The sequence below is a fragment of the Lygodium microphyllum genome, chromosome 15, assembly GCF_053477565.2.
Source record: "Lygodium microphyllum isolate KBCC chromosome 15, Lygodium_microphyllum_v1.1.10, whole genome shotgun sequence".
NCBI classification, from domain to species: domain Eukaryota; kingdom Viridiplantae; phylum Streptophyta; class Polypodiopsida; order Schizaeales; family Lygodiaceae; genus Lygodium; species Lygodium microphyllum.
Window position 1 is genome coordinate 43168923 of NC_141149.1, and position 72089 is coordinate 43241011.

General features: G+C 41.7%; 1 protein-coding gene across 3 annotated transcripts; it reads right to left on the reverse strand.

Moving 5' to 3' along the window:
* Positions 1-5285: 5285 nt before the first annotated feature.
* LOC148024463 (heme-binding-like protein At3g10130, chloroplastic) lies at positions 5286-47714 on the reverse strand. 3 transcript variants are annotated; one of them, XM_087694089.1, is made up of 8 exons: positions 47090-47713; positions 9893-10030; positions 9370-9438; positions 9039-9110; positions 8879-8961; positions 6531-6662; positions 5631-5844; positions 5286-5536 (listed from the first exon to the last, which is right to left on the reverse strand). In XM_087694089.1, exons 1-8 carry the CDS (start codon positions 47600-47602, stop codon positions 5492-5494), a joined length of 1266 nt encoding a protein of 421 aa, XP_087550215.1. In that variant the 5' UTR covers positions 47603-47713; the 3' UTR covers positions 5286-5491. The 3 variants fall into 3 exon arrangements, with proteins under 3 accessions (XP_087550215.1, XP_087550217.1, XP_087550216.1); XM_087694091.1 differs by having other exon boundaries at positions 9893-10026; positions 47090-47229; XM_087694090.1 differs by lacking the exon at positions 9039-9110 and having other exon boundaries at positions 47090-47714.
* Positions 47715-72089: the final 24375 nt, after the last annotated feature.

Sequence of the window (72089 nt, forward strand, 5' to 3'; positions counted from 1 at the left end):
TTCGCTCTCTAGAAATATGTACACAAATTACGTGCTACGCAGTCTCCTCACAATAGTACAAAAACACCACATGATCCTAGATTGAATGCTAGTTGTCCTATAAATGGCCAAATGCCCTACCTATTCTACATTATGAATCATGATAGCGTTTCTTTCAAAGGAAAACACGATGACAAATTTGGATTTTATGTTGATTGATATGAAAGAATATATAACAATTCGCTAGTGTCATGATTTTTGTTGATGAGGAAAATGAGTGATGGGAGGTTTTGTACTCGAGAGGCCCCAAAAACATTTGCAGAACACTTAGGGCTAAACAAAGGCACCTAAACCATTTCATGGTTGTGATGCAAACTACTAGAAGCCTCTACGAACAAGAAAAGAGAGTATAGAACCACATGATATACACCATTATGATGTGAAACCTTATAATTCTAACAAATGAGATGTCAAATCTCTACACCTTGAAATTCCAAATCACAAACATACCTGTGGTTAGAGCCATAAATCATTGTGTTCATGGCTCCTTTCGCAATCTTTATGTTAGATGCTTACATTACCTACGTCTCTCTAGAAGAGATTAAGATCACAAAGAAAGATCCAGCTGAGCTTTTTAAATCCATGGTAATTTATACCACATAAGTTCAACAACTTTTATTTCACACCATCAAAACCATAAAAGACGAGACTCCCTTGATATGAAAAAGTTTGGAAATTATATGTTGTTTCATACTTAGCCTATTGCTTCAAATGAGCAAAAAGAACAAGCGACTTGCCCATGAATGGTATCTTTTATTACACATTTAAGGCATGATGGAAGAAAAGAAATTCAAGGCAAGATGGAAGAAAGGAAAGGCCCACCAGGGTTGTGTTCTTTTGCATTTTCATCCATGTTGCACACTAAACAATCTATACTATCTCTTATTTTCAAATTTCTCAAGGCATAGACCAAACCTGGCATATCTCTTATTTTCAAATTTCTCAAGGCATAGACCAAACCTGGCATATTAGCTAGCAAGCCTACATAGCAAGCAAAGAACAATTTCCAAAGCACACTTTTCAAGAAAATAATAGATAAAAGCTCTTTTAAGTGACACCTCAAAGGTGGGAAAAGCATCGTAACCTAAGATGACTAGAAGTTTTTCTTTAAAAAAGCTATATTATTCTAGAAAATTATTGCTTATGTTCTTTGAACTATCATGCAGTTCATTAAAGGGGGGACACAGAAAGGCCCACTGAGGTTGTGTTCTTCTGCCTTTTCATCCATGTTTTACACTAAACAATCTATACTATCTCTTGTTTTCAAATTTCCCAAGGCATAAATCAAACATGGCATGTTATCTCCCAAGCCTACATGGCAAGCAAGAGAACGATTCCAAAGCATACTTTTCAAGAAAATATAGGGATAAAAACTTTTTGAAAACATTTCAAGTGACACCTCAAAAGTGGGAAATGCATCGTAGCCTAAGATGGCTGCAAGTTTTTCCTTAAAAAAGCCATAGTACTATTCTACAAAATAATTTCTTATTTTCTTTGTCGTGCAATACATTTTCATGTGGGGTACATTTAAAGAACTATATTCTCTCTCTCTCTCTCTCTCTCTCTCTCTCTCTCTCTCTCTCTCTCTCTCAGAGGAATGTACGTGTTCAAAGTTTCTCGATCATCAACCAGCTGTGTCACAGCGGCTCATGAGGAATATCTATATCCTTATTTGATGTCGTTGCTTTCAGAATTGGTATTACGAGTAAGAATAACCGATGAAATTTAAGAGTGCAACAGTGGCTTTTGGATGTATGAGATTTTGCATACATAAGAAATACAAGAAGAAGAAGAAGAAGAAGAAGAAGAAGAAGAAGGGACAGCAGCAGCCAAAGAAGGTCCTCAAGCTTGCATGCTATGTAGCCCCTACCTGAGCAAATGCCTGAAAGGCCTCCATGCCTGCTGTCCTCAAGCCCTGTCCCATTCACAAGGCCCTCTTCCCCAAGCTCCCAATCGACCACACGCAGCATTTTCATACAACCGTAAAGCCCCACTGAAGCCTTGCCCATGTGGCCTTACACCTCTCCCTGCTTCCATCATCCTCAGCTTGCCCTCCATCAACCCACCTCCGATCCCCTCCATCGATCCATCCCCCATCCCCTCAACGACATTGATGTGCCCTATGCGCCACCACAAGAACCCATCCCTTCCGCCAACCTATTGTTGCATCCGTCAACACCGTTAGCCCTAGCCTTAACTTGTAAAGGCACACACGGTGCTCAGGTCGACCTAACCAGATCTTCCTCTCATGTGGTTCAGAAGATCACTACAGTCCCCACTTCCAACCTGAAGCCTAGCTCTAAGAAGAGTATGAGCACGCTAGGTAATGTTGGCCTAGATGAGACTGCCGCTGTAGTCATATTTGTAGAGCGACGCAATGGGAAATATGAAGAAGTCGAATGCAACAGCACTGTGCTCAAGCAGGCTCGCAGAGCTAGTACCGTCAATATTGAGACTAGCATGCTTGTGGGAGTTGATGAGGCCGCTAATGGTGTGCACGACGGCCATGCAGCGATGAGGGTGAGCTCACGGCCTGCAGAGGGGGTCCGTTGCGAAGAAGAGATCGAGAAGAAGATCCGCCAGGAGAGAGGGAAGAGACGGCAAGGGTGCGCCATGCCTGCCACAGCCTAATGCTCAGAAACTACCATCCTAATGAGACCCATCTCGCCCTTTCTTTTCCCTACTCCTGTCTCTCTCTCTCTCTCTCTCTCTCTCTCTAAGGAAGGAGCTGCAAATGAGCTCTATGCACCAAGAAAACTGAGAACAACCAAGAATGGGAGGAAGCAGGGTGGCTCTAGATGACATGGCATCTCCATGCATTTGACATTGTGCAAGATTATTTGAGAGAGTACAACCATCGCACAGGAGCTACATGAGACTATTATTTCTATCCAGCAATTGCAATGTATTGCAAAGCAACTTAGGTCGAGACGCTGGAGCATCTATGGAAACAAAATCCTTCCTTTCAAAGGATGACAATAGTGCAGTATAGTCATTGGAGTTGTTGCCTATATTTTTGCAACCAAAAAAAAAAGCAATTTTTCTAGTTGATCACTTGACTTGAACATGTTTTACTGGATGAGTATCAATCAATTAATGATACTAGATATTGCAAATTGCCTATGAATTAACTATAGGTCTTGAAACAGGTAGGAAACTACAATCTAAATCATAGAATATTCAATTGATCAAATGACAAATCAAATGAATATTCTTAGTTAAGCACTCTTGCACATGCACTAGGGAGAAGTATGATCCCCAAAGTTTACCAATCAAATTAAAACAAAGAACCATTCGTAAATAGATAGGGAGCTTGTGACTAAACAATGAAGTCGAGAGAAACTATGAAACATTAAGATTGACATTTGAGGTTCTCTAAAGCTCCAAAGCCCTCTTTGGCCTTACCATGCATGTGTTGTGTGGATAGGTTGTTACTAGGTATATGTCTAAAGACTTCTACATTTATGGGTAAAAGGGCATCAAGCATCAATGTGCAATGCCATGTACTCCACAATAAAATGGAATACCTTAGGAGACAAAGACATTAGTAGATCAAAGATAAGTTCCAAATATGAGACAATGTGCTATTGATATTGGTGCTTCTATGGTACTTAGCAACTACTCCAAATAGCCCAAGTTGAGTGTTTTTACATACAAAGTGTTGGAGAAATTTCTTGCAAAAGCAAATTGATGTGACATGGAGCATCCTACCATGCTTTGTGGTAGCAATTTCAACTGACAAACATGCTTCAAGTATTTTGAAAGGTACATTGGCAAGTCTTCTACACAATCATATGGTATGGATTAACATAAATACATCTACTAAGAAGCATAGCATAAATATCATATGAGTCACACAAATACAAGTGACTTACACATATTGTGATGACCAAGTATGTTATGTACGTCAATATTTGATCTAACAAGTAGATAGAAGACAAAACCACTCATGCACAAAATGATGCACTTTCACACAATTATTTGTCTAGCTCTCCATGCTCTATTTGTATGATCCGCACGTACATTCAACTTTATATAGCTACACACATACGAGACACACACACACACACACACACACACACACACACACACACACACACACACACGATGAAAAGATAGCCATGCATGAGAGGTCAATATATCTTAGATTAGATTAGATGTTCATGGGTCCTTTCAAGCCTAACAACACAAGTTAATAACATTGGTCAATGTTTACATTGAGTTTACACTTACATCTATATGCTTAATAATCTAAGTCCACCACACTTGTTTAACATGCATCGCACTCTACATGTGATTCATCAACTTCTGTAACACCAAGGTAGCACGTATAGAATATGTGTGGATCCATGCATATATATGTGCGTATCTTTGAAGAGGGAGTGAGTGAGAGTACTTTAAGAACAAGGTTTCATAAATGCATGAAAGCTAAACCTTAGATCAATTAACTAAGTTTCACTCACATTAATATTTACTCATTGACTAAGACAAATACAAAGAAGATGCTCAAACAAAAAGTTGTCACGACTATTGACTAGTATTGAGAATAAGAAAGAGAAAGAAGTAACGAGTATAGAAAAATAATGTGCGCAGGGGCACGTGGGCATATGCACAAGTAAAATAGTTTACATGAGAGATTGGGGGGTTGTTGGTTAGTTTACAAGCGCCCTTAAGACCCGCCCGTGTGCAGGTCCTAGCGGTTTGTAAAACACCCACGCACGCGAGTACTTGCGCGGAGCACTAGTCATTATCAACGAGAGAGAGAGAGAGAGAGAGAGAGAGAGAGAGAGAATGAAAAGCACGCAGTAGCATTGAGAGGAGTGCATTGCTGCAACGCAACATTGATGTTGGGAAGGGCTGATGTCCATCCTCCATGCTTACTTGTCTCAACATGATCATTGCTGTAGTCGTCACGTTCTTTACCACTGCAATGCTCTCCCTTGTGGTGCTTCGACATCACAAGCATGTTGCCTCTTTTTGGATCTTCCAAGGCAAGGCATCTAGTAATTAAAGGGGACACAGAGAGGTTAAACTGAGGTGCAACAAAGATGATCCAAGGAAAACAAAGAGATGCACATTGTTGAGACTTAGATTTATTTATTTCACTTTTTATCCAATTTATGTACCAAGGAAAAATGCCACCCAAACTCTTCACATGGCATAGGGCAGGCAAAAAACATTCATGACATTTTAATTCACAATACTCGGAATTTAGTTCTGCTGAGAATAGACAGGGAGAACATATATATACAAAATAGAAATGAGCATATATACAGTTTGGGAGCTCAGCTTTACAAAACATTCTCAAAGGATACAGAATATACATAAACGTTCAAGTAAAGCCCAAGAAGAAGCTTTGCAATGTCCCCAAAGAGAGAATATAAATGAGATAAGTAGTCCAACATGAAGCTCCAGTATAAAGATGGTACTACAGCAAGCTAGAATCAGGATTCTAATCCATTCTGAACCCTTCAATGGGAATCAGCACTTCATTTCTCTGCAAAGCAAAACCAGACCATGCCAAGTCAACAAGGTAACAAGCTGCAACCAATACATATGTTTTTTGACAAGGCCTAGAGAAGGAACTGTACCCTAATGAAGCTCCATGTTCGCCCTGGATCATTGTAGCGAGCTAGCATGAAACCCTGCATTGCTTGCTGCCCATTACCTTCTAAAGCCAACCGCAATTCTCTTTCTTTCTCTAGTACTTCCACTTCCGTAGCAGCCCCACTGAATTTTATTGCCGCCATCACACCACCACCGACTTTATTCAACTTCACTGAGTCCACCACAGGACTTGGCAATCTTTAACACACAGAGAGGAATTACACATTCAGTTCAAGCATTCACAACTCTGGTAACCATATCAACACCCCATTTGCCTATTGTTCAAAGACTACATGGAAGCGCAAAGGAGGGTGTACTGTGAGCAACCTGATCAGGCCTAAGTACCTTGATGGTTTTCCTTACATTCTTAAGATATGATTTCTTTTAAAGATCTAAAAAAGATGAGTCTAAAACTGTGCCCTCACATGATCGAACTGAGAGTCAGGATAATATAATATTTTGATGGTCTGTTGACATAAATCCCCTTATGGAAATAAACAAAAACCAAGCACTTTTGAACAGCACGGCTGTTAAGCATGCAGCCCACATCCTGATAAATAAAAATTAATCAATGTCTAAAACCTGATAGATAAAACATTTAGATAGGGAAATATAAATCCGAGGTACTGCCAGGACCAACATGGGTAGCACGTACCATTTGAATAATGAATCAAGAGCACCTATAAAGCATCTTATGGACAAGCTAAGGATGGCCTGTAAGCTGGTATGATTAATCAAAACATTACAGTCAAACACTATGAATAATAACTCCAGCATGCTTACAAGTTTTACTGCATACCTAATGTCTGAAGGGTTACCTGCTAACAGCCCCATTGATAACAAATTTCTGGACCAGGTGAAGGAGAGAGAAGCAATCATCTTACTTTGACATCGTGCTATCAACCGGAAGCACAATTTGAATGCTAACATCTGATTCAGGTCCATTAGAAGTCCTTGTTATGACTGGTGTTGTCATTGGAATCCGTTTTCCATCTGAATTGTTTCCAAAAATATAGCTGCAGAAAAGATAACTTCAATAGACCACCAAAAAAAAAGCTCTTACCTGTCTTTAGCATGCACTTAGTACAAAAAAGTTCCTTTTTCTACAAACTTTGTGAAATATTACATCCCTGGCTAAATTATGCAGCCTTTTCTTATACACAATCATAACTCATATTTTAAATTCTCTTGAGCAGGATCACTCTCTAGCCAACTCATGTCATCACAATGTATATCCAATTACCCAGATTTTCATTTATTATCCATCTTTTATTGAGCTCCTTGATACAAACTATGCCTCTATTACAAGAAACAAGGTAGTCAAAGTACCATCCATCAAATAAGTGGACTTAGTACAGTACCAAACGTACACAAAAATGTTGGATAAAATCCAATGTTTTGTACAGTCATTAAAAAATACATAGAAAATTAAGGGTTAGACTAAAAAATATTACTTGTTTTAATATGAAAGTGGCCATCCATGAGATAAGAGTGTCACAAGGCATTATCCATCCATATTAGTCAATTTACCAACCATAAACATGTTTGCTTAAATTTTCAAAAATGAGGTATGAATATGATGAAAAGTTGAGACAAAATGTAAATCCAAGACTCTGGTCACAAGTAATTTCTAAGATCCAATTTCATTTATAAAATTGACAGCATGTACAATGGATCACAAAAAGAAGCTAGCTGCAATGATGGATCGTGATTCATAGATCATGGTCTGGCAAGTGGCAAGTACAAAAAGTAGTAGATACCAAAAGAAACTGAAGGCTAAGACCCAAGGTGAGTTGTGTGTGATGCGAAGGCTTCATGAAGAGGCTTAGGCATTTTGATAGCGGTAAAGAATATAGAGATATAGGTAGAGATAGGGGAAGGGAAAGAAAAGGAGTGAGACACAAGAGGAAGAGGAGGATATAGAGGTAGGGAGAAGTGAATGGAGGAGATCTGAGAGAGGAGAGTAGAGGAGCTTGTAAGAGAGAGGTAGAAGAAGAGGAGGTGGTAAATAAGGTACAGGTAGAGGTCAGTGAGGATAAAGAGGAAAAGGTTAGAGCAAAAAACTACTTTTCTTTTAACCATTGTAAAAAAACAAAAGTAAAAACCAAAAAAAACAAACAAACAAACAAACTGGATTAAAACTAGACAGGTCATACACATCTGACCGGACTGGACGGATCATGCTATATGGATCCATCCACGGACAGAATGCAACCATGCACCAAACATTAGTATTTTGGGTTCAATCCATAACAGTGTTGCAGACAAGAAGGCTGCAGTTGTAGGAGCAGTATAGGTAAATGCAGAAACAAAAGAAAGAAATGTTGCAGCAACAATGCAATAAGAGCATTTCAGGTAGCTTTTGAAGGGGTAAACTAACGGTAAACTGGTGGGAAGTTCCCATGATCATTACAGAACGACCTTATGAGGAAACAACAAGATGAGGTGAGATTTAGCCATCATTTTCTTGTGTCTTCCCATTTTGTACCTAATGAATTCTTCCAAATCCCTTTTTATATTAAACCTCTCAACCTTGTTTCTTTCAACTTCATTTAGAATCAAAGAAGGGCCTCAGACTTGTTGACACAGTTAATGCCTTGCCCTTGATGAGATAGTCAATGCCTCGAACCTTTTTGGCATGGTCAATAACCAACACTTTCACATAAGCGCTTGAAAATTTAGCCCACACTCGTTACTTCCACCTCATTGCTCGAGTTCAAAAGCTCAATGGACACCCTGCAGCACCAATGCAAGCAGCAAGTCCCTGGCAAAAGACCTTGAGAGGTTTAGCCTCAGAGCCACTACAAGCCATCCTATTGTGGTTGGGTGGTGAAGAACCAAACCCCATGAGCACTGTTGTGCTTGAGATCTATATATGTAATGGACCAAGGACATCAAGACTCAACAAGAAGGCCTCCAAGGCATTCAAGAGATTCTACCTATATAATATAAACCAGCAGAATTACTCACTAGTTCTCTAATCTATTGTCCAGTGTTTTCCTTCGACTTGACTTTAGTTCCTTTACTCTTCCAATCATTTCATTATCATATGAAGCCTTACTTCCTATGCACCATTGAAAGCTTTAATTCCTCTGGAGCATGCTAAAATTACTTCCCAAAACTAATTTAATTACATTTTGGTTTGCTTAACTTTCACTATCAAGTCATGTTTCAGGAAAGCATAAGTCAAACGTTTAAGGCCTCTTCTGAAGAATCATAAGCAGTAGCGTACTCAGTAACATATTTGAAACCTTTGGAACCGGTTAAACGATCACCTTGAGCTTCCACTACAATGAATGGTTCATACTCACGAACCTGCACAGGAAATAGTACCAAGAGTTATGTGTCTTGTAATTTAGAACTCTATAAAATATCATCAACGAACCAAGTACCTCATAAATGCCAGTCCTCTTCAATACTCTGTACTTTGGTGTTTGCAAATCAGGCGTCTTGTAATACCACAACTGATAAGGCATTTAATTTTGCGTCATAACAACAAGAAGCAAAACATCCCATGGAGCAGAAAATATAACCATAGTCTCCAATGAGTAAATGCAATACTTCAAATTTCTTAACTATTCTACTGCATGGGAACCTTAAAAAACGCTTTCTATATAAGAGGTACATATGCATAACTTTCAAATGGATTGTGGACACATGAAAGTTGCTGACAGGAGACACTCAATGTTAAAAGGTGTCTAATGCTTCAATGCCCAAACTCACCTGCTTAAGCAGATCCATAACACCCTCTAATGAGAGGTATTCATTGTTTTCTATGGAATCCCAATAGTCCTGAAGCATGAATAGAACAAGAGTAAGAGTGCCATTTTTAAATAACAAAAACGAGAATCTGTTGTCCAATACAGTGGTTGAGATATAGACTTGGTGTTATAATATTGCAAAAGAATAGTTGGTATGTCTAATGTATGGCTGCAAAATGACAAAAAGAACAAAAGTATGACGGATCATGCAGCATAAAGCAAATGGCTTCTTTCTTCTCTAAAAATTGTAGCTGCCTCTATATCGACTGTAGAAGTTATCATTATGGCCTTTTTTACATTCAGTTTACTGTGCATGCCACCTACAAGAAACAGTGAAATGATAGCAAACCAAGTAACAGCCATGCAGAGACCCTACACATATCATTGTAACTGCTTTGCTGCAGAGCCCCACTTCCTGACAGACAAAACAAATAGAAGAATCATGCTACTCTACTTGAAGTCATCTAAACCAATACTGCACATACCACATGGCTAAGAAACTTTCCACTGGCTGGGTTGATGCCCATAACTGAGATTCCAGTAAAAACGAGCTCAGGCCTCCAGGGCAAAAGTGCAAATCTCATTGTCATTGTCCAACGGGTTGTGATTTCGCTGGGCCCTGACTGCCACCAAAAAAATGATATCATACTCCATAGTGTGAAATAAGCTTTGCATAGCATCAAAACTTCACCAGGTGAGTCAGGCATAGAATGGCATGCACAAAACTTGAAGAAAAACTCTACATCAGCTGCAAAGTGACTACGGTAAATTTAACACACATTTCATGACTCTGGACTATGCCATTGTAGTACCTCACAATATTTTGTAATATGAGAAGTCCAGCACATCATTTTGAAGAACCAATTACCTATGCAAATAACTTCTCCAAAAAGAATTGAATATGAAGCCAAGGCACACTTACAAATAGAGCACTTGTTGGGAAAATGTCAAATCTCACTAAGCTTATCATGAACTTCACTCCAAAAATAGACACAACCTACTTTAAATTTGTAGTAGAGGTAGAGGGCTCAATAGTTGGCAAGATGAAGAAAAGGGCTACACGACATATCAACCAACATGAAAGCCTCACTTAGGGCTTTGTTGTTGATGCGTTGGGTGTAGAGTCGGTGGGTGAGTTATATGCCATGTGTCACACAATTTTTGACAAATAATGAAGGTATGACATGAAAAAGGCATGATTTATACTAGTGATTAATGTGATGACTTCAGTATGATGTAAGGCAGACCAGTTTTTGTGCAATTTTCAGTCCTGCAACAATTTTAAAACAAGAAAATCCGGATAATGTACAGCAACAGACCACTTATTACGATATCCATGTCATTTCATCATGGACCACACAGAAAGGAAGACTAACAGAACAGGTAATGCCTGCTTAAAATAAGATGAATGACTCTTAACCACTTATCCTGAGACTCTGATGGTATTATCCTGCAAGTTCTTACTCCCTATCTAGGTGTTTATGGACAAGAGTGATGATAAACTGCCAAAACCAATCCTGTTTGAGCCAAATATGTTCTTCTTCCACTATCCATGTTGGACAATGTTCTTCACCTCATCCTCTCTTGTATCATTTATCCTTTTATTGAGCCACCTTTATTAGTTAGACCAGGGCACCTTCCACCTAGACACAACTATATAGATACACACCCAGGTGTATCACGTATTGGCATCGTGTAAAGAAACGGTAGGGTTTGCAGTGGTGGCAACAGAGTGTGTAGCAGTGAATGAACTCAAAAACTCTGAGAATGAATGAATATTAAATGGAACAGGATGATGATACAATCCCTTCAGACCATGTCTTTGGGACCAGGGCTAAAGAGAGCCAAGGAGTCTGTGATGTTAGATGACTGCAGTAGCCCAGCTGATGAAGGGCAGCAATACTGGTCAAAGGACTGTGGTAGCAGTGTGGAGGTAGCAATATGCAGTCCTCCGAGTGTTGGGATGTGGAAGAAAACTCCGTGCAGCAGAAGGAATGATATGGGCAGCATTGGAAGGAGCAAAATGCAATCTTGTTGGCAGGATGTCGATGATGACCCCAGGCCACAAAATGCAAGGTCTGCTGGCTGTCACACTTCCACAATCAGCAGATAAAGGACAGGATTGCTGTCAGGACTCAATGGTCAGTCCACAACAGCAACAAATTACAATCTGTCAGGTGGAAAATGCAAGCAGCAACAGTCTGGGCAGATGATGATGTGGCTAGGCTGCAGCAAAACACAAGGAACAAGCCAACGATTACTTTTTGGCAGCTGACGATGTACTCCAAGGCAAGGCAGCAGCATCCAGGAGCTGAACGGCAGGCTGGACAGCAGGGCAGCAGCTCCACTGCCTGGGCAACAGCTCCTACACGGGCTGTGAGCAGCTGGCTGAAGAGAAGGGAGAGAAGGGAAGGAGCTTGGAAGAGTGAGAGTCGAGATAACAAAGTAAACAAAGTGATCATAGAGTGACAATGAATGAGTAATGAGTGAATGGGGATTTTGGAGCATTTGTCATACTCAATAAAATGGGAATCTTTTTCATAAGTTTTTTTGTGTTGTTTGAATTGAGTGAGATTAGGCATTAATGCATGATAATTTTATGTTAATTCGGTCTTAATTTTGGTGGCTCAACACCACCTCTCAGGCCCGAAAAGAGTCCAAGAGAGGAGAGAGTATATTATCGCCCCTATGGTAGAATCCTTGATGCAATGGGTTTTCTCGGTGAAGACAACCTGAGTACCAAGCCTAGTAAGGCCATAAACTGACAGGAGTGGAAAGCCCAAGTCCAGAACATAAAAGGCCTATGAGCAGAGTTGGAAGCGCGGTCAGGAAATAAAAGGAAAGCACCAACAGCACTAATAGGCACCGAAAACAAGGTCACCAACAGTGACAAAACCCTCAGAAGGGCATAGATCCTACAACAAATCACCTCGTGGAGTCATATGACTAGAAGCTCCACTATCAACCACCCAAGGTCTCTCAAAAGATGAGGCAACCACTAAAGAAGGCTCCTCCAAGTCAACAATATGAAGGAACACTAACTTATGGGTAACCACTGGAGTAGAGGTAGAAGGCTCGGACATTTTAGCTCCATCTGTCGCTCCCAGACAAAGGTGAGGGTACTTCCTCCAACATTTCTCCAAGTCAAAGTTAGAGCCTAAAAGACTCTCTTGTCATTTAGCCTTTGAATTCCCTCCCCCCCCCCCCCCCCCCCAAAAAAACTTGCAACAAAAGCTTTGGTGGAGGTGGATCCACTGGCTACCTCTTTGGCACACTTGTCATGCTCCAAAACAAGCCTGGAAGGCTCCTCCCATAGAAGCTTCTCATAGGTCCTCCATGTAAGAAGGCTGATGTAGAAGACATCAAATCGAGGAGATAGCAACTAACTCAAAAAAATCATAGTCACATCCTCTGAAGATATCATCTTGCCAAGGGACACAAAATCCATCGATGATCCAACGGTGGGATCCTCCACTGAATGGAGAATAGGGTGGTTAACGAACTCCCAAAGGTCAAAGGTATCAAGGATACATTCCAACTTACACAACCAAAGCAAGTAGTTTGAACCATCAAGCCGGTCTTCTTTGGGCACAGAAGGGAGTAAAGACACCTGTATAGAGGGTGCCATGAAGGGCATATGATGGCCAGCAGAACGGGCCTTCTGTGAAACATGGAGATAATGCAAAGGAAAGGGATCCCGTACAAACAAGCTAGGAGACCTCCGTTCATCGCGTGAACTAGCACGAAAATCTCTCTCTCTCTCTGTCAAAGGAAGGAATAGAGACCTCATCCTCTAAGTTAACAAAGAACTTCTGATAAGACATGTTTGAACCTGCAATCCCCCAGAATGTTACATCTAACAGAGAAACAAGTGTCACTTGCTAGCAAGAGACTATCACCTACACAAAAACTGTCGCCACAGCAGAACGTTGTCACCAAGGTTGAGAAAGCTGATGCTTGCACCAAGCAATGGATACATGCAAAAAATGCAAATTTACGCTTTGGGCAAAACGTAAAAGTTGATGCCACTTGGTCCCTCAAGACAGTCGCCTAGCTACTTGGGGGTGAAAACAGGCAATGAACAATCTGTTCGAGCTATAAATACAGACTGAAAAACTACCTATTGGAAATTTGGGTTACTCCTTTGCAATGAAAACCTACTCTTATGCAAGAAATCTAAAGGTTGTGAAAAGGCTGTCCTCACTTTAGTGATGATACCATGTGAGAGTGCGCAACAACAGGAGAGAAACACAAACACAGAGAGAGAGAGAGAGAGAGAGAGAGAGAGAGAGAGAGGATAAGGGAAGAATATTACACTAACTAAATAAGAATGCTGATACAATGATGATTGACTGATCAATCCTTACATGCAGCCCATAGCATTAGTGAGGGCACCAAATCAGGTTGATGATGACAACAGCGCTAGAGACCGAGAAATATGATGGAGTCGGAGTAAGCACCTACTAAGAAAGAAGGAAGATGGTGATATGAATGACTTCCCAATGGGGAATGGCTATACATAGCCACAAAACCCCTAAATTGGCCTACTAAAATCTGAAAATGCCATAAATGCTGGCCTACCAACATTTAATGCTGGTCATGGCATAATAAATGCCTAGAAAATGCCAGATGGCTACCAAAAAATCCGATTGGCAAGAACAATGTCTAACAAATGAGGACAACTTGGAAAATTCAAAAATTGCCCATGGAAAACACACTAGAGCCCTATAAACAAAAGAAAAGCACCCAAATAGTCACTCTAGAATGAGTAGCCTCCCCCATCAAAACTGTAACTTGTCTACTCGTCCACCTGTAGAACACGTCTTAGCAACCCATCGGGAAGAGAGTCTAGAAAGCGCCACCTCGCACTCGCAAGGAATGTCACAAGGTTTGCGATCTAGGTCTTCCCAAGTCTGCTCCGAGCGAAAGTGTCCGGCCGTTCTCACTTATGACTGACCTGAAGTCAGGGTTCCTTTCCTATCAGCAAAGTCTCTGGGAAGTAGCTAGCGTCGAGCTCCAGATGAACCACTTTGCATAGGAACAACAAAGTCGAAGCGGATTTATGCTGCACTTGGTTCATGGAGAATGGAAAACGAGAGAGATGCGAAGCTCAACCTCTCTACCCATAAGGCATAGTCCCATTCCGTTCCCCTAAAACAGTATAAATCGAGATTCTAACTCTACTGACGCTAGGTCTTCATAGTCTCGTTATCACGTCTTTTGAGAAAAGTTCCCAACTAACCGGGACCACCCTTCCGTAGAACGGACCCAAGTCATGTCCACCGCACTTTCCTCTGTTTGCTTAGTTATCTAATTACCTACCACATTATGTTTGACATGCAAAAGCAGCTTTCTTAATTAATCAATTTAAACACAGGTTCCTTCACGTAACTTAGGCACTGACACAAAAACGATGTCAAGCAAGTTCCTTTTTCAACTATCTGATCTTTATTTATCATAGTCCCGGAATACATCAAGTATCATGCCCGAAGGCTATTCCAGCAATCAACAGGATTGCTGCTCCAAGTTTCGCCCGTAGACTAATACACGGGCCTCGAGATCCCATCTTGAGTCACGTCGGCCTCTTGTGCAGGATCCGGAGACAAGGAATTTACAGCCAGAGCCTCCCCTGGCACCCAAGCGTCCTCCCGCTCCAAGCAGCATCCACGGAGAGACCTCTCACGGCAGGTTCAGTCCATATACCCGGCGCGGCTAACAACCCCCTTGGATAGGGCAAGGCAGACAGTCGGAGGTAACTGAATTTGCCTCTCCCTCCAGGCTTTTAACCTGAAGCATTAAGTGTTTTACCTTGAATTAGTTCCTTGAGCAAGGAAGTTCAAACAATGTACATAAGTGTCCAATCACAATCATTTCTGAGGTCGTTCGTACGACCAACTACTAAGGTGTGATTCCTTGTTCCCAAATGCTCCCAGCATTCGATCCTAGGTCGTTCGGTCTTGGCGAGATTCCAAGGGCTTGGCAAGCTAGGTTGCTTATTTTCCCTTTTTCTTTGAGTTAGGATTTGTACCCTACCGACCCTAATTATCCTTACCTTAGGTCTCCTTGTAAAATAGATCATGGACAACCCTGTCGTCCTCGATTGGTCAACTTGCTGGTTATCTCCTAGATCCCTTGAAGTACCTATGTACCTTTATCTTTGATCTTAATTGATCAAGATTGTCTATCCCCTTGACCATGGTCGGTCAAGATGGTTCTATTTAGAACAGTTCCTACTCTATCTTAAGTATAATCTTCTTAAGCCCTCTCAATAATGCTCATAGGCGCTTAAGCTTTTACCTATCCCTCTTGAAGTCACCAAGGACTTTGACATGGGATTCATGGATCTCAATCCCATTTGGTAGATTACAAACAACGTTGAATTATCCCAACAACTTTAACGCATGCAACATAATGTCATGCCTTCATTTCAATGCTTATAATTTTAATATAATCCATACAATATTTTATGCCACACATGCAAAGGTACTTTCTATGCATGCAATCTTAACATTATCCTCTATGTAATTATTTACACGATCTATAACCTTCTTGAATGATCTAACTTTATGTGATCATTGTATGAGTCTAGCTGTACTTTAATCTTTTCTGCAGATTATTACATGTACCTTAGAATCCTTCTTGCGATACGGACATACACTTTGTTCCTTTCAATGTCCTCTGAAATGCATTTTAAGAAAGAACTTGTGAAAGGGACAATGCACTTTATGCAAGAATTTTTTGGTAATTTACGATGTAATTTCTAATCAATTCCACCTATTATGATGACATCTTAAGACGGAAATTATCTTGCTTGTTGCATACATCACAACTAAGTTCATACCTAGAAAATTATCAAACACACAATCAATGTGATGCATGTGAATATGATTTTTCACCGTGATAGTTATAACCTATGATTTAATAATAGAGCAACCTGGGTTTGGAGTGATGTTGTGATTCCACTGGTATTGATGCCTGATGAACCGTTCGCGGTTGCAATGCCACCTTGTTTCGAACCTCCATCCACACTTGCAGGGTTTCTAGCCATCTTTGTGAAACTACGCTTCGAGGCCATACTCGAAGACGGGTGTACGAGTGATAGAGTTCTCGCACTCTCCTTTGCAAGATTCTTGCCGCCTCTCCTTGAGTGGAGAAAAGATAATGAAGAAAAGTGTAATTTTCAGAAATGCTTCTTCTTCTTTTTCTCTTCTCCTCCTCTCTCTCTCCCTCTTCTTCTTCTTCTTCTTCTTCTTCTTCTCTCTCCCTTCTTCTTCTTCTTTTCTTCTCCTTTTTCTCTCTTCTTCTCCTTCTCTCTCTCCCTCTTCTTCTTCTTTTCTTTTTTTTCTTCTCTTCTTCTCCTTCTCTCTCTCTCCCTCTTTCTGTCTACGATGATCATGGGGGAGGGGGGGGAAGGGGGCTGCTGTTCGTCGACAAGGGAGGGGGGAGGGGGCGCTGTCGAGGGCCACGAAGGGAAGGGGGGGGGTATTACAAAAACACATGACAAACCTGCCAGAGCTCCAAAAGTCCTCGTCTGACTCAGACTGAGGCTCATAGGCAAGAATTGACAAGGCATGACAAACATGACTGCTAACACCCCCTCTCAGATCCTACATGTGGCAAAAGGCCAAGGAAGAAACAGATCTTGAGTGGCAAAAGAAATGCCAATGTCAATGAAGTTCATTGATGAAGACTATTGATGAAGAAGCTCCTCACGATCCTGGAAAGCCCCCTCTGAAACACTAGGGGCCAGGAAATCCATAGCCACATCAACGAGATCATCTTCCTCTAAAAGGAATGGGTTTTATGAGGAAACCACCAAAGGAGAGGATGGCGAATGAAAAGAAACCTGTGGAAAAGATGGTGCACAAGCGAGAACGGGTGTAGCAAGAGACAACTGCCTCAGAGGACCCTACATAAGAGAAGGGGAATGGAACCTTTAAAGCCCGCTCTCCTGCCAACTTGTGGCGATAATAGCCCATGTAATAGAATCCTCAATACAAACGACCTACTCGGTGAAGACAACCGGAGTATCGAGCCTAGTAAGGCCATAAACTGAGAGGAGTGAAAAGCCCAAGTCTCAAAAATAAAAGGCCTATGAAATGGAGCTCGAAGCAGGTCGAGAAATAAAGCAAAGCACCAATAGCACTAATCAAGAAAATCCTACCTGCCATCTAAGAAGAGAGAAGAAGCTCTTGACCAACAACGAGCAATACTACTCAAGCCAGAGCACCTCCAACTAGCAACCATTTCTAGTTGTCACTAAGCCGACCCTACCTTGATCCAGTTAATCCATGAAGCCCTGCCACATGATGATTTGGCCAATAATGCCACAACAGTGACCAAAAAGTGGCCGGGCAGCCAGTGGCTGCCCACTAAAAGAGGCCAAAAAGAAATACACATCCTGAGACAGCCAGTCAAGAGTGACTAGCCTCCCACATCATAACACATGACAGACATGTCAGAGCTCCTAATGTCCTCGTCTAACTCAGACTGAGGCTCACAGGCAGGAGATGACAAGGCATAACAAACATGACTGCTAACACCCCCTCTCAGATCCTGGATGTGGCTGAAGGCCAAGGGAGAAACGGATCCTGGGGTGGCAAGAGGAATGCCAAGGTCGATGAAGTCCATCGATGTAGATTGCCGCTGAAGGAGCTCCTCACGATCCTGGGAATCCCCCTCTAAAACACTAGGGGCCAGGGAATCCACAGCCGCATCACCGAGATCGTCCCTCGCTAATTGGGATGGGAGGTACGAGGGAACCACCGGAGGAGAAGGTGGGGGATGGGAAGGAACCTGTGGAATAGAAGATGCACAAGCGGGAACCTACGGAGCCTGTAAAGCCCGCTCTCCTGCCAACCTGTAGATAAGACAACTCCTGTAAAAGAATCCTCAATAACAACGGCATGCTCGGTGAAGATCACGCGTGTGCCAAGCCTCGTAAGGCCATAAACTGAGAGGAGGGGAAGGCCCAAATCCGGAACATGTAGGGCCTGTGAAAAGGAGCTCGAAGGTCGGTCGGGAAACAAAAGCAATGTGCCAACACCACTAAAAGGCACCGATAAAATGTCACCAACAGTGACTGAACCCTCTGATGGACGGAGATCCTGTAACAAATCACCTCGGGGAGTCATATGACTCGAAGCACCACTGTCCACTAACCAAGGCTGCACAGAAGACACTGCAGCCACGGAAGAAGGATCCTCCTCCAAAGCCTGGATATGAAGGAACACTCACTCATGGGTAACAGCTGGTGTAGAGGTAGAAGAAGGCTCCGATGTAGATCCACCCTTCGCTCCCGGACGAAGGTGAGGGTACTTATTCCAACATTTCTCCTCTGGATGTGTCCCTTTCCCACAATGTGGACACTTCCGGTGTAGAGGTAGAAGAAGGCTCCGATGTAGATCCACCCTTCGCTCCCGGACGAAGGTGAGGGTACTTATTCCAACATTTCTCCTCTGGATGTGTCCCTTTCCCACAATGTGGACACTTCGGTCGCTCTGAATCTGAGTCAGAGCCTGAAGAACTGTCCTTCTTCTTAGCCTTTGACTTCGTCTTCTTCATCTTCTGTCCTCCTGAACCTGCAACAAAGGCTCTAGTGGAGTCGGATCCCTTAGCACTGACCTCTCTGAGTTGCTCGTCATGCTCGAAGACAAGCGGGGATAGCTCCTCCCATAGAAGCTGGGCACGGGTCCTCGATGTAAGAAGGCTGGTGTAGAAGACATCAAACCGAGGCGATGGCAGCTGAGTCAAGAGAATCATAGCCATGTCTTCAGAAGATATCGTCCGACGGAGGGATGCAAGCTCATCCCTCATATCCTGTAATCTGTTGATGTCCTTCATGGAAGGACTATCATCAATAGCGAGCATCCGCAACTTCTTTTCGAGAGATATCCGGTGGGCAAACGTCTTCTGTTGATAGAGAGACGCGAGCTTTCTCCACACGTCTACTGCAGTCTTTAACCTGTGAACATGAACAAGGACAGAATCCTACAAACTCAGGAAGAGGAAAGATCTGGCTCTAGAATTGAGCCGATCCCATAATGCTGCACGATCCATAGATGTCCCATCTACGGGATCCACTTGAGGCCGGGGAATAGGAACAGAAACAAGCTCCCAAAGATCGAAGGAGTCCAAGATACACTCCACCTTGCAGGACCATAGAGAAAAGTTGGAGCCATCCAACCGGTCCTCTTTGGGCAGCTGAGGAAGTACGGGTACCTGTACAGGGGGTACCAAAGTCTGCATCTTCGGCCCACTGGAAGGGGATCGCCGAGATACATGAATAGAAGGGGAACGGGAAAGAGGAATAGACTCCGGACGATGTTCCTCGTGATAGAAATCACGCCTCCGTTCAGATAAGTGTCGAGACAAAAGCTCGTCATCTGAGTCTTTAAAGCCCGTAAACTGATGAGAAAATATCTTCGATATCTGCAAACACCAAAACACAACAAGGGAAGGTTGCCGGTGCCAAAACACAAACACCAGAAGCTCCTAAGCTGGCCGCCTCGCACAGAACGCAAGGATGATGTCAAACGCAAATGCTAACGATACAATCACCACAGAAAAACAGCCTTTTGCCTCAAAACGCAGCCCGGGAATAGGTCGCCAGCAGGAAAAGAGCCGCCTGAAGATGGAACAACAACCAAAACAGCAAGACGCAAGCTGGAGGAGTGTCGCCCAGCTGGAGGAGGGCCGCCCAAGCTGAAAACGCAAGTAGGAAGAGGTGGGTGATGACGTGGCAGCTAGTGGAGAAGGCGCCAGCAGCAAACGCAAATATGTGACACCAAAACAGGCCGCCTTGATCAAGGAGATGGTGCAGAAGGTGACGCCTCAGCTGTTGGAGACGTCTTGACCAGCAAACGCAAAGTTGTGGGTATTCTCCTGTGTAAAACCCAGCTCCGTGTACTCTCCTTCGGCTCTGATACCATGTGAGAGTGCGCTGCGGAAGAGGAAATACGAACACGGAGGGAGAGAGAGAGAGAGAAAGCAGAAAATAAGGAAGAGAAATCTGCACTGACTGAAATGAATGCTGAATACACTGAAATGGACTGATCAGTCCCTGCACGCAGCCAACAGCGTCAGTGAGGGCACCAGATCAGGCTAATGATGATGGCAGCACCACCACGGGGGAGAAGGAGTGTCGGAATTTGCAAGAAGACAAGTGACCAAGTGGGGAGGGGGGCTGCCTATAAATAGGCAAAGGACAAACCCTAACCCTAACCCTAAAATGGGCGCAAACCCTAAAATGGGCGCCCCACAATAGTGACCAAAAAGTGGCCGGGCAGCCAGTGGCTGCCCACTAAAAGAGGCCAAAAAGAAATACACATCCTAAGACAGCCAGTCAAGAGTGACTAGCCTCCCCTATCATAACACATGACAGACATGTCAGAGCTCCTAATGTCCTCGTCTAACTCAGATTGAGGCTCACAGGCAGGAGATGACAAGGCATGACAAACATGACTGCTAACATCACTATCATAGCCCAAATCAACCGGGTTGCTTATCGACTCCAACTCCCCAGCACCATGAAGATCCACACAGCCTTCCATGTTTCCTTGTTCGAGCGGCGAGCCATACCATAGCTCACCACTGAGAGGAGAGAGATCTAATCCCCCACCATCTATCTCGATTGAAGATCATGAAGAGCTTGAGATCAAGCATGTCCTAGACTCAAGGATCTCCTAAGATCAATTGGAATACCTTATTCACTGGAAAGGATATGACATCAATGATCGCACTTGGAACACAATATCTCCAAAGAGCACCTCTTAAAGTTAAAGAATTTCACAAGAGGAATCCAACGAGACTTGAACCGTGCCATCATCATCAACCTGATCTGGTACCCTCATTGATGTTGTGGGCTACATGCAAGGACTCAGTCCTTCTGTATTCAGCATTTGTGCACTCTCACATGGTATCATTGGCTAAGAGCAACACAGAGCTGACTTCTTGCGGAGGAGACCACCCCAGACTGCCAAGCAGCCTTGCCACATCAGCATTTTGCTGAAAACACAGCTTTCTACTTAGAGGCGTCCGCTTTTCTTATGCCAGGTACCTATTTTGCTACCCACTTCCTCTCCTACTAGAGGTGACAGGCTTCCTTAGCCAAGCATCAATCTTCTGCTGCAAATGCAATGTTCCTTGGTTAGGCAATAGCTCTCCTCAACAAATGCCCATAGTCTTTATGCAGGCGACAATCTATCTCCCCAAGGCAGACTCTCTACATCAACTTACTTGTGATCCTGTAGCCGTTTCCTCTTGTTTCCGGGCTGTCTACAACCAAAACACAGATTTCTTATGGGTGTCTTGTAGGACTCGAACATGTCTTATCACCAGTTCTTTGCTGACTCGGATGAGGTCTCCATTTCTTCCTCTGAGAGATGGAGAGATTTTTGTGCTAGTTCACATGACAACGCGAGGTCACCTAGCCTGTTTGTATAGGATCCCTCTCCTCCTTGTTCTCTCCATGTTTCACAAAAGGCCCGTTTTGCTGGCCTTCATATGCCATTCATGGCACCCTCTATACAGGTGCTCATACTTCTTTCCTTGCCCAAAGAAAACCCGCTTGATGGTTTCAACTACTCACTTTGGTCATTTAAGGTGGAGTGTATCCTTGATACCTTCGATATTTGGGAGTCTATTACCCACCCTATTCCCCGTCTAGTGGAGGATCCCACCGTCGGATCATCAATGGATCGTGCGGCCTTATGGGATCAGCTCAACTCTAGAGCTCAATCTTTTCTCTTTATGAGCTTACAAGATTCTATCCTAGTGCACCTGCGCAAGTTGCCAAAAGCAATGGAAGTGTGGACAAAGCTTGCTTCTTTGTACCATGAGAAGACATTTGCCCATTGGATTACTTTCGAGAAGAAATTATGAATACTCGTTGTTGATGATTCTCGTTCCATGAAGGATCATATCAACAGGGTGGAGAATATGAGAGATGAGCTTGCATCTCTTGGCAGGATGATCTCTTCAAAGAATATGGGTATAATTCTTTTGACTTAGCTACCATCTCCATAATTTAATGTATTCTACGCCAGCCTTCTTACATCGCGAACCTGTGCAAAGCTTCAATCGTGAACCTGTGAAAAGCTTCAATGGGAGAAACTTGCCCCGCTTGTTTTGGAATATGATGAGCGTGCCAAAGAGGTAGCTAGTGGCTCCACCTCCACTAAAACTTTTGAGTATGATGAGCATGCCAAAGAGGTAGCCAGTGGCTCCACCTCCACCAAAGCTTTTGTTGTAAGTTCAGGAGGGGGGATGAAGAAGAAAAGGAAGTCAAAGGCTAAAAGACAGAAGAGTTCTTCAAGATCTGACTCCGACTCAAATAAGCCTAAATGTCCATAATGTGGAAAGGAGACACATCAAGAGGAGAAATGTTGAAAGAAGTACCCTCACCTTCGTTCGGGAACGAAGGATGGAGCTAAAATATCCAAGCCTTCTACCTCTACTCCAGTAGTTACCCATGAGTCAGTGTTCCTTCATATTGTTAACTTGAAGGAGCCTTCTTTAGTAGTTGCCTCATCTTCTAAGGAACCTTGGTTGGTTGATAGTGGAGCTTCTAGTCATATGACTCCACGAGGTGATTTGTTGTAGAATCTATGCCCTTCCAAGGGTTCAGTCATTATTGATGGCATTGTTTCAATGCCTATTTGTGGTGTTGACACTTTGCCTTTATTTCTCGACCGTGCATCGGGCTCCCTTTCACAAGCCCTTTATGTTCCGGACTTGAATTTCCACTCCTCTCAATTTATGGCCTTACTAGGCTTGGTACTCGGGTTGTCTTCACCAAGCAAGCCGTTTGTATTGAGGATTCTCCTACACGGGTTGTTATCACAACAGGTTGGCAAGAGCACGGGCTTTATAGGCTCCATTCTCCTTCTCTTATGCAGGGTCCTCCGAGGTAGTTGTCTCTTGCTACACTCATTTTTGCTTGCGCACCATCTTTTCCACAGGTTCCTTTCCATCCCCCACCCTCTCCTCCAATGGTTCCTTTGCACCCCAATCCCTTTCAAAGAAGGATGATCTCGGTGATGCGGCTATGGATTTCCTGGCCCCTAGTGTTTCAGAGGGGGTTTCCCAAGATTGAAAGGAGTTTCTTCATCAGTAGTCAGTAGTCTTCATCGATAGACTTCATCACCATTGGCATTCCTCTTGCCACCCCAAGATCTAATTCTTCCTTGGCCTTCCGCCACATCCAAGATCTGAGAGGGGGTGTTAGCAGTCATGTTTGTCATGCCTTGTCATCTCCTTTCTATGAGCCTCAATCTGAGTTAAATGAAGATTTTAAGAGCTCTAACCTATCTATCACATGTTTTGACAGAGAAGATAGCTCATTTTTTAGCACTCAATTCATTGCATTTCAATACATCTTCTTCTCTAGTTAGGATTTTATGTATATTTCTTGGGCGATTTTTGCATTCTTTAAATTGCCTCACTTGCCAAACATTGTCCACCCTTTCTGAGATTTTTTTAAGCATTTCTGGAATTTTTACCAACATTAAATGCTAGTCGGCCATATTTTTGGCCCCACATTTCAAGTAGGTCACTTTTTGCGATTTTTGTCTATTTATAGTCAATTTTCCACTTGGCAATCATATAGTATCATCTTCTCTCCTTCCTTGGTAAGTACACACTTCAACTCCGTCATCTTCCTTCGTCTTCGGTGCTGCAGTCATCATCAGTCTAATCCGATGCCCTCACTAATGCTGTGGGCTATATGCAGGGACTGATCGGTCCTGTATTCAGCATTTGTTTCTTGTTCAGTACAAGTTTCTTTTCTTTTCTTCTTCTCTTGCAGATTGTTTCTCTCTCTTCATTTGTCTTCAGGTTTCTTCTTCCGTTGCACACACTCACATTTTGAAGGTACAAAGAAGTAAACTTTGTCCACATGCCCGTTGCTTTCCGCAACCTACGCACATGCACTAGGACAGAAACTCATAAGCTCATAGAGAAAAAATCGGGCTCCAAAGTTGAGCCAACCCCATAAGGCCACACAATCTATCAATGATCCAACAATGAGATCCTTCATTGAACATGAAATAGAGTGAGTAACAAACTCCCAAACATCCAAGGTATCAAGCATACACTAAAACCTTACACAACCAAAGCAAGTACTTTAAACCATCAAGCTAGTCTTCTTCGGGCAAAGAAGGGAGTATGGGCACCTCTATAGAGGATGCCATGGATGGCATATAGAGGCTAGCAAAACGGGCCTTTTGTGAGACATGGAGAAAATGAGGAGAAGAGGGTTCCCAGACAAACAGACTAGATGGCATCCATCCTTCATGATCCGCGCGATAATCTCATAGCCATTCGGAGAGTGTTGAGAAGGCTCCTCATCTGTATCATCAAAGCCACGAAACTGGTTATAAGACATCTTCAAAATCTTGCAATATACCCACAAGAAATCTGCTTTTTGGCGATAGACAGCCTTGAAACAAGAGAAAAAATGCCTACAAAATCACAAGAAAGCCGATGTAGAAGATCCGCCTCGGGAAGAAATATTGCTTCAAGAATAAAGTTGTGTTTTCAGCAAAACGCTAATGTGGCAAGGCCGCCTAGCAGCCTGGAGTGGTCTTATCTACGAGAAATCAACTCTCTCTCTCTCTTAGGTGATGATGCCATGTGAGAGTGCAACGGAAGAAGGAACACAAACACAGAGACAAAGTAACAAAGAGAGACTTCAAGAAAAAAAGAAAGAAATCTGCACTAAACAAGGAAAGAATGTTAAATATAGAATGAGGACTAATCAATCCCTGTACATAGCCCACAACATCAATGAGGACACTAGATCTAGTTGAGAGCGTGCACCTGCCAAGGAAGGAAAAAGATAAATTCCAAGCATGGGAGGGATATGCAATATATAGCCAACTAACCCCAAATCTGACCAAATGCAATCTAGGGTTAAAAATATGGCCAACCAGCATTTAACGCTAGTAAAAATACTAAAAATACTCAAAAAATCCCGAAAAGAGTGGATAATATCTGATAGGTGAGGTAAACTGATACATGCAAAAATTGCCTAGGAAATACACACAAAATCACAACTTGAGAAGAAAATGCACTAACGAGTAATAAATTGTCTACTCTAGAATGCGTTGCCTCCTCTATCAAAACAAGTGACACACAAGTTAGAGCTCCTTAAGTCATTGTCTAACTCAAACCGAGGCTCACAGGAAAGAAATGACAAGGCATGACAAACATGAGTGCTAATAGCCCAATGGCTAGAACGCCTTATAAATTTTACTTAGGCCGTCAATGATGAGATGCCCAATAAAAATCAAAAGTTTAGTCGAGCGGTCAAATTGACCAAAAAGCTATAAACCTATATAATGAAGCTCTCTAGAATCTAAATTTGGAAACTCCTAAATTTTAGGAGGTTACTATTTTTGAAAGTTGCTCAATTACAAATTCTATTCACATCAAAAGCTCCAAAATTTTGCAAATAATAATTTTGTCTTTAGCAGCTATCTCAAATTCTTAACCATTGAGAGATTTTTAGAGTAGAAAGTTTAAAAGTTTCTTTGTCTAGAAAAGTTACATGTGGTATCTAAAATAGAGCGTGTCATTTTAAAGAGAGTGTCCCTACACTTGTCATTTGTAGCCTCTACTTTTCACTTTTAAGCATCCAAGCCCCACACCTATATATGGAGGTCTCTCTCTTCAATTGGAATAAGCTCTTATGCTGAAATTGCAACCGCATGCTTTGTATTCTCATATCTCTCTCTTATCCAAGAAGCACTTTCTACCTAGCTTGATCTAATCCAAACAATTTTTTTAAGAATCAGCTTACTGCCCAAAGTTTGCAAAAATTGCAATTTCAAAATCCTAATTATCAAAATTACAACAAGTAGCTCTTTCATATATGGTTCAAGCACTCGCTACCCGTGGTTTATTTCAATAAATTTATGTAAAGCAAGAGGGGCGGGTCCCTCTCTCAACAAGGTACTTCCTCGACGAGGTATGGACTCCTCTCTCTCTCTCTCTCTCTCTCTCTCTCTCTCTCTCTCTCTCTATTTTGATGGTGATAATTAATCAAGTCGGTTAAGTTCAAAGTATTGTCATTCTCATGTTCTTTCCCGCACTTACACACCTTGCACTGTTGGATGTCAAACACAAGGACTATAACACGTGGATGGTGCCTAGCTAGGTTTGTCAAAAACAGCGCGCTCCTCTTCAAGATCTCCAGCTCCCACGCGTGGCTCTCATACCATGTGAGAGTGCACAACAAAAAGAGAAAAGTAAACACAAAGAGAAGAAGACAATTGTTATAATACATAAAATGGCAGACAAATACAATGTCAGAGCTCTTAATATCCTTGTTTGACTCAAACTAAGGATTACAAGTAGGAGAGGATCACACAAGACACGCATTGAAACCAGCCTTCCTCCTCAAATAGGGTGGAAAACAACTTGATTAAGCACTATTTATAGCAATTAACAAATTCACAAAATTAAAATGCACACTTTACCATACAATCTTGGACATTGGACACCCTGTTGGCCTTAAAACTGGCGCCTCTTTCGGTATAAATTTAACTTCATTGAAGAAGAAGATATACAATGGGATTCTCCCAATCCCTTTCGGTTTTCCAACTTTCCTTGCTGTCTAAAATGACCAATAAGTCTTCAATCCGATTTGCCCCTTGATTCGGACAGCCAATTGGCCTTCACTTGCTTTGATGGAAATGAAAAATGCCCCAAATTCATTGATTTGCTAGTTACTCCACTTGAATTTGAGTAAAAACAACTTCAGCTATGTTGAATCCAAGTCTTGGAGCTTCGAATTTCTGGCACGCTTCTCGAGGTTGCTACTAAACCCTAATTTCTACTACAGATTAGAGTTTGCAGCAAAGAAATCTGAAATTTCTCAGCATCTGGTGAGCTCAATGTTGTAATCTTCAGAGTAAGGCTGTAGAAAGACTGAAAGATGAGAGAGAATACTGAGGTGGGAGAAAATTCAGACTTTATTTGCGAAGAACTGAAAAAAATCTGACTGATGCCCTGTCTCAACACCTTGTAGATGCACATTTTTGTTGGGATCGGGCCCCCAGAGCAGCCCTGGCCAAAGGCTCGCGTTTAGGGGTCTAAATCTATAGACCTGAGCCTCGGGCTAGGGCTGCTCTGGGAGCCCGATCCCGATAAAACATTACCCCAAGGATCCTGATGCCCTAGAGGCCCTAGTGGTGAATTTGCACATGAATCCGATGTATATATCTTTAGCACACTCTATACATAGTGAGTCTGACACTGAACTTGTGTGATGCAAGACATTGTCTATATAGATGAGTTTTCATCTAAACAAAGTGGCCGATCTGGTAGCCAAGAAAAAATACAAGACTTAACATTGAAGGAGTACATCGGCTAGCTTGTGAGCGACATTATTGTATTTCATAAGATAATGTTGTCATCTGTTGTTGATTGTTCTTCTACACCTAGTTGCCTCAGAAGATCCTCCAATGGAGGCAAATCAGACCAGTAACATCTCCTCCCCCTCTTACAAGTTGAATATGTGAGAGTGCGCTGCGGAAGAGGGAATACGAACACGGAGGGAGAGAGAGAGAGAAAGCAGAAAATAAGGAAGAGAAATATGCACTGACTGAAATGAATGCTGAATACAAACGGGAAGGCGGAAGGAGACTGATCAGTCCCTGCACGCAGCCCACAGCGTCAGTGAGGGCACCAGATCAGGCAGGCTGATGATGATGGCAGCACCACCACGGGGGAGAAGGAGTGTCTGAATCTGCAAGAAGACAAGTGACCAAGTGGGGAGGGGGGGCTGCCTATAAATAGGCAAAGGACAAACCCTAACCCTAACCCTAAAATGGGCGCAAACCCTAAAAATGCCCTAAAATGGGCACCCCACAACAGTGACCAAAAAGTGGCCGTGCAGCCAGTGGCTGCCCACTAAAAGAGGCCAAAAAGAAATACACAACCTAAGATAGCCAGTCGAGAGTCACTAGCCTCCCCCATCATAACACATGAGAGACATGTCAGAGCTCCTAATGTCTTCGTCTGACTCAGACTGAGGCTCACAAGCAGGAGATGACAAGGCATGACAAACATGACTGCTAACACCCCCTCTCAGATCCTGGATGTGGCTGAAGGCCAAGGGAGAAACGGATCCTGGGGCGGCAAGAGGAATGCCAATGTCGATGAAGTCCGTCGATGTAGACTGCCGCTGAAGGAGCTTCTCACGATCCTGGGAATCCCCCTCTAAAACACTAGGGGCCAGGGAATCCACAGCCGCATCACCGAGATCGTCCCCCTCTGAAAGGGATGGGGGGTACGAGGGAACCACCGAAGGAGAGGGTGGGGGATGGAAAGGAACCTATGGAATAGAAGGTGCACAAGCGGGAACGGGTGTAGCAATAGACTGCCGCGGAGGACCTTGCATCAAAGAAGGGGAATGGAGCCTATAAAGCCCGCTCTCCTGCCAACCTGTAGATAAGACAGCTCCTGTAAAAGAATCCTCAATAACAACGGCATGCTCGGTGAAGATCACTCGTGTGCCAAGCCTCGTAAGGCCATAAACTGAGAGGAGGGGAAGGCCCAAATCCAGAACATGTAGGGCCTGTGAAAAGGAGCTTGAAGGTCGGTCAGTAAACAAAGGCAATGTGCCAACACCACTAATAGGCACCGATAAAATGTCACCAACAGTGACTGAACCCTCTGATGGACGGAGATCCTGTAACAAATCACCTCGGGGAGTCATATGACTCGAAGCACCACTGTCCACTAACCAAGGCTGCGCAGAAGACACTGCAGCCACGGAAGAAGGATCCTCCTCCAAAGCATGGATATGAAGGAACACTGACTCATGGGTAACAGCTGGTGTAGAGGTAGAAAAAGGCTCCGATGTAGATCCACCCTTCGCTCCTGGACGAAGGTGAGGGTACGTCTTCCAGCATTTCTCCTCAGGATGTGTCCCTTTCCCACAGTGTGGGCACTTCAGTCTCTCTGAATCTAAGTCCAGAGCCTGAAGAACTGTCCTTCTTCGTAGCCTTTGACTTCGTCTTCTTCTTCTTCTGTCCTCCTGAACCTGCAACAAAGGCTCTAGTGGAGTCGGATCCACTAGCACTGACCTCTCTAAGTCGCTCGTCATGCTCCAAGACAAGCGGGGATAGCTCCTCCCATAGAAGCTTCTCACAGGTCCTCAATGTAAGAAGGCTGGTGTAGAAGACATCAAACCGAGGCGATGGCAGCTGAGTCAAGAGAATCATAGCCATGTCTTCAGAAGATATCGTCCGACCGAGGGATGCAAGCTCATCCCTCATATCCTGTAATCTGTTGATGTGGTCCTTCAGGGAAGAACTATCATCAATAGCGAGCATCCGCAACTTCTTTTCGAGAGATATCCGGTGGGCAAAGGTCTTCTGATGGTAGAGAGACGCGAGCTTTCTCCACACGTCTGCTGCAGTCTGCAACCTGTGAACATGAACAAGGACAGAATCCTACAAACTCAGAAAGAGAAAAGATCTGGCTCTAGAATTGAGCCGATCCCATAATGCTGCACGATCCATAGATGTCCCATCTGCGGGATCCACCTGAGGCCGGGGAATAGGAACAGAAACAAGCTCCCAAAGATCAAAGGAGTCCAAGATACACTCCACCTTGCAAGACCATAGAGAAAAGTTGGAGCCATCCAACCGGTCCTCTTTGGGCAGCTAAGGAAGTACGGGTACCTGTACAGGAGGTACCAAAGTCTGCATCTTCGGCCCACTGGAAGGGGCTTGCCGAGATACATGAATAGAAGGGGGACGGGAAAGAGGAATAGACTCCGGACGACGTTCCTCGTGATAGAAATCATGCCTCCGTTCAGATGAGTGTCGAGACAAAAGCTCGTCATCTGAGTCATCAAAGCCCGTAAACTGATGAGAAGACATCTTTGATATCTGCAAACACCAAAACACAACAAGGGAAGGTTGCTACTGCCGAAACACAAACACCAGAAGCTCTTGAGCTAGCCGCCTTGCACAGAACGCAAGGATGATGTCAAACGCAAATGCTAACGATGCAGTCACCACAGAAAAACAGCCTCCTACCTCAAAACGCAGCCTGGGAATAGGTCGCCAGCAGGAAAAGAGCCGCCTGAAGATGGAACAACAGCCAGAACAGCAAGGCGCAGGCTGGAGGAGTGTCGCCCAGCTGGAGGAGGGCCGCCCAGGCTGAAAACGCAAGCAGGAAGGGGTTGGTGATGACGTGGCAGCCACTGGAGAAGGCGCCAGCAGCAAACGCAAATATGTGACACCAAAACAGGCCGCCTTGATCAAGGAGATGATGCAGAAGGTGACGCCTCAGCTGTTGGAGACGTCTTGACCAGCAAACGCAAATATGTGGGTGTTCTCTCGCATAAATCTCAGCTCCGTATACTCTCCTTCGGCTCTGATACCATGTGAGAGTGCGCTGCGGAAGAGGGAATACGAACACGGAGGGAGAGAGAGAGAGAAAGCAGAAAATAAGGAAGAGAAATCTGCACTGACTGAAATGAATGCTCAATACAAATGGAAAGGCGGAAGGAGACTGATCAGTCCCTGCACACAGCCCACAGCGTCAGTGAGGGCACCAGATCAGGCTGATGATGATGGCAGCACCACCACGAGGGAGAAGGAGTGTCGGAATCTGCAAGAAGATAAGTGACCAAGTGGGGAGGGGGGGCTGCCTATAAATAGGCAAAGGACAAACCCTAACACTAACCCTAAAATGGGCGCAAACCCTAAAAATGCCCTAAAATGGGCGCCCCACAACAGTGACCAAAAAGTGGCCGGACAGCCAGTGGCTACCCACTAAAAGAGGCCAAAAAGAAATACACAACCTAAGATAGCCAGTCGAGAGTGACTAGCCTCCCCCATCATAACACATGACAGACATGTCAGAGCTCCTAATGTCCTCGTCTGACTCAGACTGAGGCTCACAGGCAGGAGATGACAAGGCATGACAAACATGACTGCTAACAGAATACACTAAAATGCCTATCTCCAATCTCTAAAGACGTTTTTTAGCCTTACATGGGCATTTTTCATAAGTGACAACCTTTCCAAATGGTTTTTCCAGCATTTCCTATAATTAAATATTAATTTTTAGTCTTTAAATACTAAAAAATTATCTAATAATTATTTTGGTGCCTTGAAAAATAATCTGACTGGCCAATAATAAAATTGACTGGGCAACTTCCATTCCCAAGTGTCTCTACATCATCTTTAACCATTAGATTGGTGTAAGTACCATTAAACGCTACTTCTCTAATGTCACCAACTGATACTTATCGTCAAATGAATGACCTAGACCAACAACTGGCACCGGATACCACCAAGTACCTATATGCCATAACTTATAACAACTTTTGCCTTTAACATTCCGTGATTTCCTCGGATCCTGGGCTCGTAAATTTACTCTAACCCCAATTACATCTCACATGTGCAACATTTACTTAATCATGTAATTAAAAATTAATCCATATGTTAAGTGAGGTTTCAAAAATACATGTCCTCATGACAGCCCTCCCCCTTAAAATCCTTGCAATCGTTCTCGATTGCACTACCAAATGCATCAAAAGAAAAATAGTAGCCTAAAATTTCCACAAGGCATCATAGTGAACACAACATTGCACACTATTGCTCAATCATTTTATATACCCAACACATGCTGAAAATTACCAATCAATCATAAAGAATCTCAAAAAACATTACCAAATTATCATATGATATGTCTATTTCTCATGAGCTCAACTCATCTGGCCAAACCAAATCATAGCATAGTATAACCAAGCATAAACCATAACTAAAACATCAATGGCAACATAACATATGCTGTTGTCTATGAAACCAAATGTAAACCATTGAAAACTGAGCATAATCTAATCATAAACTGATCACTTTGCTAATCTGAGAACTGATCACAAACTGCTGCAAATGTGACCCCAAACTAATCACAAACTCATTGCAAAAACTGACCAGCACTCAATGCAAAAATTGATGCAAAACTGATCCCAAAAGTGACTATAAATAGTTCTCAAGTTGATCAAAAACCAAGCTAAAACTGATTAGAATTTTTGTCTCAAAATAGAGACAAAATTCATACCAAATTGATCACAAGCTAATGCAAAAATATAGTTCTAGTGCCCGGGTGAAACTCATACTCATCTGCATACATCTCACAGTGACTAGTACACTAAATAGTAACCATAGTACGGAGAGTTTTGAAAATGGGAGAAACGAAGATGAGAAAAACCAGAGTTTCAGATTTTCGGCCAAATTTTGGAAACAAGGAAATGACGTTTCAGATTGTATACTAAAATAAATACAGTATTATGTGGACATGTAAATATATCAATGCCTGCAACAACATGTACCTAAATTTCATACAAAACTTTGAGTTTTCATATCATATGATTGAAATCATGATTCATTACACATGTCACGACTCACGAGTCACGAGTGAAGATTGAGGAGTCAAGACTCAATGGTTAAAACTTAAGACAGCTTAACACGATTAAGACTCAATTTTCAAAACTTAAGACAACAAAATGAATTATGATTTATGACTCATGAATCATCTATGATCTAAAGAGCAGTGAAGACTAAGAGTAAGAACAGTAGAGACAGACATCAAGAACAATGGAACAAGAATCAAGATGCATAATAAGTAAAATCAAGATACAATGATACATGTAACTATATCATGTGAATAATCTCTCAAAACTTCAAAGTCCAATGAGACTATAAGTATCAACATCAATGAACAACTGGCAACTGTAGTCTGGACTCTGCGTTGCTAAACTGACTCTTGTATATCAAGAGTCATCACTCATCCAGACTCTAAGGATCTGTGCACCATCTCATTGTCCAACTTTAAGGACCCTAATCAAGAAGTTGATTAAGCAGCCTCAGCCTCAACCTCAGACTCTGACTCTGACTCTGCCCTCACTCTAACCCTCCTCTCTACACGGGTCTCATGCATCAATGCCAATAGCTCCTCATAGAGCATGGAGTAGATATCTCACTTCTCCTGTGGTATCTGCGAGATGACACGCACATTCTCTATATCAATCTTGTCAACATTTACCTAAAAAGGTGAACGAGACAAAGATATATCATATAAGAGAAGATTCAACATGTTCAAGGTTCATACATATCACAATTTACAATCCAACTTCCAAGCAATGTTTAGTACCAAGGTTAAAAACTTAATTATACATAATACTAATCATTACCAATTTACTTGTGAAGGCTCAGGGGATAGAGGAGATTACAATGGCAAAACACAAAACACAAAACACTCCAACAGGGTAGTTGTTAACTTGTTTCTCTTTTTGATGTGGAAGAGGATTCATGTGCTTCAGTTCCTCTCAGCAGGCCTTGAACTACAATCTTGCAAGAGGACCCAAATGACAATATTCAAATTTAAGAGATTGAGGTTAAGTAATTGGCAATTGCTAATATGTAAGCCATAAAATCAACACTTAAGTGAGCAATAGATTATAGAATATATTACCTAGATTACATAATGCATTAGATAATCAAGATTCAAAATATAAAAGTCACCAGTCACATACCAAAGTAGGAGCACAACTTCCGTATTTATCCCACCAAGAGACAGGCTGAAGCTGTGTCTCTCAAAACCTAGCTATGGGTCGGCCAAAATGAAAAAAACAATTACGGAATGCCAACAAATCATCCTCTACTCTCCTCATCATACGTATATCATTCCCTATGAGACGCCTCATATACTCCATGAAGCCCTCCTCTAACTCCTCGCTAGTATACTGCTTCTCGCTGTGCAAAAGGAAATGCAAGATATGTGCGACAGCAAGAATTAGTATCGTGCATTCCACACTACACGAATCTCATCAATTCTTCGAAGCGAAGAATGGCAGATCATAGATAAAATAAGTAAACTTAGAAGTTAGAATAATGATCAATCATCAATCATCAATCATCAAGGAGTCGTTAATACCAAATAATTACATGTGTAAAAGTTAAACAAGAACTTACTTGTCTTGAGGCAAAAAGTTATTGCAAAGCAAGGCCTTGCCAATTTTATCCATATACACATATAGAATGCCCAAAGTACTCCCCTTCATATCGGTGACATGCAATACAACTCTCATTTAAAATATTGCGTCTAAAAGCAAGAGCCTTTGGAGACTCTCTCAATCCATATGAGCCATTTCTAGCATACAATGGTCCATATCAAATTTGGACATATCCCTATCAATCTCTCCAATACAATAGATATATAAGCAAATCTAGTCGTAAAGAACTTCAATAGCTCAAGTGTGCTATTGGCTCGAAACATACTTGTGACAGATGGCCTCTTCTTTACAAATCTTACCGTGCTTATTGCCATCTTGAAAATGTCATCCACCCAAGATATTTGCCCAACATCTTCGATAAGCAAGTCAAGGCAATGGGATGCACATTGAGTCCATACTATACTAGGAGACTCCTTCTCAAGTATACGTCCCATAGACACACAATTGCTTTCATTATCCGTCATCACTTATACCACATTTTGGACTCTTATGTCCATGATGATCTATCGCATATGCTTTCAAATAAAAGCTCCTATAATGGTAAGACCTGAGGCAGAGGCATCAATGGTCTTAATAAATATGGTGCCTTTACATGAAGATACCAAAACTTTATGAATATTTCTTCGACGCATATCTAACCATCCATTGCATAATATTGGATATCAATATTTCACCCACATCTCTTTCAAAGGCTTTAATTGAGCCTCTATGGATGCTTTCTCCTTTCAAAGCTCCCGTGTACATAATGCATCCACGGATGGGCCTTCCCACTCACATCCTATGCGACTCACTGCTCTGATTGTCTTCTTTCATTGATGTGTAGTGGCCACATTGAAAGGGATAGCGCACCGAATAAATAAGTGTGTGAGTTCCCCTAGTTGCCTCCACAATTATTTGCATTTGAAGTCCTGCATGGACACTTGCACCATGCAAGGAGCCATTTTGCCTACCACTACTAGAAGATAGCAACAAGGTCCTTTTTGCACTTTGACCCAATACGAATATGAATACACTTATTTTTTATAGGCCACTAGCATCTCCAATTTAGCTAGCGTCACTAGGCCCACTAGCCTCTCCTTGCTTCACTTGTGCTTCATTAGCCTGATGTAGTGTTGGATGAGAGGATTCATCCTTTTTTAGCTCAATACCCATTCGCTTTCAGTGCCAAAGATGGAGACTTACCGTTTCTTCTATCGGACACGTTTGCAGAAGGAGGAAGAAGAGGAAGAAGAGGAAAAAGAAGAAAAAGAGGACGAGGAGGAGCAGCAGTAGCAACAGAAGAAGCAGAACACGAGGAGGAGGAGACAGAAGCTAGAGTGTACCGCAAGAGCTGGAGTGAATGCGATGCCGCCTAACAGAGTCTCCTAAAACGGACTTGGATTGCAATTCAAACGAGATCTCAGTGCGTTGGAAAACCTAGCCCCAAAATGAACAACAGGATCTCGAAACGGCAGCCTGTCGTTTTCATTTTGGTTCGAAACGGCTAGTCCATTTCGGGGTTGCATAAACGACGTTTCAAGGTACACTAGTACTAACCTCATGGCAAACATACTATCAACGCAGTACCTTGAATGCATACTAAATACATCTGAGATCCACTACATACGAAAGCTGTCCATAATTGGAGTGGAAGTGCTACCTCCCCCTTAAGCATCAAGCAATACACCTAACCCTTGCTCTGCTAACCTGACAGAGTTCAAACTAAAGTCAGCTCTAACTGAAAGGCATCTACGTAAAGCCGCAACAACTGAGGATGGTCTACCAAGTCATCCTGTTCTATCCATTTGGCATCCACTAGTGAATACTTCTGAAATTTCACCAAGCTGTCTATTGAAATTCAGCCTAAGACTGAGAAGTTGGATGAGATTTTAGTACCCGAGTAGATTTTGACACACAAGGAAAAAAAGGTCAAAGGTAAAGTTTCCAGGAGATACTTGGTGAAATTTTTTAAATTTATTCACCAATGCATGCCAAATAAATGGAAGAGGAAGACTTGGCAAACTGTCCTTAGTTGTTGCAACTTTATCTAGATGCCTTTTAGTTAGAGCCGACTTTAGTTCGGGCTCTGTCAAGTTCAGCAAAGCAAGGGTCCGGAGTATTGCCTGATGCTCAAGGGAGAGAGAGCACTTCCACTTCTCCAATTATGGACAGCTCTCGTATATAGTGGATCTTGGATGTATTTAGCATGCATACAAGGTACTGCGCTGATAGTATACTTGCCATGAGCTCACTACTTAATGTACTAGTCACTATGAGATATATGCAGATAAATACGAGTTTCACCTGTGCACTGGAACTGTACTTTTGCGTTAGCTTATGATCAATTTGGAATGAATTTTGCCTCAATTTTAAGATAGAAACTCTAATCAGCTTTGGCTCAATTTTTAATCAACTTGAGGACCGTTTATGATCACTTTTGGAATCAATTTTGCATCAGTTTTTGCATTGATTGCTGGTCAACTTTTGCAATGAGATTATGATCACTTTGGGGTCACATTTGCAACAGTTTGTGATCAATTCTCGAATCAGCAAGTCATCAGTTTATTATCAAATTATGCTCAATTTCCATGGTTTACATTTGGTTCCATGGACAACAGCATATGCTATGTTGCCATTGATGTTTTAGCCATGGTTTATGCTTGGTTATGCTATGTTATGGTTTAGTTTTGCCATATGAGTTGAGCCCATGAGAAATAGACATGTCACATGATAATCTAGCAATGTTTTTAAGATTCTTAGAGTGTCTTATGTTATGTTATGATTGGCTGGTAATTTTCAGTATGTGTGGGACATATGGAATGGTTAAACAACAGTGCGCAATGTTGTGTTGACTATGATGCCCTATGAAAAATTCCAGGGTAGTACTTTGCTTTTGATGCATTTGGCAGTGCAATCAAGGACAAGGATTTCAAGAGGAAGGGCTGTCATGAGGACATGTATTTTTGAAACCTCACTTAACATGTGGATTAATTTTTAATCACATAATTAAGTAAATGTTGCACATGTGAGGTGCAATTGGGATTAAAGTAAATTTACGAGCCCGGGACCCGAAAAAATCAGGGGATATCAAAGACAAAAGTTGCTATAAGTTATGCCGCACAAGTACTTGGTGGTATCTGGTGCCAATTACTTGCCTAGGTCATTCATTTGGCCATAAGTGTCAGTCGGTGACACTAGAGAAGTGGCGTTTAATGGTATCTAATGCCAATCTCATAGTCAAGTCTGGTGCAAAGACACTCCGGAATGCAAGTTGCCTAGCCAATTTAATTATTGGCTAATCGGATTATTTTTCAGGACACCGAAATAATTATTAGATTAATTTTTAGTATTTAAAGACTGAAAATTAATATTTAATTTTAAAATATGCTAAAAAAACCATTTGGGAAGGTTGCCACTTGTCAAAAATGCCCATGCAAGACTGAAAAACGTCTTTAGAGGCTTGAGAGAGGCATTTTTAGGGGATTCAGCCTACAAGAGAGAGGGAGGAGAAGTTGGTCGTCTGATTTGCAACCATTGGAGAACCTTTTGAGGCAGACAAGTGCAAGAGAAGACCAATCAACAACAGGTGATAGCATCTACAGGCTGTTGAGACAGAGCAGCAGCAGTAAATGACTGATTTTCTTCAGTTCTTTGCATCTACAAGCTATTGTGGCAGGGCAGCAGCTGCATTTGACTGATTTGTCAGTCATTCTTCGCGACAAAACTATGAATTTTCTCTCTCTACAGCTTTCCCTCTCGTCTCCCAACCATTTCACAGCCTTGCTCCGAAGATCTCAGCATGTGGACCCTTGGAGGCTAAGAAATTTCAAATTTCTCTATTATAAACCCTAATATGCAACAGAAATTAGGGTTTAGCAGTAGCCTCAAGAAGGGTGCCAAAAATTGAAAGCTCCAAGACTTGGATTCAATAGGGCTGAAGCTGTTTTTAGCCTATTCAAGTGGAGGGACCAACAAATAATTGAATTCGGGGCATTTCCCATCTCCATCAAAGCGAGTGAATGCCAATTGATTGCCCAATTCAAGGGGCAAATCAAATTAAAAACTTGCTGGTGATTTTGAACAGCAAGGGGAGTTGGAATACCAAAAGGGATTAGGAGAATCCCATTGTAAATCAACTTGTTCTTCAATAAAGCTAAAGAAATACCGAAAGGGGCACCAATTTTGGGGCCAATCAGGTGTGTATTGTCCAAGATCAATAGGTAATTTTGTATTTTCAAATTTGCATTAATTGTTTGCTACTATAATTGACTTGTAATCAGGGATTTACCACCCATCCTCGGAATGAAGGCTCACGGTTCCGTTGTCGGGACACCATCAAATCCTTTGAATTGGTGGGCCCGTGGTACTTGATTCCAACTTGGGTCTAATGCATTATTGCTGAAATTGTTCTCAACAGTGAATTACAGCAAGCATGTATTCACATGGTGATACAAGATCGAGTGGAGAGGATGCATCACTCCTTGGTCAATCACGTGGTGAAGAGGAAAATGCAATGACTGATGTTGGGCATGGTACTTAACATGGAGAGCATGCTGAAAATGTGGGAAATGACCCAAATGTTGGTACTTCAATGCATAAAGAAGCTGATGACCAGCAAGAGGCTGAAAAATTTAATGATAGCTTCAAGGATCAAATGCGTACAGCAACAAATCTTTTTGTTGAATTGGCAAAGGATCCCCAATTTACTCTATTCTTGAGTGCCCCAAAGAAGGACATCAAAGGCAAAGAGAAGAAGACAGCTTCGGGACAGCCACAAGAACTGAAGGAAATACCTAAGCCTTCTTTAGAAGAGCCCAAAATGCCTAATGAGCACAAACAATTGGTACCCGTGGGGTAGCAAGTGCAAATGCATGACCAACTTGGTAGTGCTAATCCATGGAAACATGGGCAGCAAGGCAATTATGCACATGCAAGCATGGGACAGCAAGGATACTTTGGTGGTAGTACCGTTTTTCATGCTATGGTTGGACAGGCACCTCATACGGAAATGTATGGCACAAATCCCTATGGTATGCAGCAGCCAATGCATGGCTCACAACACCCAATGTATCTGGGTAATGCAAGTGGAATGCAAAATCCTATGTATGACAGCATTGGCTTGATGCCGTTGGTTTTGATGTAAATTCAGCAAATGCACCCTTTTTGCAGCAGCCCATTTATGATAACTTGACTCCCATAGGTCCATCGAAGGACTATGATGAAGGTGGCAAAAGCATGAAGTTTACGCCTTTCAATGGTGCACAAGATAGGCTGAAAGCACTTGTTTTTATACAGCAGTTTGATGCAACCTATTCTGGAGGCAACTTCACAGAGGCATCTAAGATACGCAAGGCAACCACATTTTTGAAGGAAAATGCATTGCAGTGGTAGACTATACTTCTTATTCAAGGGAAGTCACCTACCACTTGGGTCCAGTTCAAGCAAATGTTTGCTTCAAGTTGATTCACAAGTACCTTTGAAGTAGACATTATGACAACTTGGAATTCCAAAGAATGCAAGAACTTGGATCAGTACAATAAGAAGTTTTGGGATGCATTGTTACCAATTACTTCTTATTGCACAGTACCCCTCCATAAGGAGGTGGAGAAGTAATTTGTGGTTTGCCAAAGGGTATTCGGGATTTTTGCATTAAGTCCACTGTTTCCAGTATGTCTCAGCTTATAGAAACTGCTACTACAACTGACACATTGTTGCGTGGAAAGGATGCAAGATTCCACAATGATGATGCCAAGTCACATATCAAAGAGGCAAAGGCTGAGAAAAAGGGTACATCTGAAAATAAAGCTGAAAATCAGGGCAGATCTGGAAAATAGGGCTAGAAAGAGGAATAGATCACAGAGAAAGAGTGGGAAAAGTGATGCACTATCATGTAAACCTCAGTTGTCAATTGTCAACATGGTTTATCACACTGAGTTGGATGCCATGAAAGAGCAATATGTTACTGATTTGGACTTTGCTTATGTTTATGATCAGCTTTGCAATGGCCAAAGGCATGAACACTTTGAGCTAAGAGATGGATTTCTAATGATGCATGGATGACTATGTGTCACAAAGCAATTAAGGCCTAGAGTTATATCTCTGAAGTCATGTTCCTCCATATGCAAGAGGTATCGATACCACGGTCAAGGCAGTGGAGCATTTCTTTTATTGGCCAACTTTAAGGTATGATGTAGAACAGTTTGTTAAGACATGCATCATATGCCAGAAGGTAAAGCATGATAGGCAAAAGATGTCGGGTTTGTTGCGGCCCTTGCCTATTCCAGATAGGCCTTGGCAAAGCATTGCAATGGACTTAATTTTTGAGCTTCATGAGACACCTACAGGGAATAATGGGATATGGACTATCATTTGCACGTTTAGCAAACAAACCCATTTCATTCCAATGAGGAAGAAAATAAAGGCTGATCATATGGCACGATTGTTTTTGCAGCACATCTTTAAGTATCATGGTATGCCAGAGTCGATCATTAGTGATTGAGACCCCCGGATGACCAATTTATTTTGGAAGGGGTTGTTTGAGAATATGGGTACCACGCTGAAATTCTCATCATCCTTCCATCTGCAGACAGATGGTCAGCCTGAGGAAGCAAATTCCACAGTGTTAGACCTTTTGAGGTGCTATGTCTCAGACCAGAAGACACAGTGGGAGCAGTATTTGCCCTTGGTTGAGTTTACTTACAACAACACAGTGCATAGTTCTACGGGCAAAGCTCCATTTGAGATGGTAGATTGTGGTGAGAAAGTATCCCCTATTTTGCACACAAAAGATAAGATCTTTGAGTTTGATCGCTATGTAAAAAGCATGGATGTAGCTTATCAGAAGGTTAGGTATGCGCTTCAAAGATCACAGGATACACAAAAGAAAGTAGTTGATTGTCATAGGCGTGCTTTGCACTTTGCAGAGGGCGATTATGTATTGCTGCAATTTGAAAAGGCACGGCTGAAAAAGATGAAGGGCAAAGAGAAAGATTGTATCCAAAGTTGAGTATGAGATACTATGGGCCATTTCAAGTGTTGGAGAGGATTAGTGATACATGATATAGGCTGAAATTGCCTCCACACTGGCGGATACACAATGCCTTTCATGTGAGCTTGCTTAGACCTTTTCATGGAGATGTGCCAGAGGATGTATCTGCTGAAATTCAGCAATAGGTTGAAGAGCTCGATGAAATATTGATACTAGAGCAGATTTTGGCACAAAGAGAGGAAGATCACGGGTAAGGGTTCCAAAAGGTACTTCGTGAAGTTTCAGAATTGTTCACCAATGGATGCCAAATGGATGGAGAAGGATGACTTGGCAGACCATCCTCAGTTGTTGCAACTTTGCATTGATGCTTTCTAGTGAGAGCCAACTTTAGTTCGGGCTCAATCAGGTTCAGCAGAGCAAAGGTCTAGAGTATTACCTGATGCTTGTGAGGGAGCTAGCACCTCCGCTCCTCAGTAATGGACAGCTCTAGAAGTAGTGGATCTAGAATGTACTCAGCATACATTCAGGGTATTGGTAGCTAAACAATATGTTTGCCAAGGGATCACTATTCATTGTACTAGTCATTATGTTTGATATGGAGATCAGTATGGTTTTCACTGCAGCTCTAAAATTGTACATTTGCATCCATTATGCTCGGTGTGTAATCAGTTATGCTTGGTATGGCATTGGTTATGCTTGGTGTAGCATCAATTAATGATCATTAGGGGCTGATTATCAAATGTTGGTTTTCAGCATATGATCATTAATATTCAGTGGTATTCAGCTCAGATTTTGATCAGCTTGAGAAACGTTTATGGTCACTTTTTGGATCAATTTTGCATCAGTTTTTGCATTGATTGCCGGTCAGTTTTTGCAATGAGTTTGTGCTCAGTTTGGGGTCACATTTGCAGTAGTTTGTGATCAGTTCTCAGATCAGCAAGTGACCAGTTTATGATCAATGTTTTAGCCATGGTTTATGCTTGGTTATGCTACGCTATGGTTTGGTTTTGCCAGATGAGATAAGCTCATGAGAAATAGACATGTCACATGATAATCTGGCGATGTTTTTGAGATTCTTTGTGAATCTTATATTATGCTATGTTGGCTTGTAATTTTCAGCATATGTTGGGCATATGGAATGGTTGAACAATAGTGCACAATGTTGTGTTGACTATGATGCCCTATGGAAAATTCTAGTGTAGTACTTTGCTTTTGATGCATTTGGCAGTGCAATCAAGGGCAATGATTTCAAGGGGGAGGGTTGTCACGAGGACATGTATTTTTGAAACCTCACTTAGCATGTGGATTAATTTTTAATCACATGATTAAGTAAATGTTGCACATGTGAGGTGCAATTGGGATTAAAGTAAATTTACGAGCTTGGGACCCGAAGAAATCAGGGGATGTCAAAGGCAAAAGTTACTATAAGTTATGCCGCACAGATACTTGGTGGTATCCGGTGCCAATTGTTTGCCTAGGTCATTCATTTGGCCATAAGTGTCAATTGGTGACACTAGAGAAGTGGCGTTTAATGGTACCTAATGCTAATTTGATGGTCAAATATGGCGCAAAGACACTCCGAAATGGAAGTTGCCTAGCCAATTTAATTATTGGCTAGTCGGATTATTTTTCAGGACACCGAAATAATTATTAGATTAATTTTTAGTATTTAAAGACTGAAAATTAATATTTAATTTTAAAATATGCTAAAAAAACCATTTATGCCCATGCAAGACTGAAAAACGTCTTTAGAGGCTTGAGAGAGGCATTTTTAAGGGATTCAGCCTACAAGAGAGAGGGAGGAGAAGTTGTTGGTCTGATTTGCAGCCAGTGGAGGACCTTTTAAGGCAGCCAAGTGCAAGAGAAGACCAATCGACAGCAGCCTCGAGAAGTGCGCCAAAAATTGGAAGCTCCAAGTCTTGGATTCAACAAGGCTAAAACTGTTTTTAGTCGAATTCAAATAGAGGGACCAACAAATCAATGAATTTGGGGCATTTTCCATCTCCATCAAAGCAAATGAAGGCCAATTGACTGCCCAAATCAAGGGGCAAATCAGATTGAAGACTTGCTGGTCATTTTGAACAGCAAGAGGAGTCGGAATACCAAAAGGGATCGAGAGAATCCCATTTAACATCAACTTCTTCTTCAATTAAGTTAAATAAATACCGAAAGGGGCGCCAATTTTGCGACCAACAGGATGTCCAATGTCCAAGATTATATGGTAAAGTGTGCATTTCAGTTTTGTGAATTTGTTAATTGCTGTAAATAGTGCTTAATCAAGTTATTTACCACCCTATCCGAGGAGGAAGGTTGGTTTCACCCAACATCGTGCTCATGCAAAATTTGCATACGCATTAGTTATGCACTACACTTTGACATGGTATCAGAGCAGCATTGAAGAGTTGATTGATCATGGGCAAATTTGAAGAGCAAGGCTTCAACGCAATACAAAGGCTGCATTTTCAACGTTTGAAGGCAAGCAGGAGAACTACCCATAGACAGAGGCTAAAGCAAGCGGAGACATGTGTCTTTCTTAGTCAAAGAGGGCTACCCATTGTTTTGTGTAGATTATTCATACAAGCATCTCTTCAAAAATTAATGTGGAGTTCCACGTTATTATGGACTGCAAGGTCCCAATGTTACTCTTCCACAAGATCAAAAGCTAGATGGGTAGAACTATCCCATTTGGCGGGTGATGTCAAATGATGCTTGCCATCTTGAAGTCTTATGATTTGGTGGGGCTTGTGACTGAGACCATTGATGGCTAATGATCTTTCCAAACTCTTCTTCAAAGAAAGTGGAGTTGGAGAAGATATATACCCACTAGAACAAATTGAATGCTCACATTTACTCGTTCTTATTTCTCTCTTGCATGCCAATCGTGATTGCTCACATCAAGCATCCAAACAATACTCAAGAGATACGGCTAGAGTTAGATCACCTCTATAACAAGATGACTTTCATGACGAGGGCTTCTTTGGAGGTATAGATGTGGACTTTGAACCCAGACAAGTCATTTCCATACGTGAGCATGTGAACAAGCTTCAATAGTTATAGATGCAGGTCTAAAATGCAACCAAGGTCATCAGCTTTGAGGACATGGAGATTACTTTGTTATCACAATTACTCTCAAGGTTCAATGCATTCTATTCCACCTTGATTGCTTCGAGGCTATCAGAGACCCTTAAGTGGAAGAAACTAGTTCCCATAATCTTCGAACAAGAGGAATAGTTCAAGGGTACAAATTCTTAGAAATCTAAGGCCCTTACACACCAAGCTTCCCATAAGAAGGGGAAGTATAAGCAAAAGAAGTAAGACAAGAACAAGAAGGATAAGAAGTCCATTTGCCAAATCTGTAAGACACGTCACTGAAAGAAAGATTGCCCCAATAAGGATAAGAAGGACACCAAGGAGGAGAAGAAGACTACAAAGGACTCGACAATGGTGGCTGCTCCTTTATCAACAACTTTTCTACATTTAAAGGTTATTGAGTCTTTTTCACAAGATCTGTTTGATGCAACATTGATGGCCTCACAATCTCGAGAGTGGATTGTGAATGGTGGCACTTCCACCCATATGACTCCTTCTCCAAATGGTGTTGCCCATATATATCCAATGCATGGGCATATTCTAATTGGTGATAGTTCTTCTTCTCCAATTCAAGGAAAGGGTAATATGTAGTTGATTCCGAATGGGCATTGCAATGCTCACACTTTCGAGCTACTCTATGTAACAGGCTTGGACTATCATCTCCTTTTGATGAGCAAGATTTATAGCCTCATGATTGAGTTTGATAGGGATTCCTTTCAGGTTTTTTATGGAAAGACTAGACATGTGCTTTGCCAAGGGCACGAAAAGAATGGTGTCTACAAGATGCGGAGTTCTTTAGCCCTTATTTCTCTTCTTTTCACTTCCCAATCATAGACTGGGCTATGGCATGCTCGGTTCGACTACCTCAACTATAAGTACCTTTGCAAGGCAACTTGTGACCAGCTTGTGTGTGAATTGCCAAACGTTGGGGTGAGCCTTGTGCCATGTGTATCTTGCATTCCAAGTAATCAACATAGAGATGTGATTCCCAACAAGGTTTCAAAATAGGCAAAAGAGCCCTTGGAGCTGTTTCCACAAATTTGTGTGAATCGATGCGAACAAAGTTCCTTGAGGATGGTCTGTACTTGATGTTGATTGAGGGTGATTACAACAAGATGACATGGGTGTAGTTCCTAGCATTGAAATCTAAAGCTATCTCCCACCTTGAGGATTGACTCGTCTTCAAGAACTGTTCGTGCCAAAAGCTTGAGACAATGAGATCCAACAAGGGCAAAGAGTTTGTCTCCAATGAATTAGAATGGCATAGCAGAGTGTAAGAACAAGAGTGTGATTGAGATGGCTTGAACTCATACTATTGGTAGACACCTCACTGTCTATGGGCCAAGACAATAGCCAATAGTTCATATCCTAAATCAGTAACCCACATCCATCATTGCTGGTATGACTTCTTTTGAGGCATATTCTAGACTAAAATTAGATGTTTCTTATTTCAAGGTATCCAAGTGTGATGCATGTGTTCACATCCCCAAGAAGCTAAGGGGTAATTTCAAGCCGTCTTCCAAAAGATAGGTATTTGTTGGTTACAACTCTCAATCACGGGGTTATCGAATTTATGATCCCATCTTACAAATGTCTATACAAGTCGAGATGTCCAATTCATTGAGTTTCCAATCACAAAGGGGGTTAAGGAGCACCCTATTCTTGGAGATCTAGGTAATGGTGGGGAATCAGAGCCAGTGCCTGTGAAGCCTATGTCTCTTGAGGCTCCATTCACACATAAGGAGATTTCTTATCCACTAGATTCCCCACCGATGGATGTTCCAGAGACTTCCACAAAGGCAAAGTAACAAGGGTAGTGTCGTCCTTCTCCTCATTGGGCTCGTAAGTCACGGAGTGAGGGACTTCTTGAGGAGCGGCAGCTGCAAGACGGCCCTACGGAGATCTAAGAGAAACCAAGCATACTCCACCAAGCTTGTTTACATTAACTATGGTTTGATCAAACCTAAGGCTCCAACTGCTATGAACGAACACACACACACACAGCTCCTTTCATAGACAAGGAAACTTCAGCTTTAAAGAGAAAGGTGGAAGTCGCATGAAGTTGGACAAATGGACAGACCCTTGGAATACTAAAACCACCAAGCCACTCAAATTTTCCGAGTGTTTCCTTCTTAGCCTGAGAAGCCATTAAGATTCATTGCAGGCATGCGAACAGCAAGTAGCACCAGCCATTGATAGGGAGTGCTTGCACCTTCACTTATCCACGATGTTTGTGGGCACGGCATACAAATGCTACCCGAACATGAGCTTATTAGACATGCTATAAGATACATCACAAAGTGCAAGAAGAAACTGCATGATAGGGAGCAATTGCATCCTTGCTCATAGATTGCGGATGCTATCATGTGCTATGGACCTCTATTAGTACATGCAAATAGATCATTAGCATGTGAGCTTATGCACTTGTGCACATGCAAGAGGCAGATAATTGAGCTTACGCACTTGTGCACATGCAAGAGGCAAATAATTTCATAATGTGTTTATCCGACCATGTACGTTAGGCCTGTTACACACGGATATGGGACGAGTACAATGGGCCAAGAGACAACGAAGAGATAGCACCTGTTTCACGCTATGGAGCTCGAACTTTGGCCTGAAGAGGTAGCGCAGCATCTGTATGTTGAAAAGGTAGCCATCCACGGAGCTGTATTTGGTGATAGGATCCCTAAAATCCACATTCTTCTCGTATCTATCCTTGTTGATACCTCGATCGTCGAACAAATGAGGGAGGTCGTCTTTGAGAAACTCGATGAGCTCCTCTATTAGGGCAGGCGGGCACGCAGAAGGGGATGAAGGCGATGACGCTGGAGGGCTAGGGTTTTGTTCAAGGGGAGGGGGTGTCTCCACAGAAGCACGTCTGCGATGCGGAATGGATGAGCTTGCCCTGAAATGCCGGCTTGATGATGATGACGACGATGATGAGAATGATGAAAGGGCAGATGCTCTGTCGCAAGGGGCGGTCCTGAGGGTGGAGACATGTCGGCGGGGATGGTAAGAAGAGGATGAGATTCTTGTGGTGGTGGCCAGGGCAGCCCCTTGCAAGCTCGCCGCAGCTATTGTAGCCGCCGCTGCCATGGCGACGTATGTCCAGCTCGCCTCAAAGTTCGTAATTGATAGCAGCGGTCTTCGTGACCACAGGAGTTAATAAGCAGGCGTTATGAAAATGTGTTATCATCTCTTGGTCACGAGAACTGCTTAATCGAAGGAGGTAATAGCCTAAGCGGGTCCACTCTAGGACACCTAAGAAAAAAGGTATTTTTGGAGGGGATTTCACATTTTGTAGTTTTTTTAGATTTAAATATATGAGTATGTAGCGGATATCAAGAGGAATTTAATGAGTTAATATTTAATTTTTAATTTTTAAAATATATTATGTAAGTTTAAAAATATAATTTTAAGAGGTAAGGGTACACTTGAGGGCCAATAATATAACTTTTTTTTGGCAAATCAATGAGTGAGTTGTAAACAAGATTATTAGCTCTTTTTTTGTATCATCACTAGCCCCAAAGTTTTTCTTTTTTGGCACCCATTTTGCAATTGGCTCCCTTACCCTAAGCACGCATTATGAAAATGTCATTATCTCTTAGTCATCAAGATTACTTATTACCTACATGATCAAGTTGCAAGATGTTATCAACGACCTATCAGGCGAGCTGGTTATGCCAACACAAGTGCACGAGTTTCTTGATCTACCTAAGTTCGATCCCAAGGACAGCTCATGGTATTCATCTTATCCGTATGGGAGGTCCTAGTACCTTAAGGGGAAAAAAGACACATTCAAAAAAATATAATAAAAAGTTGCAAAATGAATCACTCGGCTCTTTACAGCCATTTCGCGTGCAAGTCAATTGACTTGCACAATAAACTTGAATATCCGCTGCCATTCAATCCACATGCAAGTAAAGGGCCTTACAAACTTACTTTCCTTATGTCATTGATACGATGATCCTAAAGTTGCTATTCAAAGAGCAAAATCATTTTCTTATTCAGAAAGAAGGTAACAAAAAAAGGCCCACTATTCTCTCTCAAAATAGCTTCACCTCTTTCTATAGCATGGCATCTCACATGCAATGTGCTATTTCTCTTTCTTGATCCTTCTTCTTCTTCTTCTTCTCGCTCTATTGGGACACTAGAGGTCCTTGCATGTTTGGGTTTCTTCTTTCTCTTTTACAAAAGCGGCCCCATTATTTTGTATCCTCTTCCTTGGCACTAGTTGTTCTAAAAATGTGGATGTGGGGCCCCTTAGATGATTGCACATACTTATCATTATTGCTCGTGTTGATTCCCCTCAAAGAAAAGCCTATGATACCTATAATTAGCTTAGGGCCACATGAGAATGATAGCCTACAATGCCGAGATGGAAACTATCTTGTCGTTTATGGATGGCACTACTTTGAAAGGCTCATTATTGTGCACTTAAGGGATTCAACCAATTCATTTGCACCCTCATGTTTGTGATTTGTAAGGGAAGGATGGTGGAGATTGCTTCACTTACGAAGAGATGGAGATAGAGGTTGTCAACATGGGTAATATCCCATAGCTTACTTGCAAATGGAACTAGTGTTATATTATATGTGATATAGGAGATGATATCAAGACCAAATCACAATAGCCTCAGCATAATCAATACCCTATAACTAATTGACAAGCGAATTGATGACATGTTAGTAGGGTCAACTAAGGATGAGGTCTCTAGGACCAAATTGCAATAGCCCTAGTAGCCAATACACCAAAGTTCATTAACAAGTGGAATCAATATTTTGCCAACAAATGACACTCTTGATGCCTCTAATCGGAAAAATTGAACCAAACTTGAGTTCATCCCTTGGCAACAAGGATATTAAAACACAAAGATGAGAATGTAGATGTTATATGTGGAGTAGACATGGACTCAAAATGCTTGTTTTCTATGGATGACTTTCTATCTACATCATGTTATAACTCTCTCTATTGAGTTGTGCTTTTGAGTTATAAACAAGGGTACATGGTGTTGTTATACACGGTATTGCATGCATGAGTAGATGTATTTGTATTATTAGGAGAGTTGGGGATTGGTAAGATATTACTTTAGGTCTCCAATGAAATATTTAAGGTCATAAGACCTGAAAAGCTATTGTAGATTTAATGAGAGATTGTGTTTTGGAATTTGTTAGAGACCCAAGTTTAACATAAGCAACTTTATTTTTGTGAGTTATACCTATAAAATGTAGCTAGAGGCTAGTTCCATTATCCATTGTGAAGGGATGGAGATAGGGGCTTTGAAGATAATAACGATGAAAATGGGTACTATTGATGGAGAGTTTGTTGATGGAGAAGCAAACAAAATTGAAACTTCTTAGGGGAAAAGAGAGCCCTATTTCGTGCATCTTGAGGTCTTACCCCTCACTCAAGTGAAAACAGACAAGAGGGGAGAGAGTTGAAGCACCTACGAGCACATATATACAAAAGTAATGGAGACTTGAGAACACGGAGAGATAAGGCTGAAAACTTCTTCTTCTTCTTTCTTCTTCTTCATACAAAAGAACTAAGTCTACAAGTACAACAATGTATGTACATGTAGTCATTAAGCGTGAAGTCGCTAGAAAAGAAGAGGTGGCACAATAAATATGCCATAACCAAGCATGGACTATGTGGGTGTAGTCCGACTATAGAATCATTGATGTATCCTCATGTTGGTCACCTAACACACCAACAAATAATATTGTGCCACATCACCAAGGCACATAGTGGATGCTAGCTCATGTAGAGCCCAACATCTGAACACTTTTCCTCAATCTCAGCATGAGCTCGTGAACTCCAAGCATAGTCCTGAAGCATTGCAGCTTCTCAGCTCCTAAGGCCTTGGTGAAAATGTCAGCAGCTTGATACTCTATGCTGACAAAAAGCAAGTCAATATCGCCTACTAGAACCCATTCTTGAATGAAATGATAATGGACCTCTATGTGTTTGGTTTGCGCATGATACATTAGGTTCTTAGCCAATTGAATGCTACTAAGGTTATCATAATAGATGATAATCTTCTTACCCACTTGCACCCCCAAATCATCAAGTAGCTTGCGTAACCAAGCTACTTCACATGTTGCAATTATAGCACCTTTGTACTTTGCCTCTATACTAGACAAGGCAAGTGTTGGTTGTTTCTCACTACTCCAAGTAACAACAACACTCCCAAATGAAAACATAAAACCACTGGTAGATCTCATGTCTAAAATAATACTAGCTGTGTATCTATGCAACTCTAATGGTACACTTGCACTGTAGAATAACGTATAGTCTAATGTGGACTTGACATAGTGTAATGTGCACCACATTGCATCCAAATGTGGCTTCCATGGAAGTTGCATAAATTGACTCTCTGTTTGCTTCCCTTTCTATGCAAAATGCATAAAAGAATAGAGAATATTTCATGAAGCAAATACCCCATATCATGCCCAAAAACTCAGAAATAATCATATGACAACATAGATCTACTCTACTCAGCACTACAAATCAGAGAATAAGAACCATAATGCATAAAGCATGCTATAAATAGAACAGATGCACTAGAAATGATGGCGCCAATTGCCAAATCCTTCATATTTTGAAGTAAATCCATCATACATCAGAAGTAGATATCGGAGATGATTTGATAGATAAGAAGGATACACAAAATACCTCATCAGGTCACGTTTTTGCAATTGCCCAAAACTTTACTTCATTAGGAGTGAACTTCATGAGACAATTAGAGGCTACCTCACACATAGAACTAACACAACTAAGGTCTAACCATGCTAAGGACATAATACATTATCAATATACTGTGAGACCATGACCATGGCTAACACTTTGGACATCCTGGTGGATGGTTGGCACAGCCATGACACGAACCCTTACATGATGTATGAAGTGCAAATGCCTTATCCAAATTTGACATTCCTAATGATAAAGATTATGCCTTACCCACAGCCTTTCACCATGAAGTAAGCCACAAAGAGTAACCATCAGTAGAGCCTCTCTAGTAGGATACTTATAGCCCTCTATTGTAGTTGCATAAGCCCCTAAAGAGACAGTCAAAACAAAACATAAAGGCATAATCATAGAGGCATACATATCAAATATGAAATTAGTATGATGGACAAAGCCAGAAATAGATCTTATAGTGGTACATCAAAGTAACTCATGAACTATGAGACTCATGAGCATCACGGCAATCCATAATAGACTGCTCCTGAACATGCTGCTCATGCAATCCAAAATGTAAAACATCCATATCATGAATCTTATCCATTGTAAGCTCCTTGATCTGCACCTGGTTATTAATACCATGTAATACATCATTAATATTAGCCTTGGTAGCATCAACATCAGAAGATCGATTTTCAACATGATCAATCTGTTTAACACTCTGCAAAGCAGTAACCATTGCCACAAGTTTATGATACTTGGCATGTATCCCATCAAATTTCTCCTTAAGAACATTTTTTTCATGAATAAATGCTTTCATATTTTCAAACACAAAGAATTGCTGCAAAATTGCATAAGGCCGAGATATAACCTGAGACATCCGAGAAGCAATACCTACCCACTGGTCATGCATTAAACTGGTCAATGTAGTCCTCATAGATGCTAAGTCTTGTTGCGTAAAAATTGATCCATCAAGATCAACCTCCATATCACTTAAGAGTTGCTTTTCCACTTTAATAAGAGGTTGCAAATGAGCATCCAACAATACTCTATCAACTTTCAACTTAGCATTTTCTTTAGCCAACAAATGAAGCTCACCACCGAACTTATCCTGCATAGTAATAGTCCATTCCTTAAAAGCAATTGAGGACAATTTGCATTTAACCAACATGTCTTCATAATCATCAATTTGCCTCCTCAAGGCACCAACTTCATTCTCATGCAATTCCCTCATTTTCTCCATTTCAATATGCATAGTGTTCTTTCCAGTCTTCATACATTCCAATTGCTCCTGCACAAGGATTGCACCACTTCTAACTTGACTGCACCACCTGCATGTAACCGAGTCATAAACTGATGCAAACCTGCAGCATAAGAGCAAGCCTCATCAAGGTTTTGAGGAACACATCCATCATAAACCACTTTCCTATTAGAAGACATATCACCACTGTGCTGCATAGAATCACTGATCCTGGGCATAGGCATAGTCTCCATTTTGATTTTGGAAAAACAAACCTTCTTCTTGACCCCTGTAACCACTACATACTCATGAAAATCAACATTTTTACAATCATCATTTAGCCATTCAGAAATATATAATGGCATAGAAGCTCCCTAAGGACTAGCATGAGAGATATCATGAGAAGAAAGTTGCATAAATAAAGGATCCACAAAATCCTTTCCTTTGTCATTATCCACATGAACTGAAGCATCAACATGAATCTTTGTCATAAATGTCAACAAGTATCCCATCCACCAAATTTTGCTTATTAAAAGCAGTGACCTTATCCGCTTTGAAGACTCCCAAATAGACGAATGCAATGTCGAACATACAACCTGCAAATGTGCATATAACCCAGCAAGCATAGGACAACCCTGCTTTTCTAGTGTTGCTTCTAAATAGTCAGAACATGAACCCTACATCAATTTGTCATAAAGAGTCCCAAGTCAATTTGGCATTCCAACATTTTCTGCATACCAGAGGATACCAAAAGTGTCTTTGGTGATTACATCCGCCTTGATAAACAATAAAAACTGTTGCATGAGCCACTTGATAAAAAGCCTTCTCTTTGGGTCTACATGATGAAGAACATACCAATTCCAAACACTTATAGGAGGCCCAAATTCTTGCTACATAGCCTCATCAATACATCGCCAATGTTTAGGTCGATCATTCAAGTCAAGAGAGGAGACTTGAGCTATAAGAGAAGGAGTAAGCTCTAACTTGCCACCAATCTTTCCACTTTCCCAAATCCATAACAATTGCTGCTAAGCATGAATATTATTTGTCCAAACATCCCACAAAAACTCAGCAAAACTGAGAAGACCAATTTTCTTTAATCAACCCCTGACATTAGGATCATGGGTATCCAAAACAATAGCACAATCCAACATAGGTGTAAGCATTTCACCTTCATCTTCGCTTGACATAGTAGAGGATGCCTTGGTTGTAGAGTCTTTGACCTTTGATGGAGTTGACTCAAGCGGACTATCACTCTAGCTTTCGTTATGCTCTTGGACAGCCTTCGGCTACTATCACCCATGCTTCATAGGAAGCTTTGTATTCTTCCTTTGCCTTCTCTTAACCATGGCAGCAATAGCCAAAGCTTTGGCTTCAGCCCACTTAGTACAATAGTCCGTGCAAACCAAAATATATTGATTCTTACTCTGATGAGCAACTGGCTTAATGAGGCCAACAAAATCAATCCCCCACTTTTGAAATGGTTTCAAAGGTAAAACTAAATGATCTTTCATTCTATCTGTAGATTGAGGTTGACCCTCCCTCATACAAGTAATGCATTCCTTGGCATACCGATGAGCATCTTTAAGAACATTTGGCCACCATAATCCTACTTGAAGAACCTTCCTAGCTGTAATCTCACATGAGAAATGCCCCCCAGTGAGTCCACCATGTGCCTCATGCAGAACATCAAGCGGCTCTTGAACAGTCACACATCTTCTTAATACATTATCAATACCTCTCCTATAAAGAACCCCCAAAATCACTTGATAATTTCTCCTCTGCAAAGCCAACCTCCTACAATGATCTCTAGAAAAATCAGTAGGCATCACTCCATGAAGCAAAAAATGTAACATTTGATCATAGAAGGAATTGAATTGGCTCGCTTGGACACTGAAAAAATCTCCATCATGCAATTGATCATTTACCCCAATGTAGGGTCCACTGTCTTAAGTCTACTAAGAAAACTAGCCATTGCATGCTCTTTTCCCAGTGTATGAACTACTTTGTAATCAAACTCTTGCAAAAGTAGCATCCACCTTGCCAATCTATCTATAAGCTATGGTTTATTAATAAGATACAATAAAGCCTAATGATCTACATGAAAAATAACTTGATCACCTAACAAATAATGTCTGAACTTCTACAAAGCAAATATCATTCTGAGAGCTTCCCATTCAGTGACAGTATAGTTCTTCTCCACTGCTGTAAGCCTTCTGCTTGCATAATAGATTGGCCTGAACCAACATGCAATCCTCTCCTACACCAAAATTACCCCCACTGCAATATCAGATGCATCATCAAATACATGAAATGGAAGATCCCATTTGTGGTGGTTGCAAAATTGGTGCTACTACCAAGATCTTCTTCAAGATAGAAAAAAATTTATCATGATCATGCTCCAGACAAACTGAACTCCCTTCTTAGTAAGCAATGTAAGTGGAGCACAAATATGAGCTAGAGATACCTCAAATATCTACTATGCCATTTAACATGCCCCACAAAGCGCATCACTTCAGCAACATTTTTAGGTATAGCAGCCTTTTGAACAACTTGAATTTTCCTTAAATCAATAGCCATACCTTCCTCTAAAATGATATGACCCAAAAGAACTCCCTTTTGGCAGCAAAAATAGATCTGAAAGGATTAAGGGACATTCCAAATTGATGGCATCTTTCAAAACAAAGTCTAAGATGCTGTAAATGATCCATTTTCTTGCCAAATACACAAAAATCATCTATGAAAACCCTCATAAAAGATGTAAGATAGGGATCAAAAGTTTTATGAGCTACTCCTTGAAACTCTGGAGGTCCATTCTTTAATCCAAAATTCATGGCAGTACTTACATAAGCTCTCCATTCCATTATGAATGTTGTCTTATCCATATCATCCAAATGCATGCATATCTAATTATATCCCGAGAAACCATCCAAAAAACTATAGATCTCATGACCTACCACATTATCCAATAAAGAATCCGTGAAAGGAAGAGGAAATGGATTAGTGTTTGTTGTCGCATTCAACTTTCTATAATCCACACAAACCCGTATCTTGCCATTGTTTTTAGGCACCATCACAATTAGTGACCTCCTTACACCCTTCTTTTGATGGGATTAAGTCCATTGCTTAAGTAGTTGACCCTTTCTTCCAAAACCTCTAAATCCTCTTTGATGTACCATGTCTGGCACAATTTGATTTACCAGTGCCACTGGGGATGCTATATGTTGCCTTGCATTCCTCACTACTGGATTATACTAGCATTCTCTAGCTTCAGGGCCAACTTTTTGGAAAATTGAGCATAACTTCCCCTTCCTTGAAGAGGTCACTACTCCCATATCCAAGAGTTATTTCTTTATCTTCTTTTCTAACTTCTTCTCCAAAGTTGTCTTATCTCCTTTATCCTTCCCCTTTTGCTTATCTTTAGAAGAAATTTTATCATTCTTAGATTTCTTTTTCTGCTATCTTTGTCTCCTTTTGCTGCTTTCATTGTCTAAATAACTTGATTTAGAATCTGTCTCAGAGTCTGATGAAGTATCCTCATCATCCACGTTATCATCCGAATCAAAATCATCAGTATCAGAGCCTGAAGAATCTCAATTGCCCTTCTTCTTGGATCTACTCATGCCAAGTCTTTTTTCCACTCTTTGTGCCGCTTCAGCCAATGCATCAATGGTATTATTGTTCCCCACCTCTGCATTGGCAATACCACATGCAATACCCTTATCCAACCCCTTAACAAAGTATGAATATTGTAAATCCAATGAAGGCCTATCCTATTGATTCAACCTATTCACTAGGTTTTTAAAATTTTGGATATAATCCTGCACTAACATGTTCCTCTCCTTGATTTGCTTCAAATTTTTAAGCACATCTTGAGCAATCTTGATGCTAGGAGGCATATTCCACGGTGGATTCCGTGCCACGGTGGATTCCGTGAGGTTTTACGGTGGATTCCGTAAACTTAGATGACCGGGGCTCATACACAAAGAGGATTCTTTGTGCGAGAAGTTGATGGGGACGCGTGTCTTTTTCGGGCGTTTCGTTAATTTAGTGTGTACATGGGTGATTCCATAGCGGGTGATTCCGCAAAATGCATATTAAATTAATAAACGTTTATGAGTTTAGAGTGCGCACTCGTAATAAATTAAGGTTAGGATTTATTTCTAACCAGTTGATTTATTTATGTAGCTGAAGACTGCTAGGTATTCACTTTTGTCGGTTTAATTGTATTATTTTACTAATGATTGTGAATGCTTCAGTTGATGTGTAGAGATAGCAGCAGTGGCGGAGGAAAGCATTGGAGTCTAGCGAGTATTCGACCTTTGGACTATATTTTGATAGGCGCCACGCCTATATTTTGTTATGTCTATTGAGACATCGATTATCGATTATTATTTTGTATGCGCCTATGCGCCCGGATATGTTATTTCTATTTGGACATTGAGATTGGGCGTGCCAGACTCTATGGGCACCGTCCATTAGCTTTATTTTCCTATTTTTGTAGAAAGCAAACTCAAAAGCTAAAAGCTTGTCATATTTTTGTAAATTGGGCTATTATTGAGCATGAAGATTGAAATATACATAAAATACATGCTTTGTGAAGCGCTCACACAAGGCATGGGGAAGATTGAACCCAATTTGTCTCTTGCCTCTTGTCGTGCATGCTTTTACATTGTTTTTTGTGCAAAAAGGTAGAGTTCATTGTTCTTGGGGACCTTCTGGGATTCACTACGTGAGCATTCTGCGTCCGATCTGCGAACCAAATCTTATATTTTCTAAACTTGCTTAGAAAAGCAATTTTAAGATTATCATATGTTGTAAAATGTCTAGCATCATAAGTACTATACCAATCCATGGCTTTATCCTTAAAGGTTGCTGCAAACTGATGTAATTTAACTTGGTTCCCAAACATATTGTTGAAGCCACTTGCCACCCACCTTGTCTCAAACTATGCAACATGACAATCTGGATCCTCCTTCTTTTGCCCCAAAAACTTTGATGCCCTAACTTTAGGGTTAAGTGGTGGGTTGGGATTCATGGCTTTAGGACATCTCTTCTTTAATAAAGGCAAGGGATTAAAAGTAAGAGACTTCTTTACTGTGATAACCCTACTCCTCAATAGGACAGTACTCCCTAGTACCAAATGCTGCAATCTCTCTGCTGCTCTATCAGGAGGAGTTGAAACATACTCCAATTTAGGTATTCCATTATCATCTTCAATGGGACTTGGAGGAGATTCATTTGATGTAGCAGGAGAATGATATGCTGTAATGATACTAGTAGAGGTACCAATATCGTGGACCTCGTCCCTAAACAAGGAAAGCACCTCTTCATCCAAGATGGGATTTCATCCTGCTTCACTATCCTCATTTTGCCCTAACCCCCGTTGTTGTCCTGTTAATACTTCTCTGAATTCCTTGGATTTGCTTCGGGTTAAAATAACATTTGATGGATAGGGGTAATTCTCTAACATAAATGCAAAGATACCAAAGTAAATCTTTAATCTGCATCATGCTGCTTCAAGTAATTTGCCAATGCTCCAAGAAGCAACTAGATTATCCAATACATATTGTCAAAGATAAGTATCATGCCTATGCTTTAACATCAGAAAACAACATAAAAAGACTTTAATAAGCTTGTCTCTAAGTTTTCACAGCTAGTCCCAACCAAATTCTGCTTTATGCATGCAACTGTTGCTTCATGCAAGCAATTGCTACTTCATGCAGGCAACTACTACTTCATGTAGCAAACTCGAAGTCGTTTTCAATTGTATCTTCCACCACATGATCAGAAAAATGAATGACACAATCTATATGCAGAAAAACCCTTGAAGTGTATACAAAAAATTAGGTTTTCTTGCCAAGAGCAAGGTCATTTTTGAAAAAGCTTTGCACCAGAGGTTTGGGTCGACAATGGCAGGATCGCCAAAGTGTTTGTTGTCCTTTCTATGTAGAATGCATAAAAGAATAGAGAATACTTCATGAAACGAATACTCCATATCATGCCCAGAAATCACAAAAACTCAAAAGTAATCATATGACAACATAGATCTAAATCAGAGAATAAGAACCATAATGCATAAATCATGCTGTAAATAGAACAAATGCATTAGAAATGATGGTGCCAACTATCAAATCCTTCATATTTTAAAGTAAATCCATCATACATTAGAAGTAGACATTAGATATGATCAAATAGATCAGAAGGATACACAAAATACCTCATCAGGTCACGTTTTTGCAATTGCCCAAAACTGCACTTCATGAGGCAGTGAACTTCATGAGACAATTAGAGGCTACCTCACAGATAGAACTAACACAACTAAGGTCTAACCATGCTAAGGGCATAATACATGATCAATATACTATGAGACCATGACTAACACTCTCCAAGTGAAAGCGGAATTATGGTGCTGAAAAGTGCTTAAAAATAGCTAAAAATTACGAATATCAAGGCAAAAATATTCAACGTCAAAGGCGGCGGCTCGATCTAGGACGATTTTAAGCGGCAAAGTGCTCTAAGGACGCCCCTGCAACACTTGTAGATTTTTAGTAATTTTTCCATGCACCTGTGCAAGTGACGAAAGTTGCCGGTCAGTTCGTGGTCTCAAGACGGTTACGCAGGATTTTTTCGGGCTCGAATCGAACGCCGAACACAGGAGATATGGCAAAAACCCGGGAAGGTGCCCAACAAAGGGCCAAGAATGAAAGGGTGGCCAAGTGGGGGCCCAAAGGGGGTGCCTCTTGGCACCCCACCCCTAAAAAAATCCACGAAAAAGAAGGGGGGCTGTGTGAAGATAGACTGCGCCGAAAAAAACGCCCCCTCCCTCCCCTGGATGGATTTTGTGGCTGCAAGCAAGCCATAGTTATGGCAAGGCAAGGCTGATCTACTCCCTTTCCGCTCCGTATCGCCTCCTCTCACATGAAGAATGGTGGACTGTATGCAGAGAGAGAAAATCAGTCTTTCTCTCTCCTCCCTCTCTCTCCCCTAAAGGCAGATTCATGTGGTGAAGAAGAGGAATAAGAATGGATGATGGATGCTTGTCCAATGAAGACCGGATTGCTCCGTGGTACAAGAGGAAGGAAGATTGCTGATTGTGGACTGTCGTGAGCATTAATGATGGCTGGAAATCAGTCCCGAGATATGGCAAATAAAAACCCGCAAAGAACGGTAATCTCATTTTTACAAAGGAAATTGATGTTTTATGCAATTTGCTTCATGAATACTTGTTCCCATGGGATGATTATGCATTTCAATGTTGTTTGCAATGTCTTCCAACTACTTGAAATCAAAAAATCAGAAAATCATAAGTGTTGTGGATGAAATTAATAGTGTAAAACCCGTAAAACACGTGAAATATGGAAAATTTGGGTGTTTTTGAGATATAAATGAAAAATATAATAATACACACCAACTAAACTTGTGTTTTTGCTACAAATGAACCTAAGGGCCATAGCCCACAACTCATTTTGAATTTTTAGTTATTTAATATTGCAAAAAATACAAGAAAAATAGGAAAAAACCATTAAAAATAAGGGAAAAATGGATTTTGAGTGTCAAAAATTAAAGAAAAATAAGAACCATGTTTGTGGATGTATGGGGGGTCTGAAGTATGAGGTTTAGCCTCAGTTCATCCCTACCTTTATGTTTTAGTGAGTTTTTATTGCTTTTCATACAATAAAAATGTGAAAAATGAACCCTAAACCGATCAACGATGCACAACCTAAACGGGTGAGGGGGTAGAGTGAATGAAAGGTGTTTAAATGTTGAATGAAATGATGAAAAGATTGCTGGTTTTTATGCATACCATTTAGGTTGGTCGATAATTAAAAATTAAGAACTTAGTAGTACGAGGGTTTCTTGGTGCTAGGTTCATGCAATGCCGCATACGAGCAATAGTCGAAATCATTGAAAGAAATGTTTTCCACATGTGCACCAATGCTGATTTTCTTAATTGTTTGAGCATGTGGACATTCACAATTTGCATAAATCATAAAGAAATGATAAAAGGTATTAGACAATACCTCTTGGATGCATGGCAATTGCTTTCTAGAGGATCGTGACCAACGTTGAGTGAGTAAGGTTGTCCAAGTTGTAGGCTAGGCGTTGGGTCTAAGGGAAAGAAAGTGAGGTAAGGTACATTCCTGGATACGATCAATTGGTACTTTGAGTGGAAATGTGTGCGATGTTGTGTTATATATGTTTAGTGATGTATCGAGGGGCCAATCCCCAAGGTGTAGGAGAGTCGCAGTGAGATAGCGGCAGTCAGCCGTGGGAGGACCTCCTATGTTTGTGCTTCATGCTATTTGGCAATGTGCTGGGACTCCCTCTGAGGAGTATTAATTGGGTTAGAGTTGGACTATGAGACGTGATACAAATGCAAGATGTTTAGGAAGATAATGCATGTGTCATCCACGCTCCTGGCCGTGAGGCCATGGGGTTGTTGAGCGCATGATAGAGGTCCAGCTAGTGCATGAGCCAGTGCCGGCCCATTTTAGGTCCCATCAGTGGTGCGTCTGTCGGGAGCTGCTTAGAAGTGGTGGTCCTCGAATCCTGGTTGTCGAGGGACTAGTTAGCAGTTTATGCCAAAGGATACTGAGATTGACCCGTTATTCATCGATAAGCATCGTCTAGCCGAAATCCAAAAGCAAGAGAGAGATGAAAGAGCTAGGCGACGTGCTGAAATTTTTAGGAGGTATTCCCCTAAGCGTAGAGGTGCTGAACCCTTACGAGGGAGTGGATCTAGTGGTCTTGGTGCCATAAGCAGTAAGTTAGGAGAAGGTGGAAGCTCTAGTGCTCCCCTTCCTTCCATAAGGCAGTCTACATCAAGTGCAGGAGGGGTAACCCCATCGTCCCCTATTCCTAGTGCAAATCCAATTTCCGTCATGGCGCAACCCATTGCAATTCCTACAGGAACGACGGATTTGCCGGCTCTAGGTTACCCGCTATCCATTTTTAATGGGCTAGTTGAGGAAGATGCGGAACTCCACATCAGGGAGTTTCAAAAGCTGATGTTTAACTGTCGCATCCAAGAAGAAGGACATTTAATGATGTTCTTCAACATGACTCTCAAAGGAAGAGCTGCCATATAGTATCATGGCTTAGAAGCCGGAACCATATTGAATATTGATTCATTTTATGGAGCTTTTCGAAGGGAGTTTGCCCCTGAAAGGGGTGGGCAATATTGATTGCGTGTACTTAACGTAACCCTCCAAGAACCACACGAGGATATTCGTGCTTATGCAAAGAAAATAAAAGAGGTTTTCCGTAAGTTGGAAGTCTCTATTCCTATCCCCGCAGCTGCCCAATTGCAATATTTTCTACATGGTTTGGACTTTAACATCCAGTTGCAGTTGAGTAGTGTCCCTTTAGGGGATATAGATACTGCCATTACACGAGCACAAGAAGTGGAATCCCGACTACAAGCAGCCTATGCCTCTCGAGGCAATTCGAATATGGGTCTAGCATTGGGAAATAATATGGCGACAGCCAATGGCAATAGTAGCCCAGGGATAGCGATGGCTAATCCTAATGGGAGAGGGAACATGATGCAGAATGTGCCTTTTTTACCAGCTCCCCCTAGCATGTCGATGCCTACGGGCAGTCAAATGGCTCCAAATGGTGGAGGCCAAGCAGTTAATCCTAATACCATGCGTGTGGTTCAACAACCAGTGCCTAATCGAATTGTTAGGCCGATGGAACGACAGGGTAATGATCAAGGCTACGAGTCGAGCGCTTCCAATGTTCTTGGCAAGGTTAAGGACATGATGAAGCATTATACCGACATGATTACGGAGCAGTATCGACAAATAGCCGTTGATGTCAACTTTCTTAAAAAACAATAAAATTTGATAGGAAGTAGATACTCGGATGAGGGTACACCTTCGAGGTTTAGCTGCAAATGGTGTGGTGGGCAACATTATCCACGAAATTGCCCAAATGTCAAGTGTGACATCTGTGGAAAATCCCGGCCATTTAGCAGCCACTTACTGGAGTAAGATTAGTTCCCTCCAGCGAGGTAGTCGGCATCAACCAGGGCCTGTTAATCATCGTGCACAAGGAAATGAGTCCCAGCGAGAAGACGGACCCAAACAAATACCCCAACGACCAAAGACTACAGTGGAGGAGCTGCCTAGTGGTAGTGGGGTTAGTTTGATTGAGGCTGTGTGCGTTAATGATGCTGAAACCTCTAATCTGCGAGCTGTCCTTACAAGAGGTCAAAAGGGTAGAGAGGCCGACAAGGATAAGCCTGTCGACAGAAACCCTAAACAGGGCGACAAAGGAATGCAAGTTCTGGATCCTGCCATGGAAGGGGGACCTTTGAAGCCCGTAGAGAGTAAAGCAGATGTTAAGAAGGATAAGGAACCACTGAGGAAGAAGGTGAAAGTTAAAAAAGAAGCAATAAAGCCAGTTTAACGACCTAAAGAGCGGATGGTTTGGCGTGAAAAGCGAACTCTGCTGAACTATTGTGAATTCGATTTGGCAAGCTCTCTTTGCGAAGTCAAGCCGGATGTGAATCTTTTACAGCTTATTAAGCTTTCCCCAGGAGTACGCAAGGAATTTAGAAAGATCTTGCGTACCGGGTATATCATAGAACCTTTGGGTATTGTGCGACTTGGTGATGACTAGTTCGAGCATGCTTAGAAGCATTGCCCAAGGGTTGCAGCCTATGTCGATGGGATAGTAGTAGATTATGCCATTGTCGACATGGGATCATTTGTTAACATTATGAGTTCTGAACTGATGGAAAGGTTGGGTCTTGCGATCCAGAAAGATACCTCCACAATTCTCAGAATGGCGGATGATAGTTTGAGACAGCCGGAAGGCTGCATTACTAAGGTCCATGTCACTATTGCAAATGTAGAATGCCTGTTGGACTTTAGGGTGATTCGTTTTGCAGGGCGTCCAAGTTACCAAGTATTACTTGGATGACCTTGGATCTTGCAAGCAGACTGCCAAGTGGATATACTCGCCGGTTGGCTGATATTCAATAGAGGTGCTCAACGCATGGTGATTGATGCCTATCTTGAGTCCCTGCAAAGTGAGAGAGCTCCTCTATCTTCCACAGAATTGGAGACATTAGAGGATTTATCTGCCAGTGAGACATCATTGAGTGATGAGTCCAAAGAGGGATCCACCACCAAAGACATCTATCAGATCACTTTGAACGAGCTGATAGAGGCCCAAGATCGTATAAGAGATGCAGATGTTATCGAGCTAGACCTTGGTGCACCTGATGATTCACGGCCAATTAAATTAGATTCTATGCTCAGTTCAACAGAAAGGGAGGACTATGTGTCCCTAATTCAAGAATTCCGCGATATCTTTGCCTGGAGTTATGATGAGCTGAGAGGCATTCCTCCCAGCCTAGCTGTTCATACTATTCCTGTAAAAGAGGGCAGTCGTCTTGAACGTCAGAAAGTAAGGCGTATGCCTTTCCAACTGAGGGACGGGCTGTTTGAGGAGTTACAGAAGCTGAGAAAAGCTGGTTTGATTTTTCCTGTGCAACACATGGAATGGTGTTCACCAGTTATTATCAAGAAGAAGAAAAATAACTAGATCCGATTATGTGTGGATTTTAGAGAGCTGAATAAGCAGACAGTTAAGGATTACTACTCGTTACCATTCATTGACCAGATTTTGGATCAATTAGCGGGTAGGGAGATATATTCGTTTATGGATTGCTTTGCAGGATATAACAAGATGGCAATTGCAGAAGAGGACAAACTGAAAACAACTTTCATTACTGTCTTTGGTACCTTTGCGTACCATGTGATGGCCTTTGGTTTATGCAATGCGCTTGGTTCGTGGCAACGAACAGCAGATAAGACATTCGGTGACATATCCCCCGAAGAGTTGAAGGTGTTTATTGACGACTTAGGGGCCGCCACCGTGAGAGAAAAGTAGTTGATCATTTTAAGAAGTACTTTGAGCGGTGTAGGCAAATTTGCATCGCTCTAAATCCACGGAAGTGCGTTTTTGGCGTACCTTATGGGCTCTTGCTGGGCCATGTGGTCAGTTCGGTAGGAATTGCGACAGATCCCGAGAAGGTCAAAGTCATAGTTGCCATGGGTCCACCACGCACTTCCAAAGAAGTTCATAGCTTTCTGTCTTCGGTTGGTTATTACCGTAGATTCATAAATGCCTTGGCATAAAGAACGTTGCCGCTTACAAATCTATTGTCCTTTAGCTGTTTGTTTGTATGAAGCGACCCTTGTAAGGTAGCTTTCGAGGATGTGAAGCAGGAGCTTGTAAAAGCTCCTGTTTTAAAAGCACCTAAAAGAGGTGAGGTATTTTATATATTTTCAGCAGCCACCATGCATAGTATCAGCTGGCTGTTTAGCCCAAATTTGGGAAGAAAAGTGGTATCACCCGATTGCTTTTGCTAGCCAGAAGCTAGGGGTATCTGAGATCAATTATACTTACATGGAGAAGTTGTGTCTTGCGATGGTCTTTGGGACCAAGAAATTCAGGCATTATATTCTCTATGAGAAAGTTGTGCTTTATATGAAGGCGAAGGGGCTTCGATTATTGATGAATAAGCTGCAGCCGCCAGATCATCTAGCGAAGTGGTTAATCACATTGCAGGAGTTTGATTATGAAATTAGGAGTAAGCCACCAAGGTTACAGGGTATTGTGGAATGTCTTGTGGACTTTGGGAAGTCGAAAGAATCTGTGGTGGCTGAAGGAAGTGACATGGAGTTGTTATTTAAGATAGATACGGCGTCTATTCCCTCCTGGTACACTGCAATAATGCATTATTTATCGACAGGAGAGGTTGGATCCGAACTATCTAAAGCTAAGAGAAGGAAAATTAAGCAGCAGGCATTAAAGTTTGCTTTGATCGCATGTACATTATATCGGCAAGGGGTTGATGGCATCTATCGCCGATGTGTGATGCCCGATCAAGGTGCCATTCATTTTGGAAGAGTGCCATGATTTCGCTTGTGGAGGTCATTTTGCTAGGCGGCTTACAGCACAAAAGGCTTTAAGAGCAGGTTACTGGTGGCCTGCCATCTTCCAGGATGTGTTTGCGTATGTTAAGAGATGCGATATTTATCAACGACATGATAGTCGAGAGAATAGGAAAAGACCACTCACCCCTATTATGACGATACTTCCATTTGAGAAGTAGGGAATAGACTTTGTGGGTCCTATTACTCCATCGTCGACTGCGCAAAAGAGGTATATTATTGTAGCAATTGACTACTTCACAAAGTGGTCAGAAGCACGTGCAACAAGGAAAGATGATGCTAAAGAAACTACTAGTTTCCTTTTAGAGTAGATAATATGCCGTTTTGGTCCACCGAAAGAATTAGTGTCGGACCGTGGAACCCATTTCTTGAACAAGATTATTAAAATCTTGACTGAGGCTTGGCAAATCAAACACAATAAAACGACTCCTTATAATCCGCAGGCAAATGGGCAGGTTGAAAGTACCAACAAGCAGCTTGTGGGTATCTTATCGAAAGTCGTATCCGAAAAGAAACGCGACTAGGATAAGAAGCTGTATGTGGCAATATGGGCATATAATACCACGTTTAAGTGGGCCACTGGCCACATGTCGTTCAAACTAGTTTATGGTGAAGAGTGCGTTTTACCCTTAGAAATTGAGTTGCCGACCATTAGATTCGCAATAAACCATTCTTTGGGTAATGAGGACGCCCTATTAGAGCGATTTACGACTTTAGCACACCTAGATGAAATTAAGTTGCAAAGCCTATTACATCAAGAGGTGGCTAAACATCGCATGAAACAGTTGCATGACCTGAAAGCGAAGAAGTATACCTTTAAGAAAGGACAACTGGTTTTATATTATGATGCGCGTAGGGAGCTTTTCCCAGGAAAATTGGAGCCTAAATGGGATGGGCCCTACAAGATTGTTAGGTTAGGGAAGAATAGGTCTACAGCCCTATTAGCTGATCTACAAGGAGTAGAGTTTAAGAATAAGGTTAATCTTAATAAGATTAAACCTTATTATTTCTAAGTCTGCTAATACAAAAGAAATGCATTGCAGGTCCATGCATTGTAGGTCCATGCTAGGAAAAGAGCTTTAAAGCTGGTTGATGGGTCAGTTAATCCCTTCTTTGGAGTACCCATATCTGGAGCAAAGATACCATCAGGGGAAACTCATCTGGTGGAGCAAAGGATATAAAGTGATTGAGCAAGAGGACGGAACCTTTGTGTGGGAGATTAAAGTCTTTTGTCATCACTGTTTACGATTGTTGACGAGTATCCCTGTTGAGTTCAATGAAGAAGGTGGGATGGAGACGTTAGCCCATCCTCTCAACATGCTAAACTTTGACTATCATAACTATGAATAGAGGAGTTCGTGATGGCCGGTTGTGTAAACCCATTGTGGACGTACACATTATATTTTGACGGAGCGTCCAGGGGCCCTAATAGAAAAGGAAGTGTTGGAGTAGTAATCCGAGACCCCCGAACGTAGAGTTGCGATGAAGTTTGCTGCTTATCTCGGGGTAGGATTCACTAACAATATGGCGGAGTATAAAGCCTTGATTATGGGACTGTATATTGCCAAACAAGGTGGTATTCGTCGATTGTTAGTAAAAGGGGATTCCCAGTTGATCCTGAATCAGCTAGATGGGACATACACAGTGCAGAATCCCATTCTTTATATGTATCATCGGACTGCTATGACACTACTAGAGGAGTTTGAGAGAGTGTCTTTTCAGCTGATTCCACATTACTGGAATCAGTTTGCGGATTCATTAGCAAATCTTGCTTATGAAGAAGATCTCTTCTTTAATTGTGGTCCTAGTCTGGATATTGTTATCAATGATGAAACAGGACCTGGTCGCTTGTGGGGAATGTTATTAGAGCATGCGATATATGGCAGACGATGGTTGACGCAAAGAGTAGCTGAGACCAATCTACTGTTATTATCTGGGACCCATAGGTTAATTAGACAACATATTATGTGTACGCCTCTTGCTATCTATGTAGGAGGGATGGGTCATAACCTTATGCATTTAGTTTAGGGCTACGAGTCTGTTTTTCCTCCTTGGAAAGGAGCATATTATTGTATATCCGTACTATTTCAGGGAGGGATGTGTAGATGCTATTCTGCTTGATCTCGTTAGGCCAAGAGGGCCAGTATTGCGAGGTTTTGAATGCTTTATTTTGTTAGGCCAAGAGGGCCGATTCAATTTGGTAGTGAAGTGCTTTATTTCATTAGGCCAAGAGGGCCAGTTGACTGTTTAGTGAAGGTGCGGTTAATGGTTTCTTGTTTGAGTCCTGTGCTTGACAGATTCCGTGGAGCTGGAGGGAGCCTTTGCCGTGGCATCGACGCTTCTTGTGGCCCTATCCAGGTGATATCTTTCCTTTATGAGTACTGTGGTTGTTATGTTATATGTGTTTGTGTACTTGTTAAAGGGGTTTTTTCGTTTCTTGTTGGGGACCGACGTCCAAGGCATGAAGTCCTAGGATTAGGTTTAGTATGTTTGAGGGAGGTCTGAGTAGTCGTTGCCTCCTGTAAAGACATTGCTAAGCATCAAAAGACCTGTTTTAGACGGAAGTCCTAGTGACCCTGTTCTGCTAGCCTGCTAGGCAGCCGTTCTAGGAGTTCTTGTTAGTTGTGAGGTAGTTAGAGAAGCCTGTCGAAGGAAAAAAAGATGATAAAGAAAAAGAAACCTTGAATATCTGACAAGATAATGAATATAAATACAAAGGTGTGTAAAAAGGGGTTCTAACCCCTATCAAAGAAAAGAAAAGAAAGAAGAATTTATAAGCAGTTGATCATCGCCTTGGGAAGGCCTGGTAGGTTCCTGGGGATGAGTCAGACTCGGGGCCGATGCCTTGTCTTCCTAGGGGTGGCTTCTTACTGAAAAAGAAGAAACAAGGAAGGTTGGAGCGAAAATAAAAGTGAGCGTCAAAAAAAGATTAAGTGTCGCCTTGCGAGGGCTTGGTAGGTTCTTGGGTACCGAGATAGGTCCTGAGGCCGATGCCTTGTTCTCCTTGGGTCACTACGCTCAGCTCCCTCCTTTTTACATGCCCAAGTATGTCAATAAAATAAAACCCTAACATAAAGAAAATACTTCTTGATCAGGCTATAGGAGTTCTCGCCTAGTAGGAACTTCTAGTTGTGTTGTCCTTAGTTAGGTAGGTAGTTCAGACCACCACGTAGGGCAATCTCTTTGACAGTTCTTTTTAGTTTGGTTGTGTCGGAGCGGTTGGTTAGTGACTAACTTCGGATCTTCTATCAGATTATGCTAGACCTACTCCTTGTGGATGTCATGCCTTGGTTCTGTCAAGGGGTAGGGTGAGCATTGTGCTGTGTTTAATATGTATCTATTTTGTATCAGCTTGATGCTTCCTTTGGTTGTTTTGTGCAGATCTATCGTGGGCTCAACGGGCTGAGTCACCCTATCCTGTGGTCGCCAATGAGAGTGGAATTTTGGTGCCAAGAAGTGCTTAAAAATAGCCAAAAATTACAAATATCAAGGGAAAAATATTCAACATCGAAGGTGGCGGCTTGATCTAGGACGATTTTAAGCGACAAAGTGCTCTAAGGACGCCCGTGCAATACTTGCGGATTTTTAGTAATTTTTTCGTGCACCTGTGCAAGTGAGGAAAGTTGCTGGTCAGTTCGTGGTCTCAAGACGGTCACGCAGGATTTTTTTGGGCTCGAATCGGACGCCGGATATAGGAGATATGGCAAAAACCCGGGAAGGTGTCCAACAAAGGGCCAAGAATGAAAGGGTGGCCAAGTGGGGGCCCAAAGGGGGTGTCTCTTGGCACCCCACCGCTCAAAAAATCCACGAAAAAGAAGGAGGGCAGTGTGAAGACAGACTGCGCCGAAAAAAACGCCCCCGCCCCCCCCCCCCCCCCCCCCCATGGATGGATTTTGTGGTTGCAAGCAAGCCATAGTTATGGCAAGGCAAGGCTGATCTACTCCCTTTCCGCTCCGTATCGCCTCCTCTCACGCGAAGAATGGTGGACTGTATGTAAAGAGAGAAAATCAGTCTTTCTCTCTCCTCCCTCTCTCTCCCCTAAAGGCAGATTCATGTGGTGAAGAAGAGGAAGAAGAATGGATGACAGATGCTTGTCGAATGAAGACCGGATTGCTTTGTGGTGCAAAAGGAAGAAAGATTGCTGATTGTGGACTGTCGTGAGCATTAATGGCGGCTGGAAATCAGTCCCGAGATATGGCAAATAAAAACTCGCAAAGAACGGTAATCTCATTTTTACAAAGGAAATTGATGTTTTATGCAATTTGCTTCATGAATACTTGTTCCCATGGGATGATTATGCATTATAATGTTGTTTGCAATGTCTTCCAACTACTTGAAATAAAAAAATCAGAAAATCATACGTGTTGTGGATGAAATTAATAGTGTAAAACCCATAAAACACGTGAAATATGGAAAAATTGGGTGTTTTTGAGATATAAATGGAAAATATAATAAGACACACCAACTAAACTTGTGTTTTTGCTGCAAATGAACCTAAGGGCCATAGCCCACAACTCATTTTGAATTTTTAGTTATTTAATATTGCAAAAAATACAAGAAAAATAGGAAAAAACCACTAAAAATAAGGGAAAAATGGATTTTGAGTGTCGAAAATTAAGGAAAAATAAGAACCATGTTTGTGGATGTATGGGGGGTCTGAAGTATGAGGTTTAGCCTCAGTTCATCCCTACCTTTATGTTTTAGTGAGTTTTTATTGCTTTTCATACAATAAAAGTGTGGAAAATGAACCCTAAACCGATCAACCATGCACAACCTAAATGGGTGAGGGGGTAGAGTGAATGAAAGATGTTTAAATGCTAAATGAAATGATGAAAATCTTGCTGGTTTTTATGCGTACCATTTAGGTTGGTCAATAATTAAAAATTAAGAACCTAGTAGCACGAGGGTTTCTCGGTGCTAGGTTCATGCAACGCCGCATACGAACAATAGTCGAAATCATTGAAAGAAATGTTTTCCACATGTGCACCAATGCTGATTTTCTTAATTGTTTGAGCACGTGGACATTCACAATTTGCATAAATCATAAAGAAATGATAAAATGTATCAAACAATACCTCTTGGATGCATGGCAATTGCTTTTCTAGAGGATCGTGACCAACGTTGAGTGAGTAAGGTTGTCCAAGCTGTAGGCTAGGCGTTGGGTCTAAGGGAAAGAAAGTGAGGTAAGGTACATTCCTGGATACGATCAATTGGTACTTTGAGTGGAAATGTATGCGATGTGTTATATATGTTTAGCGATGCATCGAGGGGCCAATCCCCAAGGTGTAGGAGAGTCGCAGTGAGGTAACGACAGTCAGCCGTGGGAGGACCTTCTATGTTTGTGCTTCGTGCTATTTGGCAATGTGCTGGGACTCCCTTTGAGGAGTGTTAATTGGGTTAGAGTTGGACTACGAGACGTGATATAAACGCAAGATGTTTAGGAAGATGATGTATGTGTCATCCACGCTCCTAGCCGCGAGGGCGTGGGGTTGTTGAGTGCATGATAGAGGTTCCGCTAGTGCATGAGCCAGTGCCGGCCCGTTTTAGGTCCCATCACCAAGCCAACAATGTAGTTTAGATCTAGCCTATTGATCGTCAAATAGATAAGGCTATCCAAAATCTTCCAATACATAGTGACATCCTCAATCAAGTCACCCTCATGTCCACTAATCTTAGCACTAATATCCAAAGGTATAGAAATAGGCTTGCAATCAGTCATACCATACTTATTTAAGATATCCAATACATATTGTCTCTGTGATACCCATATGTCTTGTAGAGTCACGATCATCTTTATGCCGAGAAAGTAGTGCATCTCTCCTAAATGCTTCATTTGAAATTTAGCCTTGAGAAGACCCTTCACATTATCAATCTCTGTCTCATTATCACCCACAATTATCAAATCATCCATCTATATAGTAATGACCACAATACTTATATCACTCTCACATATATAGAGTGAGTGATCAGCTTGTGCTCTATGAAATCCAATGCTAACAAGGTATTCTACAATCTTATCATGCCATACCCTATGTGTACATAAACTTCCTCTTGCAACTCTCCTTGCAAGAAGGCATTCTTAATATCCATTTGATGCAATCACTACTATGAAAACCCTTATAGTGGCCATTTTAGCCACTGGAGAAAAGGTCTCCTCATAGTTAATACCACGAGTCTGTGCATACCCTTTGGCAACTAGTTATGCCTTATAGTGCTCAATGGATTCATTTGACTTATGCTTGTGACCTTGTAAACCCATTTGCAACCAATAGCTTTCTTGCCTTTAGGTAAGGGTAGTAACTCCAATGTGTCATTATCCATAAGGGTAGCCATTTCTTCATCCATAGCATGATCTCAATACTCATTACCCATTGCATCCTCAAAACAAGTGGTTCCATATCCTACACAACCTTAGCCATGTATGCATGGTGATGAGCTGCACATGTAATGTCCCCATTACTTAGTTTATTTAATAAACAATGTGCATATACATTCCAAAAATTGATTTTTGCTGAAGATAAAATTGCACATTTGAAGATAATTGAGGAGGTATTTTACGCCAGTTCATGGAAAGAAGGCTTGGGAAACCCTCACAAGACAAGCTTATTAAAACTATGTTTGTAGTATAGAACAACAAAAAGAACTAGCCTAGTGGATATTCACTTGGCAGTTAAGTGTACTCGGG

Coding starts and splice junctions, on each gene's coding strand:
- LOC148024463 (XM_087694089.1), bottom strand. CDS start 47,602: ATGGCAGCGGCGGCTACAATAGCTGCGGCGAGCTTGCAAGGGGCTGCC. Junction 9,111..9,369: donor TTATGGATCTGCTTAAGCAG/GTGAGTTTGGGC, acceptor ATGCCTTATCAG/TTGTGGTATTACAAGACGCC. Junction 5,845..6,530: donor GTTGATAGCACGATGTCAAA/GTAAGATGATTG, acceptor TGTGTGTTAAAG/ATTGCCAAGTCCTGTGGTGG.